At 45.4% G+C, this 58,271-nt stretch overlaps 2 protein-coding genes across 3 annotated transcripts; one reads left to right on the forward strand and one right to left on the reverse strand.

The window, feature by feature from the left end:
- The first annotated feature begins 21,963 nt into the window (after window positions 1-21,963).
- On the forward strand, window positions 21,964-26,592 carry LOC128352280 (drebrin-like). 2 transcript variants are annotated; one of them, XR_008320298.1, is made up of 5 exons: window positions 21,964-22,102; window positions 22,548-22,571; window positions 23,231-23,259; window positions 24,441-25,308; window positions 26,271-26,592. XR_008320298.1 is itself a non-coding variant. In XM_053312725.1 (4 exons), exons 1-4 carry the CDS (start codon window positions 22,071-22,073, stop codon window positions 24,812-24,814), a joined length of 459 nt encoding a protein of 152 aa, XP_053168700.1. In that variant the 5' UTR covers window positions 21,964-22,070; the 3' UTR covers window positions 24,815-25,619. The 2 variants fall into 2 exon arrangements, 1 of the variants encoding a protein (XP_053168700.1); XM_053312725.1 differs by lacking the exon at window positions 26,271-26,592 and having other exon boundaries at window positions 24,441-25,619.
- Window positions 26,593-31,697: 5,105 nt separating this feature from the next.
- On the reverse strand, window positions 31,698-36,469 carry LOC128352279 (uncharacterized). Its single transcript, XM_053312724.1, has 2 exons — window positions 36,448-36,469; window positions 31,698-33,534 (listed from the first exon to the last, which is right to left on the reverse strand). The coding sequence occupies exon 2, from the start codon at window positions 33,351-33,353 to the stop codon at window positions 31,698-31,700; it is 1,656 nt and encodes a 551-aa protein (XP_053168699.1). The 5' UTR covers window positions 33,354-33,534; window positions 36,448-36,469.
- Between the last annotated feature and the right edge of the window lie 21,802 nt (window positions 36,470-58,271).

A 58,271-nucleotide genomic window follows, 5' to 3' on the forward strand; every position in this document is an offset into this window, starting at 1 on the left:
GATGAATGCATGGGACATGAGATTAGAGATATTGAGGTTGTACATGGCCTCCTTTACCGGGGCTGGGGAAGGCCAGGGGAAGGCGGGATGGCTCCTGCAGTCTCCTCCCCACCCCCCACCCGCCATGAGAGTTGCTCCTGCCCCACTCGCTGAGCTGTGCTCCCAGATGTGTGCCCCACTCATGGCACTCTGCTCCCACATGAGCAGTGCTGTGGCAAGAGAGATGCCAGGCAAGGCTGCTTGGCCTCCAGAGAGTCCACAATGCACTGTGCTGCTCGCACAGTGCATTGAAGGAAGGCAGTCTAGAGCAGGGATTCTCAACGTGTGGGTCCCCAGATGTAATTGGACTTCAACTCCCATAATCCCCAACCAAAGTCCACTGGGGCTAGGGATTATGGGAGTTGAAGTCCAATAACATCTGGGGACCCAACGTTGAGAATCTCTGGTCTAGAGGACAGGGAGCTCTTTCCCCCGGCCTTTGTGGTAGGGTCAACGGGTGTCCGTGCACCTCAGGTCACACTCCCTCTGAAAGACAGGGTTCACACTTCTAGTCTCCCATTCATATTCAACCAGGGTGCAGCCAGCTTAGCTAATGGGACATCATGTTTTCTACCAGAAGTCCAACTCTCCTTGCCCCACTTCACACATGCAGTCCTACCTGGGAGGTCTGTGCAAGCTTGGGAAGGTCTGCTTGTCTGAACAGTCTTCTTGTGTCCTTTTCTAACGAGTCGCCCGTTTTAAAATCTCATATTGTGATGCAGTGCCTTCTAAATAGCTGTTAATTGATCTGGAAGAGGTTACGATGTCCAAAAGGAGCAGCTCCTTTTATGTATAATTGTTGGGTATTTTGTAATTTATTAAAATATTCACAGGATATTGTAAAAGTATAAAATTCTGCTCTCCAGACCTTTTTTTATTGCGCAAATTAAAATATAGGAGTGAATTACAACAAAGAACAATGCTTCATTGTATATATGTCAGCTTCAATTTCTGTTTCCCTTTACATAGGGGAAACAGGAAGACAATCTGGTCACCAGACTCAAAGAACACTTAGCAGATTCTAAATACAAGGGGAAAACCTTGGTCGATACATATGAAAAATTAACATACTTGCATAACAATGCCTCTCAAAGTAAGCATTTTAGAATCTGAACATTGAACAATTAAAAGGAGGATAAGAGAAGCATTATATTTGGATAAATTACAATCAGAGATTAACGCCAAAGAAGAAATAAGGAAAATCTTAAAGTATGTAGGCTATTAAAGGGTGCAAATAACAGTTCTGTGTCATACCCTCCCTCTTCCAGGTTTTCCTCTTTCAGTGTCAGCGATAACCAGGTATACTGTAGCTGTGTATCATCAACCTTCTCTTCCTCTCTCCTCCCCCGTTTGTTATGTATTACCCAGGTGTTCAATTAGATTGGGAAAAGTCTTGGATATAACTGTGGATTTTCAATAGTGGGATACAGAACACTGAAGCTGATGTATATATGTCAAAACATCTGCTCTTTGTTGCAATTCCCTCTTTCTGTGTTTTAATTTACACAGTTAAAAAGGTCTGGAGAGAAGTATTGTAGCAGATCCATCATGCATATTATGTCACCATTTCATCAACTAAGTATAAAATGGTTATGAAATTGCAGCGATTCTAATAATTTTATTGGAATAACATAAACCCACTGGTTAAAATTAATTGCAGTTAGACCATTACTTGCAATAAAGCACAAATCAGTGCTTGATGAATACAGATGTGTGGCGTATCATTTTAATGAATAAACAAAGGACATGATTCATCCCCACATGAGACAGACGTACACATGGGAAGGGATCAGCTTACAGCTCAGTGAAAGCTATTCCTTCTCACTCACAATCTGGCCAGCCTTTGGCTGCTTGCACACTGTCATGTTCTGGCTATACAGGAGGTCCATGTAGGTATATAGTCATTATTGCCATTCCCCAAGCTATTTATGCATGAAGCACAAGTATATTCCGGGTTAAAACCCTGGGAAGAAGAGAGTTACATATGCATGTACGAGAAAGATCCATGAGGCTCCCATTGCAAGTAATGACTGGTGCACTGCTAAGGGTCATTTGAGGACAGAACAGAGGTAATTCCATTAAGCCTTCTAATGAGCATATTCTATGCATGCACCTATCAGTGTTTCCTCTAACAGGGATTCCCAGATGGTGTTGACTACAGCTCCCAGAATACCCAGCTGCAATGGCTTTTGCTTGGGGATTATGGGAGTTGTAGTTTACAACATCTGGGAATCCCTGGTAGAAGGAATACTGGCACCTATGCTTGTGGAAATTGATAATGCATATGTTTACACTAATTAAGAGCCACTGATAGTTAAGTTGCCCTATAGTGAGTCAAGCCCTTGTTCCATCTAGCTTAGGAGTGTTGGCACCAACTGGCAATGGCTCTCGAGGGTTTCATCCAGGGATCTGCCTCTAAGCCCTCTCTGGAGATGCCAGGGACTGAACTGGAGGCTTCCTGCAGGCAAATGCTCTACAGTCCCATCTCCTAGCATGACATCACAAATAGTTTCGCATCACAATAAATAAATTTAGAAAGGCAGAAATCACACAGCAGAAGCACCTGCTTCTGAAATGTTTTTAAGCTCTGACTCAGATTCTGTTTTACAAATGAATTCAGATGCTACCAGCACTTATGTCAATGGCCCCAATCCAGCTGTAGCCATTCACTATATGTCCCAAACCACTACTGGCTCAGCTTTTACGAAGTGCTCTGAGGAAAAACTGTAAGAATCTCTTTCTCTTCTGATTTGTTGAAAGCAAGAACTTGTGATGTTCTCTGCTTCAACATTTCACTGCCTCAGCTTCTTGAGCTCCAAACACAGCAATATGGCCTCTAAATGGAATGTGGTCTATGAAGAGAAACATACCCAGGTATGAATGAATAGTGCTTATCTGTAAATTGGCATGAGCAAAAATCCAAGATAAACAACAGTGACTGGAGACAGAATGCACATAAGGAACACTGTTTTCAAAAGTAAATGCTATGGTTACATACCAGAGTTAAGCCGAATTTAAACACTACACTGTATGAGTGTACAGATGTCTGTACATGTGTTTGTGTGAATGACTGCACCTGTGTTCATTTTAAAAGTGAACCTGGATACAGGCCCTTCAATGCATTGTACCATTAGAAAGAGTAGTTCTGTACCTGCATTCAACATAACATGTGAATGACTGTACCTGTGTACAGATCTGGAACAAAGGAACATAGGAAGCTGCCATATACTGAGTCAGACCATTGATCTATCTAGCTTAGTATTGTCTTCACAAACTGGCAGTGGCTTCTCCAAGGTTGCAGGCAAGAATCTTGCTCAGCCCTATCGTGGAGAAGCCAGAGAGGGAACTTGAAACCTTCTGCTCTTCCCAGAGCGGCTCCATCCCCTGAGGGGAATATCGTACAGTGCTAACACTTCTAGTCTCCTATTCATCTGCAACCAGGGTGGACCCTACTTAGCTAAGGGGACAAGTCATGCTTGCTACCACAAGACTAGCTTTCCTCTCCCTATGTACCATCCCATCTGTACCTATGTACACTGTATACTCATTGTATGAGTGTAGAACATAACATGTGAATGGGCTTTTTGTCTTGATCTGAACAGATGTGCACACATATCGTATAGAGACAGGTTTTATTCTAATGTGCAGCTGGACATGTTTTGTTCAGTGGAGAAAATAATTGTGCAGCGGGAACTAGATTTTTGTGCAGTTGTGAATATGGTGGTTTAATAAGAATTAGATGTGGGAAATGAATGAAATAGAAACAATAAAAACTTTCTTTTCGATCTTCATAACTTTTTACTGATAGTATATTATTGGGGGAAACTACTTAAGTAATTAAAAGCATGTACTCACTCATTAAAATCTTAATTTTATAATGCAGGTATATAAGAGTTTTATAATGCAGGTATATAATTTTATAATGCAGGTATATAAGAGTTACATAGCAGAGGTGGGGGGGGGGGGACTCCAGTGCTAGGGCCTTGCACCAGGCCTCCTCTCATATTTTATCAATCACTGTTATGGTATTTTCCCCAATTAGAAAGAGTTTAGGAAGTGCTCAGGGCCTGCACTGCTTATGCAGTTTTGGGGGTGGGAAGCTTAGAACAAACCCTGTATACATAGATGCATACATGCATCCCAAGCCACATATCTTATCCATGGGTGGAGAGGGCATTTTTAATCATAGCCTTCTTTTTAAATGTTGTTTATTTAGCAGCTACATCGGATTTGTAGAAGACCACAGATCAGCATAGATCAGGATGCCAGGAATGTATTAAGAATGGCTTGAATACTAACAGGATGGGGCATTTGGCTACACTGAAGGGATATTTAAAAAGAAAGCAGAGAGAGAGAGAGAGAGAGAGAGAGAGAGAGATCATAACATGGTTTGGGGCGGGGGGGTTAGAGTTCCTTTTTAAAATATTATGGTTGTGCACAGCATTATTATCAGGATTGACCCAGTTCTGGTAATGATCAAATTGTGCATTCTGTCATTGGAGTTTCTGGGTTGCATCAAGCCAATAAAATGGTAGCAGTTCAATGCATTGGTGTGGTGAGAGGGCTTACCTTTCCTGAAGAGCTGGCATTCCCCAAAGAAAGCAGCTGCTGAAAAGGCAGTAACAGCAATTCAAATAGCTGCCTTTCCCTCGATCTTCTGGCCCTAGAATGCACTAGGGCAGAAGCATCCTTTTCCTGGTGCATTACCGGGAAGAAATGGCCACACTCTATGGATGTGGCCATTCTGCCCACCCCCCACCCCACTTCATTGCATCAGGGGAAAAATGCAACATCATGACAATGGTGTAGTGGTTAGAGTGCTGGGCTAGGACCGGGGAGACCCGAGTTCAAATCCCCATTCAGCCATGATACTAGCTGGGTGACTCTGGGCCAGTCACTTCTCTCTCAGCCTAGCCTACTTCACAGGGTTGTTGTGAAAGAGAAACTCAAGTATGTAGTATACCCCTCTGGGCTCCTTGGAGGAAGAGCGGGATATAAATGTAAAAATAACGATTACAATAACAATGCTTCTTGTTCTGGTGCATTTTAGAGAGAAAAGATGGAGGGAAAAGTGGCATTTTTATCACTGCTGCTACAGACTTCTGGGAACCTGCTTTCCTTGGGGAATGCCAGATCTTCAGTATGTTAAAGAGATTTGGAGTGGAAATCATTTATCTATCCCACCCACAGCAGAAATGCACAAGTAAGGATGGCACTGCTAATTAATACTGTCTGGAGACATGGAGTTAAAGCTCTAATAAAGTAGTTTATTTAGGAAATACATCAGAGATATAGGAAAGGCCTACATGCCTAGCTGCTTGCTAAATCAGGAAGGGGAAGGCGGAATAGGAAGTCTATCTCTCAGTCTAACAAAGGGGAAGCAAAGTTGAGAATGCATGGTCAGAGAGGAAATGCCCTTACTGGCTGTCTATTGAGCCCTGGTGGTCAATAGGGCTGGTGATGCTAAGAGTCGATGTCATCAGGTGCTGCATCTCCAACACAGGGAAGGTAGGGCACTCTGATCCTCTGATAGGTTTGATTCAATGCTGATATAATGTGACTTCGCATAGAATTTATTTTCAATATCGAGGACATTTTTCATTGGAATGATTTCTAGTGAAAAATGGCCCAATATGACTTGTATCATATCAAAACCAATTATCAGGCCAATTCAAGGCTCAGCCCTGTCAAATATTTATGTGGATGTGGATGTTCATCTGGTTTTGTTAGTTTCAGAAATGTAAATAAACCATTTGAAAAAAGAATAAATCTCACAATGTTTTGAGATTTATTTATTTTTTAAGTCTGTTTTCTGTACTTCTACTTTTTTGCATTTTGTTCCTGGGGAAATCTAATATGTGCACATGAAAAGTAAATCACACACGATTTAAAATTTATACAAGCAGCAATTGCTTCATATTGAAGTTTATCAATCCAAACAACCAGGACCTCACCTTTTGTATCCATAAATTCAGATTTTTATTACACTTCATTTGGATGTAGACAAAATATATTACAGAGTTATAGGAGCAACACTGTAGTTAAGATGAGTGGTCTTCAGCATTCTGTTAATATAAAGCTTAATAATTTGTCATAAAAACAAGACAATGTGTCCTATCAGTAAGAAATTTGGCAAGGATAATCTATATGGTGAGGGGTATAATCTGACCAAATGTTGTAACAGCCTGATGAATGTGTTTGTTGAACTATTGCCTTCACCCAGGTTGTAACTGTTTTTGTGCCCACCCAAAACACACTGTGAATTATTGCTTTTGGCAGTTTAGATAGAAATTCAAGGATATTGAAAGTATATGCCTTTAGCTAGTTCGGTTAAAATCTGTTATGTATTCATAGTTAAGATTTCAAACAGTCACTTACGTCAGTGTTAAAGCCAGTGGCAGCCAGTGAGGGCAGTGAAGGAGGGCAGCAAGAGATACCTTGAAACGTCTTAATGGGTGAGACCATGCTGACCACTCAAATGGCTGCTGTGCATGCGCAGTGTCCAAGTGAGCGCTGCTGCTCCCCGTGGCATCCAGGTGCCAATAGTATTGCCCTTTAAGACTTTTAAAGGTAGCTCTCACTGCCCTCCCTTCACCACTCTCACCAGCCACCACTGGTTAAAGCTATGAACAAGGGGAGAAAAATGTCCCTGGGCCCCTGAGGGAGGAGAGCCCACCTGCTAGGCAACAGCTTGCTCTTTGTTCTCCCTTTCCACTTCTTCATCTGATTGGCAGTGATGGTAAGAGGACAAAAACCCTATTCAGATTAAAAATAAGGAGGCTGTACTCAGTGGTCAGCATGTACAGCCTCCAAAAATGCATTGGACGTCACGCCTGGTACATCAGTCTCTCACCCACCCCCATTGGGTCAGTCATACTTAGAGCCTTCATCGGAAGTTGTAAAGGCTGTATATGTGATGCTGATCACAGGAGTAAACATCATGACAGTTACAGTCTTCGAAGCTTCAGACTAAGGATGTAAGTGTGACTGAACGGTCGGCATGTGTGTGTGAGAGAGTGATTTTAGTTTTGAAAAGGAAATTAACTGGATTATCCCCCGCTCAGGAGTGGGGGGAATAACTCCAATGTGGTTCTATAAGACCTATTATTCATACTGTACTTCAAAGGCCTGAAAACACTATTCAGCCCTACTCAGATGTTATAACTAAGGAGGCTGTACTCACATACCGTCTCCGAAAATGCACTGCAAGTCCCATCCAGCACATCCAGCACTCCTCAACTGGTCAGTCACACTTAATTTTTGTCTGAAGCAGTGAAAGCTGTAGGGGTGATGGGGGACACTTCCATGATCAGCAGGCTCAGACCAACAGCATTGCAAAGCCACATTGAAGTTACCCCCACCATCACCCAGACTCATTTAACCAGTGAATTTCCTTTTTAAAAAATTAAAAAACCCCAACAAAAATTATTGATAAAAGCCTTCAGTTTAAGCAAAGAGTTAAAACACCTAGAAATTCACTCATACACCAAAAACATCGGCGATGTTGTAACTTAAGGTGCCTGCCTTAATTTCTGTGCCATGTAAACTGTCAATATATTCTGCAGGCTCTTGTTCTTTCAGCAATTTTATTCTTCAGCTGGTTTGAGGAGCACGAAAGCTGGGATCAGTTTTTTAAAATCAAACTTTAATAAGGTACATGCCTTTTAACTGGGATGTGTAGAACCGGTTCAAAACCAGTCCACCCCAAACAAGGCGGGTTCGAGTGGTTTGATCACGAACTGCTTCAAACCTGTTCAAGCTGGTTCAAGGCGGGTTCGAGTGGTTTGATCATGAACTGCTTCAAACCTGTTCAAGCTGGTTCATAGACTCGATCTGACCAGCCAGTGGGTTTGACCGAACTGGTCTGGGGATCTGCAGTTCGGTCCGAATTTAGTTCACATTGGAGATCCAGATCCAGATGGCATCAACTATATGGACCAGTAACCATTACTTCTGCACCAGTAATGACCATAGTAATCCAGTGGTCATTAGTGCTACTGGCGCAAAAAGTCAATGTGGCCAGTAATGGCACTGGTTACCTAGTGATCACTAGTGGCACTCATTAGGCAAAAACCCTAATGACCACTAGTGGCACTGGGAGCAAGATTGACTTGTCCCTTTAGCTAAGTGGGGTCCACCCTGGCTGCATATGAATGGGAAACTAGAAGTGTGAGCTCTGTAAGATATTCCCCTCAGGGGATGGGAAGAGCAGAAGTTTTCAAGTTCCCTCCCTGGCTTCTCCAAGATAGGGCTGAGAGAGATTCCTGCCTGCAGCTTTGGAGAAGCCGCTGCCAGTCTGTGAAGACAATACTGAGCTAGATAGACCAATGGTCTGACTCAGTATATGGCAGCTTCCTATGTTCCTGTGTTCCTATAATCCCCTTCTTTTTCCTGTTTCTCTCTGCCTCAATGACCTAGGTCTTTTCTATCATCATATACTTCTGAATAAAGTAAGATTAATTTAACCGTACATGAATCTCCATGCTTATCATTTGCAGGCTGTTGCCCCTGTGATCCTGTTAATTTCTGCTGTAATGGGAGTGAGTTAGCTCCTGAAATTCTCTGCTATGTAAGTAATTACCCCCCAACACTATTCATGTTGGAGATATTCACCATTTACTGGAAAACAACCTTATATATCCATCAGTCCTTGGCTGGCAATGATAACATCTCCAATATGCTTGTTCTAGACACAAATCATTTTTATGTAAGCAGTAGTTTATTAAATAAGTAACTGACTTTTCTAGGCTATCAATATCCTACTTTCCCTTAAAACTAGCATTTAGATTACAAAGGGGTTTTTTAATATCACAAACATTTGCCTTTCTAGACATTATATTTTATCTTTAAAGAACTGTCATTTCATAATCAGCTCTTATGAGTGCTTTCTTTTACTTGCTGATATTTACTGCTTGGGTTTTTTGTTTGTTTTTTGTTATTCAGTTAAAAATAGAAAGATCCTTTCTCCAGGATTCAAAGGCACTAACCTTTTCTCTTGACTTCCTTTTCATGCCTTTCAGAAAGGCAAGACAAGAGGATGGCACTATAGTCAGCGATGCAGAAATTGCACATTGCCACATGGCTTATTAAGTAACTAACGCTCTATTTTTCATGTCTATACACTGGACAGCTGTTTAAAATAAGTTAATCAGGCATGATGCAAATCTGTACAATGTATACATGTTATGGGTTGTATCCTCCAGACCTGACTCTGAAAGAATGACTGCTTGCTCTGGAGCAAGGAGTCTTCTCTTGGAGCAAGCAGTGTCTCTGCATGAAGGCTCCATCCTTCAGAAGAAGAAGAAGAAGAAGTGTGTGTGTGTGTGTGTGTGTGTGTGTGTGTGTGTGTGTGTGTGTGTAAATTGCTTTGGGAACATTGGTTGAAAAACAGTATATAAATATTTGTCTTATTTCTCTCTCTCTCTCTCTCTCTCTCTGTGCATATTAATTTATTTTTTCATTTATATCCTGCTCTTCCTTCGAGGAGCTCAGAGAGGTGTACATGCTTATTTTTATCCTCACAACAACCCTGTTAGGTAGGTTAGGCTGAGAGATACATGACTGGCCCAGAGTCACCCAGTGAGTTTCATGGGTGAATGGGGATTCGAACTTGTCTTCCTGGTCCTAGTCCAGCACTCTAACCTCTGTGCTAGGCTGGCTCTCTCTCCATATAGTGTGTGTGTGTGTATGTATATAACAAACAAAATTAAAGATTTTGTGGGCCTCTAAGTGTCACTGTAAATTGGTCCCTAATTTTTCTGTTATTAAAAGATAATGAGGCTATTCTCATGATGGGGAAAAACTGGGCTAAAGAAGCCCAGTGGACGAGCCCAGTGGTTCTCTGGTAGCTAGCCTGCCAAAGTAGCCCTCCCCTTAGCCCAAGTTAGCGGCGCTCCGCTAACCCATGTTTTCTCATCGTGTGCCACCATGGCGTGACTCCGCAGCCTCCCGGGTTTGGGGGTCTCTCCAGGATGCCCCGCGCAATTGCGCTGGGTATCCTGGAATTTCCAGGGGCCGTGTGGCCCCCGATCCCCACAGCCCCTGCTGGCTCCCTGATGGAACCAGCAGTTGTGTGGGTGGCCGATCTGGCCACCCAGGGCTGCTGTTTGATCTTCTGCAGGGAGAGCGAGCTAAGCCCACTCTCCCCACAGAACCCCCTCCTTTCTAATCATAGACTAAGAAATCAATAAATAGACTAGCAGAGAGAGGGAGAACCTCTCAGTTTGAACCCAAGGCAACAAGTGAGGAGGAGACAAACATAGTGACTCCACCCACAAGCCAGTACACAGACACATTCAAATATATCCCAGCATGTCTTAGATCAAGAACAGAGACAATGTCTATAGCAAATCCTAACACCTTCAGCAACATCTGCCTCAGTTTATTGAGATTAGCTACTTTTGGAGCAAAATGATCAACTGCTTCTATAACAGGATAGCTAAAGCTGTTGTTCCTATTGCTCCTACCACAAGAGAGCACAGAGCAGTAAGCCTGTAATTCCCTAAGTCTTGTCTGCCCTGATGACTGTTTGAAAGTGGACTGATTGGGTTGAACTCCTCTTTTCCAGGAATTCCAAACAAGCAGAGGAGGCCATCCATTCACGTGGTTTGAAAATGTCTGAACCTACCCTAGAATGTATCAAGCCAAAATCTAAAAATGAATTAAGTGCTTTAAGAATCCTAGATTTATCCTGCATCTTTTAATGCAGAAAAGACAAAATAATAATTTAAAGAAGCACTCCACCCCCTTCAAGTGTCAAGCACAGATCTGCTTTGACCTTTTGACACATTCGTTATACAATTAACACGCTCAGTTCTTTTTTTCTTTTTTCTTTTTGGTCAGGGGCTGCAAATGAGGTTTAAAAGCCTGCTTGAAAATAATTAAGCGTATCTGATGGTATTTTCGTGCCAGAGGACCCTGCCATGTGCAACACAAATTGACGGCAGGAGTGGATGCCAATGTGTTATGTCTTTGACAATGGCTTTTTAAAATTTAATACTTGATTTTGTGCCTGGAAGTTCCATGAGTAGAGACTCTGTCATCCTTAGCCTCACCTAACCTACATTCCTCACAACTCCCGACTTTATCACTTCTTATTGATGGTGACAAGGTTTATGGAAAGCCAAATCCTCCCAACCTGGTTAAATCAGAATTCTGGAATATAAGGTGATTTCACTGCACTGAATCTCTTTTCATCCAAACAGCCCATTCTAGTTGGGCTGGGCTGCACCTGGATTATCCATACTATTCTTTATTCCTTAATTTTGATTTCCTCTCCTCTATTGATCCTTTCTCTCCCTACTGCTTCCAGTTCTATTTCTGAAGCACAGCAGCATCCTTCAACATGCAAGCTCTTTCTTTATGGCGCTCAGGCATATGCTGAGAAACTTTGTTAATAGCCACCGAAGGAATGTTTACAAAGCAATGGCTCATCTTTTTGCGGGACTCATGCCAAAGTGTGGATTCTCTATGAATAAAACATGACAGCTTCAGTACTAGAGATCATCTACTACTGAATATGTTCAGATTTCACAGGTAACAAGTATGCTGCTGCACGGGGGTGTGGGGAGCATTGCTGTAAGTTGCAGCAGGTTGATTTGTACAGCAGCTATCTACATCTCCTCCCCCACCCAAAAGCTTTACTATAATGTGGAGAAAACCCCATAGACTGTACAGAAATGTTGCACTGAGATAGTAACAAAAAGAAATAACTTAAACAGTATATGTGTGGCAGTTGTATTGTGTATACCCAGCCTCAGTCAATCCCCGCTGTATATGTGTTAGGCCTTTGATTACGGCCTAAAGATTATTATACACAGAGCAGCTCCAGATTTCACAGGCCATTGTCCAACTAAAATTCATGAGCCCATTCCTATCTGGATAGGCTCCCCCTAAGGCTCATTGTGGCAGATGGGATGGGAGAAAGGTGGCAATAATGAATAGAGTCATTGAACAACAATGTGCAAAGGCTATGGGCATAAGACAGAGATTGGCACTGGGAACTTTTGAGGGCCCGGGTCTCCCAACAGCTGCCCAATGAAGCTGACCCTTTATGCCAACCCTGATTGTACTCATGGCACTACTGATTCAGGTGTAGTTGCCTGTTGCTTGTTCTTGGCCTCAAATCCCAGTTTGAGTGATCAGTATATGAATAGTGAATAGGAAATGAAGCACATGAGCCCTGATTCAGCTGCAGTTGTCAGCAAGTAGTCTCACATAACAACTGGTGTCCCCAGATGTGTATGTATGTTGCAACAAAAGATGCATCCAGCCAATCCAACGGAGCTTGGATTAATGATGCTGATGGGCAGGTGTATGCAGATGTTCTTATACATTCTCAATGGGAATTTGTGCCCAAGGCTGTTTGCATACACGCCACTCTATGGACCGGGTATCACGATCCGTGAGACCTGGTTTCTTGCAGTGAGTGGGAAGAGAGTGCGCAGGGCATACTGGGGAGACCCCCGGAGCCGGGAGGTGGTTTTTCACCTCCCGCTCGGGGGTCTACTCGCGAGTAGCCGTGCCACAGAGCCGCATTGCGGCTACTCCCAAGCAGATAGCCCGGGTTTGTGGAGCGCTCGCTCCGCAAACCTGGGCTAAGGGGTGGGCTACTTGAGCGGGTTAGCTGCTCAAGAACCACCAGGCTTGCTTGCGAGCCTGGTGGTTCTTACGATTAACAAAAATCGGGCTAGGCTCTCCTAGCCCGATTTTTGTTAATCGTGAGAATAGCCCCTATGTGTAATCCAGGGAAATTGAATAAATAGAGACACTCAGTAGTTAATGAAATGCACATTGAACTCATATGAATAGTGCAACATAGGAGGTGACTCACAGAAGAATTTCTAGTTAGGGAGCATCCCCTATATGCACGAACAGTTAAATACATGTATTACAACTTTGGTAGCTGTGTGATAGAGTTTCTAGCCATGTGCTGTTTGATACTTTGGAAATTTTAAGCTATGGATTTTTAAAGAGAATACCTGCAAATAACTGTTGATCTTGGTGTATGGGTACAAAAACTGAAAGATATAACAAAAAGAAATAGATCATTTACAGCTGCTTTTACACAATGTAATTTTTGTTATATGTTCTTTCAGTTTTGTGAACAACACTAGTAGTTTTAGAGAGATACCTGCTGTCAAAAACGATGTGCATTTATTTACAATCAAAGCCATGTGTATTTTGGAGTGAGGTCACAAGAAGCATGTGTTCGGTGACATCCCTGGGAGCTGTCAGAGGAGGGCCTTACATCACCGGAAATGGTTTGAGGGCCTATGTCACCAGAAATGGTCAGAACCATGGCTATGCTCTCACCCCAGTTGTTCTCCCCCCCACTAACCCTCACCTCCACCAAAGCAATGCTATGGTTGTGAGTTTGAGTCTTACCTGGAGCACTAGTTTTAAAGTATCCAGACTTACAACAATCTAATGAGGTGGGCTGATTTATAGTTTCCTAACTCCATTATGTCCTTATTTTTAGAACTCGCTCCTGAGGAGCCAGTCAATGCTGACGCATCACCAAATCTGATGGGGTCACTGACAAAAGACCATAGTGAATAGCTGAGGGTGATGGCTAGTTGTCTTGTTGTCCTTAAAAATGCTGGTGTGCAGATTTTTGAACAAGCTTTGAGAATTGCTGAATACCAGAAGACTGTCCTGAAACTCTGAAATGATGGGGATTTGTCTGAGGCCCTTGAGTTTCAGAAATTAATTAAAGATGAGTTCATGTCTTCCTGTACTACCACACAGTGGGGAGGGGATATGAACACATGTAGGGGCCAAAAGCCACCCTCTGGTGCTAATTCTTTAGAAACCCATCCCATAGCATCTGATGGTGATCCTACAGAGCTGTCTGAACCAAACCCATCTGCAGAAGTGGAAACTACTGCAGATCTGTGGGTTGCTGCTGAGGAGATGGAGCCAAAGGCAGGTCCATCTACAGAAGCAGCATCCAACATCAGTCCTACTGTGGGGACCCAGCCAGACGTCTCTGCAAAACTGCATGCTGATGGCTTCATGTGTACACCTAGAACCCCATAGTCACTGTCAAAATGTACTTTTAACCTTTGTTGTATTTACAAATCTGTTGCATGTCCACTAAATCTGCCTGCCATTTTGCATCCACCCCTGAAACAACAGTCTTGTTTCTTTTAAAATGAATCCTTGCAAGCATGTGCAGAGTGTAAGTGTCCTGCTCTGAAAGGCAGGCCTCAACTTCCTTTTTACTCAGTGCTTTACTGTGCTGCTTGGCCTCTTGAAAAAGTGGGTATACACCCACAAAACACCCCACTCTCCCAGGGCTGTAATATATTTTCATTATGATTTCCTCATGCTCTGCCATGGTGCTGCTTGAAACAGATATGAATGTATGTATTAAACAAATTAAAACACATCAGGCTTACCAGCTTGTTGGGCTCCTCAGTTGGGGTTTGTTCTTCACTTTTTGTAAGTACACCACCATTCATGGCTTCCTCCTCCCCCCCACTTTCAGATGAAGAAGTAAAGCATACAGTCCTGCAGTAAGAGGATCTTGGGCTGCTGAAACTGGCATCAGGAAATCACATGATGTCTGGAAATTGGCATCAGGCAATCACACAAGTCTGAATTGCGGCAACAGCCGTCATCACACCAATAATGAGAAAGCCTCTTCTTCACCAATTTTTCTTACACAGCTTTCATTTCACAGGAGCTTCCATTTCAGAATCTGATGAACTCACGCTTCTGTTTTCTGGGGCAGTAGCTGGAGGCTTCTGGCTTCCATTTCTATAGCAGAAGCAGGGTCGGTATTACAGCGCCCACAGTCACATTCTAGTTCAGTGGTTGCCAACCTGGGATCTTCCAGATGTTGCTGAACTACTACTCCCAGCATCCCCAGCCACCAGAAACTGTAGCTGGGGATGCTGGGAGTTGTGATTCAGCAACAACTGGAGGAACCCAGGTTGGGAACCACTGCTAGTTCATCATACTGGTTTGCTGGGATGGTTGCTTTTGAATCCAGAACCTGGCCCACAGTTAAATAAAACCAAAACCCACATCTGCTGAGTCTGCAGGCTTGTTGGAGGGTAGGAGAGGCTCTTTGGTGTCATATACATGGCTCTGGCTTTCCCAGGCTTAATGTTCAGGGGTGCCTGTTGCAAAGATGGGTCCACAGGCCACAGTGGAGTCCTAGCATCTTCCACGGTCTCTGCAGATTTGTAAAACAGTCTCCTTTAAGCACCATGCTACAGGGCCTGTACTTAGAGGGGTCACTTGACCCCATTTTGGCCAATAAAGTTACACAAAATGGCCAGCACTCCATTATCATGTCTGCGCTGCCAGGCCTTTCTGGGCTCTGAAACTTGTTCCTATTGGTCCAGGGTGGCAGGGAGTGTTTGTAGAGGGGGTCATATGCCCACCTTCAGGGATGCTTGGGCATATTCAGAGGTAGGGGTGAAAGTATGGGGAACAGAGCTTCCGGGGTGGGGACATAGCCCTGGTTCTAAGCATTTCTGGTGATATAGGCCCTCCTCTGACCATTTCCAGTGACATACGACCCTCCTCTGACAGCTCCCAGTAACAAACACCAAGCATATGTTTCCAGTGATGTCACTCCAAAAGCCACTTGGTTTTGTTTGTGAATAAAAACACATAGTTTTTGACAGCAGGTATGTCTCTAAAACTACTAGTCTTGTTCACAAGCATAATCTATGCAAAAGAAACTGTAAATGAGCTACTCCTTTTTGTTATATCTTATTTCAGTTTTTGTAACCATACACATAGATATAACCAACAGTTATTTGCAGGTGTTCCCTTTAAATGGTTTAAAATTTCCAGAGTATCAAACCGCATATGGCTAGAAATGCCATCACACAGTTACCAGAACTGTAATATATGTTTTTAACTGCTCATGCATATAGGGGATGCACCCAAACTAGAAATTCTTCTTCTGTGAGTCCCCTCCTCCTATATAGCACTGGTCATGTAAGCAGTTCAATGTGCATTTCCTCAGGCTGAGATAATTTTTGAATTGGCTCAGAGTAAAGACTGAAAACCTTCCACATATTTTTAAAGTGTCTTTTCAAGATATACACCAATATACACACTCATGTAAAATGTAGTCACCAAGTAATTATGTAATGAATGAGGGTATTCTCATGAGCAGCCTAACCCAGACTAGGGCGGCTCAGCCTGGGTTAGGTTGCTTATGTGGAGTGCCGGGATTGAGACCGATGCGGGTGTTGCTGCCCCACCCAAGCTGACTTTTTAAACTGGCCTTTAGCCAGGGTTAAGTGCACAAGCACAGCATTAACCCTGGCTTCGGGGTCATGTGTATGCTCAGGCTGCAGTTGATCCTTTTCAGTGTGCTGTTGTATTGCAAGTGGTCCCTAATACAGCTGATCCATAGACTGGAAAAAATGTGGGGTATTTTCATCAGTTTCATGTGGGGTATCACTTTTTTATTATTTGGGCGGGGTTGCAGGGGCAGTTTACCAATATAAGTGGTGGTGGTGGTAACAATGCAGGGTATTCTTTCCCACCCAAGAAAATGCTGTGCCTCTGTGAGTATCATGATGTAACATTATTCTTCAGTGTATTCTGGAAGAAAATATAGTGTCTGGCACAAGCTAGCTGCCAGGAAAAGCAGCACTGCTTGAGGCAGTGCTTTTGCCACCACAACCCACAGAGGCATGACATTTTCTGGAAAAGAACCACCAAGGAATCACCACTAGTCATACTGGAAGGCACGCCCCCACCACATTTATAGATGTATCTCTGTACAAAATTTGCCAAAGTTCATCCCACCCACCCTGCAGCAAAATTTTGTACTAGTCACCATTGTTTGCATGTATGAATCACATCCAGGGGTGTATCTAGGGTGGGGCAGGCAGGGCACATGCCCCGGTCACCACTTGAAGGGGGCGCCATTTTTTAAAATTTAAAAAAAATGGCCACCAAAAACAAAATGGCCACTGTGCATGCTCAAATGGCCTCTGTGAGTCCCTAGGCCATGCCAGGCCTCGCATAGGCCATTTGAGCAAGTGTGGAGGCCATTTTGTTTTCAGCCATTTTTTAAAAAAAATATTTTTAAAAATGGCCACTGCACATGCTCAAATGGTCCCTGAGAGGCCCTAGAGGCCAGAGGGGGAGGGGGAACCTTTGCAGACCCCCTAATGGCCTTTAGGAAGCCCCTCAAAGGGGCTACAGGTGAATTGTTTTTTTAAAAAAATAATATAATATGTCACTGTACACATATTCAGATTGGCACTATGTACAGAGAATCAGGGCTTGTGAATACTGAGCTGAAGCTTATGAGCTAGGATTGTATTCATTTGCTCTTACTTTGCTTCTTGTGATGAGTGAGTTAAGTATGATGTCTTAATAATATGGCTATTGATGGTGAGTTTGTCTTTGAATCAGTGTGAAATCCTTAGTTTTAAGGCCCACTGGGAGTTTCTTGCTCCCTTTCTCGCATTTTAACTGTCTTTCTGAAATACTAGAATATATTCCAAGCAGTGACACAGTTTACTCTGCATATCCTTTAATTATTTTCAGAGTATCTGGGAAAAGTCAAATTCTCCATTTATTTTTAAAACTTATGTAATAGTGATGCTACAGTGCATAGTAGAGAATTAGATAGGCACTTCTGTTTAGTTTTCCAAGTATACCTCCACATAGTATTTGGGTATTTCATGAGCCCCAGCATACTGAAATTTGTAGTTTTCCAGCATTTTTTGTTCTGGCTATGTCCACTGCCATATAGTTTTTGAAATATTAAAAGATTAACAAGCTTGACTTGTATTTTTCAGCTGATATAATGGTAAAGTTTTCTGAAAGATGGGTGTCAGATGTTTGGACAGGGGGCCCTTGTGCATCAGAAAAATATGTTCCAAAGGGCTGTGAAACCCTCAGGGACATCTTTTTGGGACACACAGTGGGCTTCAGAGGGAAGGGGAAGTCAAAATGTTCATTTTGACTGTCATTGGACAGTCTCCCACGAGTGCAATGGAGCAGCAGCAGTCTGGATGCTGACATGGATTCACATGTGCCTTGCCAGCATTGGTATCAACCAGTGTTTTTAATTTTAAAAAATGGCGCCCCCTTCAAGTGGTGACCGGGGCACGTGCCCTGCCTGCCCCACCCTAGATACACCCCTGGATGTGATTCATACATGCAAACAATGGTGACTAGTACAAAATTATGCCACCTTTATGCATTATATATTTTGTAAACATTCCTATGGCAAAATACATGCGTTGCTACATTGTATTCATGACAGAATCATGCCGTCTTCTCCATAACTGGCCATTGATAGCCCCTGATATAGTTTGATTGATTGGTCGGTCAATAAAAGATATTACAAAATCAGCATAAAATGCTAGTGCTGTTTCCTTTTAAGGAAATTGAAGTGTGCTCCTTGGACTGCAATGTAAGCATACTTGGAATCAGTGTCCTTGAAAGCATATTATGTGTACAAATAAGCCCTATTCACAAGTTACGTTCAATGCACAAACAATGGTACACTTCATATCTGTACTAGTATTTTTAAGCCCGTTATAATAATGGGCGCTAGCTATTTTTCCCCCCTTTAAGTGTTCTTTCATTTCTATTTTCTATCCCTTCTCTTTTGGTTCCCTCCCCTTCTTTATTTCTTATCTTTTATCTGTTGTTCTGTCTTTCTCCCTCATTCCTTGTTTTCTCTTTTGCTGGCTGGCTGTCACCTCACCTGAGTGATCACTTCACCTGAGCAGACTGTACATATCCAAGAGGTTGTTTTGAATGGGGGTCCCAGTGACAGCCCACCTGGAAGTAGCTCTCAGTTTACAGGTAGCTATTGAGGCCTGAACTTTGGGGGTTTTGATGTTGTGGGCCTCATCCCGGCCATTTTGGCTTCCAAAAGGTGCACAAATGCAAAGAAGGGGTCACAAAACTCTATATGTACTTCTTGAACCACATGTGCTGATGTTTTAAAATCCACATCCATAAGTAGCTTCCTCTGTCTCAAAAAGGTGATAAAACCAGCTCCACATTCTACAATGCATGTGTAAGCACTCCTTTCTGTACTGAGCTGAAAATGCCATCAGATAAATTCTGATTTTCTTTATATCTATAGCCGTATTCAGATGTTAGATTATGTTCATATGTTAGATTATGTTCATATGTTACCTTTTTGAGACAGAGGAAGCTACTTATGGATGTGGATTTTAAAACATCAGCACATGTGGTACAAGAAGTCCATATAGAGTTTTGTGACCCCTTCTTTGCATTTGTGCACCTTTTGGAAGTTTGGAACTCATGAAGCTATAAAACGAAGGGATTATTGAAAGAATAGTTGGGTGCTTTTAGATTTTATGTATTAGCCCATATGAAATATTAACATAATGGGTATTATTGGTTATTTTAATGTGTATGTATATGTGAATTTTGATAATTTTAAGGATTTATGTATTGATTTGAGTATATATGTGGGTAATTCTAAAACAGTATATATTAAATATCCAGCAACTTTCATCCTTTGGTATGTTTTGAGAAAAATCCTTACAATATTAGGTTGCAGTTGAGTGTGTCCTCTTAATGTCTTTTTACAGATTTATTTAATTTTGCATACAGCAAAGGTTTTGTGTGGGTGGGTTCTTGTGGTGCAATATAGAGTTTCTATTGGACTCACCCAGGTCCTTCTTCTTTTTGTTGCCATTCTTTCACCTGAAACATGTCCTTTATTTGGGGGGGGGGACTCTTTAAAAAGTTGAAAAACTTCTGTGGAGAGGGGTGGGAAAGTTGGCCTCATGACTGTAAACCATGAGAGCAGGTCCGCCCTTCCCTGTGCCAGGGATGCACCTAGGCAATTGGGGTGCCTCCAGCAGCCACCCTGCGCCCGCCACGCCATGCCTCTGTTTTTTGTTTTTGCATAATTCAAGCCACCATGGCATGTGTGTGGCTGAGGGGTGGGCCAGGGGGTGAGCTGAGCAGGACTTGCCTTCCACCCCCCGGTGGTGGTGACCGGACTGACCACTCGGCCTGTCCATTCAGCCCAGAGGCTCTTGTTTACTGCGAGGTGCTACAGCGCACTGGTGCAGTTAAAATAGATTACCACAAGCCCATGATGCCACGCGCTGGAGCGCCTCACAGTTATCAAGAGCCACTGGACTGAATAGACAAGCCCAGCGGTCACTTCGGACAACACCGGGGGAGCAGGCACGCAAGTCTTGCTAAGCTCACTTCCCAGCTGCCACTCCTCGCTTAAATTATACAAAACAAAAGCACCGGACGTACGGTGTGGCGAGGTGGGCACAGGTGGTTGCAGGAGGGCCCCCCCCTGACCATTTGGAGTCTGCCCCTGGAGGCCATGAACCAGGGCCCCAACGTCCGGGGGTAAGAGCGCCTCTGCCCCCCCCACCAACCAGTCAATCCTCAAGGAAAAACATTCTGAGCAAAAAACAGTCTGAGCAAAGTGACTTTCAACAGCAACTGAGTGCTTCCGTATTTCTATGTGACACGTTTTTGCTTCCTGATAAAATAATATACTGGAGAGTAATTGCAGTGCTGTTGGTGGTGGCAGCAGCCAGAGGGGCAGGAAGTGAGGGATACATACCAGCTGACAGAATGTCAACAATACATTAAGCAAAAGCACTTCCAACAACAACATATGGTTTAACTATAGTGGCAGAAATAATAGCTGTAAGGAGGCAATCACTAGAATGCCTAAAAATGTAAGAGTAGCATCTTTAGCGGAATTCATCCATCCCCTGTGGGGCCATGAGCTACCATGGTGGGTCTTTTGAGAGGACAGAGAGGAGGTCCCTTTGTCCAATGTTTATTTTAATGTGCAGTACATCAAACTATATGCAGCAGAAACTAAGATTTTGTACAGTTGGGCCTATTGAGTTTAATAAGGATGTGGGTTGTTTCCTAAGAAGAAACAGAGGGGGCGGGGATAATTGTTTGCTTTCCATTGTCATAACCTTATACTAAAAGTACATTACAGCCTTCTGTTGCGCCCTCTCATTCTTTGTGGGCCATCTTCATTTTTTGTGCTTCCCCTCTTTCTTTGTCCTTCTTATTTCCCCTCCCTCCCTCTCGGTCACTTTCGATTCATTCACCTTTTTCCTTCTGTAAGCAAATTCTGAAGGAAGGGGATGCTTGTGGGTAGGGGTGGGCTGCAGCTGCTGCTTGTGCAGTTGGACACAAAGTTTATAATAAACCTGCATGCTTCCTCTGTAACGTAAGAATGCAAAGGCAACAGCCGCACCCACTGCATGTCCCCAGCATCTGGGATTCTGCCTGTGCACCTGGAGGTTCTCTATAGCCATCATGACTAATAGCCACAGAGGGATCTCTCCTCCTACGTGAATGTTTCTAACCCCCTTTCAAGCCCATCTAAGCCAGTGGTCATCACTGCATCTAGAGGTGGTGAGTTCCACAAGTTAATTGGCTTTCTTTTTGTGTATTCTGAACAGAGATGGGCCTCAGTGCTGAATGTGATTTAGAGGAATTTACTAGCTAAAGGACTTCAGCAAGTGATTAGGTGGAAATCTAATCTAAGGGATTAGGTGGGAAATTAGCTGGGGACATGCAATGGATGTGGCTGTTGCCTTTGCCCTCTTACATGTTACAGAGGACTCATGCAAGGCTTATTATAAACTTTGTGTCCAACTGTACAAGCAGCAGCTGCAGCCCACCCCTATCCACAAGCATCCCCTTCCTTCAGAATTTGTTAACAGTCAAAATGAATAGAAAAAAGTCAAATGAATAGAAAGTGACATGTGGGGAGCAGAGAGGGCAGGACTGGGATGACTCGCTCCTGGTGCTCTGACACTTTGAGCTGCACCCCCAAGACAGTGTTTGGATTCAAACCAGAGCCAGCATGACCAGTAACAGTAACTTGTGACTTCACAGTCAGCCACAGAATTCTGCCATCATGGTTCCCCCTGGAAACCTGCGAAGATTCTGCAGCAGGCTCACTTGGCAGCGTTTTAGATTAGCTGAAGCATCTTCGATAAATTGGCTGTCTTCGGCTGTCAGTTTATTAGCAGCTTATCAGCTTAGTTGTCAAGATGGGTGGCTGTTGGTCATGTGTGGCCTGCAGGTAAGTCTCTGGCATGGTGGGTGAAGCCAAATCTAATGGCAGTGTGGACTTGGTTTTTAAAGATGCCCTTCCGTTGTTTTAGCTTGTCTGGGCAGAGAACTGAAGCCCAGCCTGCTGTGTTCACACGTGTTTGTGCTCCCTGTGGGAACTTCAGTGGTCACAAGTTCACCACCACTATTCACACCACATAGCTTCTCCCTGAAATGCAGGCAGCCCTTGAAGGTCACCTGCTTGGCTGATTTCCACTGTGTTTCTTAAGCTTGGAGGTCCTAGACTGGTGAAGCTGTATCACTCAGGAGCTACTGGCTGGCTCCTGTGGACCAACTTGGGGGGTTGTGGGGAAATCCTGCCCACCAGGTGAAGCTGACTTCAAAAGTTGCCCCCCAGCACCCCCATGTTATTTCCAAGAACATGCCTAACCTTTTCTTCTTTCACGTTCCCATAGGTCTCACCCAGAAGCAGAACCAAAGTGAGTTGCTCTCTTCTCTACCCTTGACTCCTCTTAATGCTTTTGGCTCTGGTGTGGCCAGCTGAAGGGATGGGGGGGGGGAGTGATGAGGGGGAGGTGTTCAGACATAGCCCAAACCCAGGTGTGGCATATATTGCCTCATCAAGGTGAGCCCATCTCCTTTCCATGTTCAGAATGCCAGTAATTGGCTGCTGAATCAAATGCCAATTTCATCAACTGTCCCCTTGATACCTTTGGCAGGCTGCCTCCCTCCTATTTAAAACACAAAACAGCATGTATGTGTCCCTTTGCGGGGGGGGCTTTTTAAAAAGTGGGGAAACTACACTGGAGAGGGGTGGGAAAGCTGGCCTCATGACTGTGAACTACGAGAGCAGGCCCACCCCCCTCCCGCCACAACCAGTCAATCCTCAATGAAAAATACTCTGAGCAAAATGCAGTGAGTGACATTCAACGGCAATTACATTCACTGCTCCCAACTATGGAATCATCCAAAATTAGCAGGGTGAGCTAGAAGGATTAGGGGAGAGGACATACTTGGCTGCATGTGAATTAAAATTAGAGGGAGGGCACATACTAGTAATACCCCTAGTATTACTGGGGGAGGAGACCCTCTCTTTCCTGTGATTTGCTACTAAGAATATTTCTCCTTATCTCTGCAGGGATGAAGATGAAGAGGGGGCACTGACAGGTAAGTGGATGATGAGAGTGCCTGCTTCTCCTCAGGGCTCCCCAGCCCCCCAGGGAAAGCCGCCTTGGAGAACTGTTTCTCTTAGACAATGGAGAGAGATGGGCAGACATCCATCCGATGGATGGCTAGCAGGAGGGCAGGTTCAGCCACCTCTATCCTTTGCTGTTGATGCAGCCGAAAGTATTAGAGGAGACTTGGGGGCGGGGGCTCTGTGAGTAACATCTGATATCCTCCATTCAAAGAGGAGATGGGGAAAGGGCTGTGGCAGCAGGCAGGTAGGTTTGGTCATTCTCCTTTAGAGGTTGTGCACTTTTGAAAAAGTCCTGCAAGAACCCTTTGCCCACAACCAGCCCCAAGACATCCTCTAAGTCTGTTTCTCCCTGCCTTCAAGAAGAGGAAGCTAATTGTTTCCAAAGTATCTCATTTTTTGACAATTACATGGGTCAAGATGGAATTGGAGGATCACCTGAAAACAAGGGCAACATTTCCTGGCCAATGTGCTCTGAGCTCGGACCAAAGAGACTCTTTTTTTCTCCAACCACAGTTTTCTACCTCTAGGAGCCAGGCCTGCATTCCTGAGATCACAGCTATGCTTCCTGCTTATGGCATCCAGGCAGATTTTTAAAAAAAACCCCACCCCACTAGGCCAAGAGGTTGTAACTGGGGGTTGGTTCGTGAACCAGAGATAGTCCATGTCAACCATCAGCTCCCATTCTGCTCAAAGGAGAAGTTTCTTTCCTCACACAGAAGGGAGAGCCCATAGCCCAGTAGTGGAACAATTGCTTTGCATGCACAAGGTCTCCTGTTGAGACTTCATCATCTTCTGTTAAAGGATCTTAGCTAGCTAGGAAAAGGCCTCTGCCCAAGAGTGGCTGCCAGCCAGAGTAGGGCAAAGACAGCCAAGAGCATGACTTGGTAGAAGGCAGATGCACTTGTATGTACAGCAGGCAGAGCCTGGCCATTGCACTCCCTTCTGAAGTGTACTTGGTGAGGGCTGTCTTGCCAGTCAGTGTTATGCAATGTACTGCTCTTCATTCCTTGCTTGTTTCCTTGGGTGGCCCACCTCACCACAATCCTAGGCTACTTCCCAGCTGGCTAACCTAGGCAGAAAAGGGAGGCCATTTCTATCAGGCCTACAAGCCATGATCATTTCCTGATTCCTGCTTTATTTCCTCTTTCAGGTCATCCCAGAAACCCAACCCATGTTGTACCATTTTCTGGGGGACTCCCCAATGTTTTGGAGGACACTCTGGGGAAAGAGCTCACTGAGGAACCCTCCGTGCCAGAACCTCTTCCAGCACCTTGTATCACCAACAACATCCTGGTGGAAGAGCTCACTGAGGAACCCTCCGTGCCAGAACCTCTTCCAGCACCTCACATGACCAAAGACATCCTGGAGGAAGAGCTCACTGAGGAACCCTCCGAGCCAGAACCTCTTCTAGCACCTCACATGACCAAAGACATCCTGGAGGAAGAGCTCACTGAGGAACCCTCCGTGCCAGAAGTTCGGCTGCAGCGGTGGGAAAGGGAAGGTATGTTCACAGCATGCCCCTGAAATTGCTGCTGGGCTAAGAACAGCTCTTTTGCTCTGTTTATTTCATGTTGAAATGCTTGATTTGAGTCTGCATCTAAGATTTCAGAGGGGAGGCCTGTGAGTGGCTTGTCAGTGCTTGCTGAAGTGTTCCTTCGTTTTCTGTCTTTCATGTGTCCAAGCTCCTGTGCCTGTAATCCAAGCAGCTTCTCAGAGTGAGCAGTGAGGGCAAGTGATGGTGGGTGTGGTAGGATGTCAGCCTTTGCAGCTGACCTCCTGCTTCTTCTTCTCTCTTGCAGATGTTCCTGCAGACCCTGCTGCACTTCTCCAGCCCTCTGGGTCTGAGTCATCATTGTCCTCTGCCTCCCATGAGGTTGCCTCCATCCCACCCTCTACCTCCACCTCTTCCCTCCTCCTGCATCCCTCTCCACCTCCTCCTTCTTCTCCACCTCTTCTGGAGCCGGACCTCAGCAATGTAAAAGAAACTCTGCAGAGTTTGGTAGAGATCCAGGTCCTCTGTAAGTCTCACAAAGGCAGCACTCCATAACCTCTACCTTTTCCATCCTCATTGTGATTTTACAATCTAAAAAACTTATAGTCTAAAAACAGAGGCAGGGATACAATAGAGGAAGGAGAGGGAAGCTGAGGTGGGGGCAAGTGGGGGAAAGATGTGTATGTATTTCAGCCGCAGCTCCTTAGGACCAGGGAGACCCAGGTTTGAATTCTCATCCAGTCATGAAACTCTCTGGGTGACTTTGGGCCAGTCACTTGTCCCACAGCCTAACTTACCTCTTAGGGTTATTGTGAGGAAAAAATAACCATGCATAAACCTCCCTGAGCTGTTTGAGGAAGAGCAGAATATGAATGCTAAAAGGAAAACAAATATCAGCCCTTTTGAGTTTAAGCTGAGATGAAACAGGGAACCAAGGAGGATGATATACAATTGTGCATATTACAAATCCTCCTTATAGTGTCATCAATGTACATGGGCAAAAGTTCCCTGCCACCAGGAGCATACAGTCTAAAGTTTGGCTTTGGAGAGAGAAGTGAGGAAGAGGAGGAATGGGAGAGGAAAGCATAAAGGGCATTCAATTCAAGCTGATGGAGCTGCCTCTACTGAGGCATTAAGCCAAAGGCTGCGCAGTGGAGGTGGGTTTTCAGGTACCATTGGAAGGATAGGAGAGAGATGAAGGGCCACATCTGAGTGGCTGTTCCAGACCCAAGGGTCAGCGAGAGAGAAGAGAAAGAGTTGTTTTAGAGAGCAGGAGACCTTCAGGTGGCTCCTGAAGACAGAGAAGCTGGAAGAGCAAAAAATCAACCTGACGGGGTGCAAGTTCACCGGGGGGTACATAGCCATGGAGGATTTTCAAGACAGAGAGGAGGAGTCTGTGCTGGGCGTGAAAGAGGACTAGAAGTCCGTGCAGGGACTGACATGGTGGAGGACAGGCCCCTTCACCCTGTTTGTTTTCTCTCCTTCAAGGCCAAAGAGACCTCCGTAGCTGCCAGGAATGTGTACAAAGCTTCAAGGCACTGAGGGGACAACTGAGGTGGCTAAGGAGCAGACTGGCCAGGGTGGAAGCCACTATGGGGATCGTGGTTCCTCCAAGGGAGCTGTACATTGCTGAGGAAGAAGGGGAAGGCAAATTAAAAGAGACAACTGTGCTACTATTTACATAAGTAGCAATAAAATGCTATGTATATATTTTTAAAATATTAAATATTTGTTTTAATAGGATGTAGAGATAGAACAGCAATAAAACTAGCATATTTATTGTTTAAAAAAATAAAATGTTTTATTTTAAAGAAAATACATTTGTCTTGCTTTGAATATTCTTTGGGTAGAGTTCAGTAAAAAGGTCTTTGGGTCAAACTCAGCTACAGAAAATATTCTCTTGGCCAGTCCACTCAGGGCCAAGAGATGTTTGAGAGGTTCAAGATGTAGCTCAAGATAGACAGTTCCTTGCCAGGAGGCTCATACAGAGCTTGTCTGCCCCAACATGTATGGCTAGGAGGTTGGATTTTGGCCCTGAAGAGAGATCTGCCCCGTGTGGAAGAGGATGGAATGGTGATGCGGAAGAGGAAGCTTGATTTAGGGCAGGGCTGCACAACTCCAGCCCTCCAGCTGCTGTTTGGCTACACTTCCCATCAACCCTGACTATTGGCTACTGCGACTACTGGGGACTATGGAAGCTGTAATCAAACAACAGCTGGAAGGCCCAAGTTCGAGGCCAAATGTTATTCTCCAGCCCTCTTATTTTCCACCAAGAGCCACAGCAGCAGCTGGAGGCTTAGATCCAGGCGGAGTCAAACTGAGTGACTGATTTGGCCCTGGGGGAACAGCTAGGAGGTGGCACCTCCATTTCCTTTGCGGGAAGAAAAGCCGTGGGGGTGGCTCTCTGTAGAGCATGACAGGAAAGAACCAAAAAAGGCAGCCTCCATATCAGGCCACCTCCCAGGACCTTCCAGCCTTGCTCGTACTCAAAGAGACCACCTTTATATCATGAGAGCTCTGTATCAGACCTCCACCCAGGGCAATCCATCCCTGCTGATACTTCAGGGAAAGAGAATGAAGAGGCCCCCTACATAGCAGGCCTCCTCCCAAATGCAGGATCAGCAATGAGATTAGACCTTTAGCCTCCAGGCTGTTTTTCTGCCGGAGAAGAGAGAAGAAGGAAAGCCTGAAAGAGAGCACTTGTCACTGCAGATGTTAGATCTGATATGACAATGAAATAAGACAACAATGCAGGGACCACTGCATTAGCTACACAACTCAGTGGTCGAATGCCTGTCCTTGACCATCTCTAAGAGCCCTTAAAGATGGCCAAGTGTAAGGACAAGAATATGTTTGCTCTTGAGGCTCATTGTGCATGCACTGAGAAGAATCATTAGAATCAACAGAAGATGCCTTCTTAATGGGATACATTGGGCTGAGTGTTTGCACCTAGAACAACACATCACCATGGGAGTGCTGTGCCCATGAATGCATTAATGCAAAGAGGTGATGTTTCAGACAAATGGTGAGCCTGATTCAGACAGCTCTAGGCAACAAGCTTGATACTCTGACAATGATTCAGGAATATCATCCAATCTTCAAGGTCAGTTTCCTTTTAAAAGTGAAGAGAGAGTTTCTGTAATCCTGACACCATTATTACATTTTATTAACATTATGCTAACTGGATGGTCATACATTGATTTTCTTAAAAGGATTCAATTTCCTGGCCAGAGTGACCAACATTTAGTCTACTAATTGTTTTAACTTAAGAGAAATAAACAGCTCCAGGAAATATGACTGTTTTGGATGCCCCTTAATAAAAATGGAACTACTTTTATAGAATTTCCTTATTTTGCCAAGACCAGATGGCTGAATTTTGAAAGCACATTTAGCAAATAGTTTCTCTCTCTCTCTTTTCTTCTGATAGAGAATAGTTCATATCTGTATCAATATATGCCAGCCCAGGACCAACTCCAAAAGTAAATGGGATATTTGGCCCAGGGGTCGGGGAGCCAACAAATCAGCAGCTGAAAGTCTCTTGCTGTTGCCTAGCAACTAGTACACACCCCTTTGCCTTGGCTCAGCAAAATTGCCAAATCAGATCTCAACATGGATATCACAAGCCACTGCACACCTAACCATGACAGTGCCTGCAACGAGGCAAGAAAGGATGCATCTTGTCAAGAGAAAGAAACATTGGTAGACTTACCATGAATGGTTCTTTTTCAGGTATGGGGAGGACATCCTTCACCAATGGGTTTGTCAGGCTCCGCATGCTCCGAGACAGGGCCAATCAGAAACAAGCACGTCCTCTACCCACTCAGCGCCTCCCTTCGTTCCCCAGTTCTGGTCATGCAGTGAGAGAAAGCTGAGGAAAAACACAACACTTGCCCCGGTTAAGGAAACAAGGGCAGAAAGGGACTAGCAACCAGGTAGAGAAGGATATGAAAACAGAAACGAAAAAGTGAATAGAAAACTATGAACCCTAGGAGTTGCCCCGCCACCCAGAGGTCCCTCTTCACATCCGCGGGAGAGCCGGATGCCCTCCCCATACCTGAAAAAGAACCATTCACGGTAAGTCTACCAATGTTTCTTTTTCCAGGTTATGGGGAGGGTATCCTTCACCAATGGGACATACCCAAGCCAGAAAAAACGGGAGGGCAGCGGATGTTTAAACCACCTTTTGAAGAACCGTGCGACCAACAGCCGCCTGGGCTTCGTAAAAAGATGGAATTTTGTAATGCTTAATAAAAGATGAGATAGAAGACCAGGTTGCCGCCTTGCATATCTCTTCAATAGGAACCCTAGCTGAGAAAGCGGCAGAAGTGGAGGCACTCCTTGTGGAGTGGGCCGTGATGCCTGGTGGTACTGGGAGGTTCAGAGAGTCATAGGCCAAGGAGATGGTGGCCTTAATCCACCTGGCCAGTGTGTCTTTAGATACTTTAAGGCCTAAACTTGCTGGCTGAAAGGAAACGAACAGGGAGCTGGACCTACGCCACCTCTTAGAGTGCTTAATGTAAATGCGAAGAGCCCTACGAACATCCAAGATATGCCAAATCTTCTCCTTGGGGTGCTGAGGATTCGGACAAAATGAAGGGAGTACCACAGCTTGAGACCTGTGGAACACAGAATTAACTTTAGGAATGAAGGTAGGGTCCAATTTCATCACCACAGAATCTTCTTGAAAAACACAAAGCTCATCTCTAACAGATAGAGCCGCCAATTCTGACACTCTCCTTGCTGAGGTAATAGCCACCAGAAAAAGAACTTTAAAAGACAACAATCTTAGAGGAACCAGACGAAGGGGCTCAAACGGAGCCCTTGTTAGAGCATTTAACACCCTATTCAAATCCCAAGAGGGAAAACGCTGTATTGGAGGAGGACCCAAATTCTTAGTGCCCCGAGAAACCTTTGGATGTCTGGGTGAAGACCTCGAGACCCCAGAACTGAAACATTTAAAACCGAGGACAAGGCCGACATTTGACGACGTAGCATGTTACATCGCAGACCCTTATCAATACCACGCTGAAGAAACTCTAAAACATCTGGAACGCCCGCATTTAAGGGAGGTATATTGCAGGATCTAGCCCAGGAAGAGAAGGAAGACCATGTAATTTTGTATATACGTGTAGTGGAGTCACGCCTGGAGGCCAAGATAGTGTCCTGAACTTTCTTAGAGTACCCTTTCCTGTCTAAATACTGCCGCTCAGCCTCCAAGCGTGTAAGTGTAACCACTGAATGGGGAAGAGGAACCAGAATGGGGAGAGGAGGGAATGCATACAATCGGCCCCGAGGCCAGCTGGTCACGAGGGCATCTGTTTGTTCCGCCTGCTGACACTGGTGTCTCGAGAAAAATCTGGGAACTTTGTGATTGAGAGGGGAAGCAAACAGATCCACTAACGGAAGACCCCACTCTCCTACTATCATTTGGAAGACCTCCACATGAAGAGACCATTCTGCTTGGTCCAGAGACTGTCGGCTGAGCCAGTCCGCCTGCAAATTGGCTATCCCGGAGAGATGTTCCACAGAGATGGACTGCAGATTCTGTTCCGCCCACTGAAAGCACAAGTCTGTTTCCTTCATCAGAGATCTGGAGCGCATACCCCCTTGGTGGTTTATATGCGCCTTGGCCGTGATGTTGTCCGTGCGCACAAGCACATGTTGATTCTGCAGAAGGTCCCGGAAGCTTTCCAGGGCTAAACGGATAGCCTTCAATTCCAGCCAATTGATGTTGTGCCTTAGGTCGCTCTGCTCCCACCTGCCTTGGGCATGGCGGTTTGCACAGTGAGCTCCCCAGCCAAAGAGACTGGCATCCGTGGTGACAATCACCTTCTCTGGAATTTGAAGGGACACTCCCCGACATGTGGCTTTTGACAACCACCATAGAAAGGATCTTCTTACAGGTAAGGGAACCTTGACCCATAAGGGACGTTTCTCCATGATGAATTCCTGATAAGGGAGTAACAGCCACTGCAGTGGTCTGGAATGCCACCTGGCCCAAGGAACACAGTCCAGACAGGAGATCATAAGACCCAGAATGTGTGCCAGGTGAGCGAGAGAGGCCTTCTTCTTGTGAAGGTAGGGAGACATGGAGCAGTGCAGCTTCTCCAGATGGTCCTTTGGCAGGCTGACTGTGGCTGAAATTGTGTCGAAAAGTACCCCCAGATGGACCAGTTGTTGGGTCGGGGATAGATGACTCTTGGCCTTGTTTATGATAAAGCCATGTTGTTCCATGAGGTGAACCAAGCGGGCCACGTCCTTCATCGCCTGTTGGCGAGATGCAGATCGAATCATCACGTCGTCGAGGTACGGGTAGGAATGAATACCTTCCTGCCAGATCCGTGCGATGACTGCCACCATCAGCTTTGTGAAGACCCGGGGGGCCGAAGACAGGCCGAACGGAAGAGCTCTGTATTGGAAAAACTTGTGGTTGTAGGCAAATCTGAGATATTGACGGGAATGAACATGAATAGGGACATGCAAGTAAGCCTCTGACAAGTCAAGCGATGCCAGCCAGTCCCCCGGGAGGACAGAGGCCTTGATGGACCGGAAGGACTCCATACGGAAAGTCCGTTTCCGGACAAAGCGATTCAACCGCTTCAAGTCCAGAATAGCACGCCATGAGTTGTCTTTTTTGGGAACCAGAAACAAGCGTGAAAACACCCCTCCTGGATTTGTTGAGATCGGAATTGGTTCTATGGCCTGGATCTATACAATAGGTGTTGAATGGCAACCTCCATCAATTTTTTCTTCGTTGAGCAATTTGACAGAGGAGTCTCGAAGAAAAAATTGGGGGGTGTTGTCCAAAAATCTATGTGGTATCCCTGAGAGATGGATTGTCTTACCCAAAGATCTGTAGTTGACTCGAACCAGGTCTGAGCAAAAAGCCGTAGCCTTATACCTACTGGTGGCGAGTCATTGTTTGCGGTTCTGTTTTGGCTGATTAGCAGGGAAACCTCCCGCTCTGCCCCTCCCAGTACCTCTGTTTCTGAAGGTCCAGGACTGACGCCAGTTAGATCTGTCCTGTCCTCCTCGGAACTCACGGTCTCTGAATCCGTCTCGGAAACCTGAGGAGTTAAATCGAGTAAAGGGCCGGTATGAACGAAAGGAATTCTGGAAGCCATTTCCACCCCCCCGAAAGAAACGCCTGTTGTCTGTGCGACCACCAGGCATAGCCTTCTTCTTGTCTTGAGTCTCAACCAATACTGGTTCTAGAGATTCCCTGAAAAGTTTGCTGCCCTTAAATGGAGTAGCCCCTAAGGAGGCTTTAGATTTGGCATCCACTCTCCAGTGTTTTAACCAAAGGCCTCTCCGAATGGCTACATTAGCAGCCATAGATCTAGAGGCATGTTGAAGGCAGTCTAGGCTAGAGTCAGCCATAAGGGCAGAAGCCTGGGCAATCTTATTCAACCCTTGTCGGAGCTTAAGATTTTCAGGGGGTACCAGCTTAGCTAATTCTTTAGTCCACAAAATCGTTGCCCTGGCAAATATGGAGTTTGTAGCTGCAGCTCTGATGACCGTCGCAGAACCATTGTGGATCTTGCGGAGCAGATGATCGGTTTTCTTGTCCTCTGGCAATTTAAGGAATTCCTCTCCTTCCCTGTTGACCAAGGATCCGGACACCAATTGCGCCACAGGAGCATCTACAACTGGAAAAGCTAACAAGTCCATTACATCAGAGGGCAGAGTATATAATTTCTTAGGGATTTGAAACACAGGCTTAGAAGACACAGGAGTGGCCCATTCCGCAAGCATAACCTCCCTGAACAAGGAGGGGAAAGGCACTTTGGCCGGGGTAGAAGATGTAGATGGGAACACCTCCTGATCCAAGCCCTGGACAGCCTGTGTACCATCTTCCTTGGAAACATCCTTAATAGCTCTCTTAACCTTAGCAAGCAAAATTTCAAACTCCGCTATGGAAAACAGTCTAGCAGTAGTAGGCTTATCAGAAGGTGTTTGCTCGTCAGAGAGCTCTCTTTCCTCCCTTTCTGACTCTGAGGAAGAGCCATCCAGTCTCACCGTGGTAGGAACTGAGGGAAGCGTACTAGAAGGCTCCAGGTTAGGCCTAGCCTCCAGAGTACCACGGCCAACAGGCCCCATGGAGGCGGCATTACTAGGGGGCAGCCCAAGACTGGAATTAACATCAGGTGCCCCAGCTTCCGACACCCCGCCAGCACATTGTTTCTTTGCTCTAGGGAACCCCTCACCTGAGGATGAAGAAGCATCATGGTTCCTCCTAAGGCGTTTTTGGCTATAGCGTCTCGCAAACCACACTCGCTCCCCAACAGGAATATGGTGTCTGGCCGGACTGGAGTCCGGGGAGGATGAAAATGAGGGACGCTGGGGTCTGTGGCTAGAACGCACCTTGTGCACAGATGCTGAGATAGCAGAGTTGGAAGGTTGCAAAGGAGCCCTGGATGATTCCTGAGGAGGCCCTTGGTTAAGCAGGGGGGAAACCACAGCCATGCATTGGGTTCTAATAAAATTCCCCAACCATTGCAATTCTTTAAGGGACAGTTGTTCCCCATTAGGGCCCACAATACCTGCCGCTGGATCTGCCCCTCCAGCCATGGCGACGTGCCCCGAGTCTGGGAGCCCCACGGGGCTGGCACTAGTAGCGCCTGAGGCGACCAAACGCCCTCCAACCGAGGAGTCCACCGGCGGAACATGTGCAGCGAGAGTAGAGAGTGGTGCCACAGGTTCGCGGGGCCTCGCCGCTTCCAAAATGGCCGACGCACTATTGGCGGGAAGGCTGCAAGGCGGTTAGAATAAGAAGTAAAGAATTATCAGATAAGATCTCACGAAATACGGCCGTTCTCGGAGCTAGACAGGACCAGAACTGGGGAACGAAGGGAGGCGCTGAGTGGGTAGAGGACGTGCTTGTTTCTGATTGGCCCTGTCTCGGAGCATGCGGAGCCTGACAAACCCATTGGTGAAGGATGCCCTCCCCATAACCTGGAAAAAGGCACACCACCTGCATTCAAGGGTGGAACTTGGGGGGGCAGCCAGGGCACGTGCCCTAGGCGCCACTGAGGAGGGGGTGCCACACCAGTTCCTGCCACCCCCACCCCATTGCCCACCGGCCCTGCCCCAGGGCCCCTCAGCCACTTGCCATCCTGCTTGCCTTGCCCTCCGGCTCTGGCCTAGGATCCGAGCGGCCTGCAAACTGCAGAGAGCTCTTCTTCGCTCCCCGCCTCTCAGCTGATTGGCAGGTGGGCAGGGCTTCCAGAGAGGCCTCCTCCCTGAAGCCTGAACTTGGCATTCCCCAGCAAGCCAGGAAGGAGGCAGGAAGAGTTCTCTGCAGCAGACTCTCTGCCCAGACCATCCAACACAGCTTTTGCAAGGTAGACTGTGAATTCCTTTTTGTGGTTACCCCCCACCCCACCCCAGGTATATAGGGATCTGCTTGCCATAGGGGGGGGAGAGAGAGAATGAGAAGTCTCTGAATATTTAATTTAAAACAGATAGAAAAATTTCTGGCTTTAAATTTCTGGCTTTTTACTATCTAAAAAGGCCTGTTGCTTGTTTCATGGCAGAAAATTACAAAAACTTCTGGAACAAACAATATTATATTCACTCATTCATGTATAAATGCACTTATGTTCAAGTTGTTTTGCAACCCAGAAGGTCTGAGTGAGAACTGTGAAGCATGTGTTGTGCTTTTATTTTATTTTATTTTATTTTTCTTGTGTGTGAACTGCTCTCCAATAACTCACAGGACTTCAGGGTACATCTGGCCAACATCTGAATGCAGAACCTCCATTCCAGAGGAGATGTGTGTTAAAGGGCTTTAAAAGCCTCATGTGAAAAACCTCCTGGAATCAAACTTTACTGAATTTGTTCAAGAATTCTGAGAAAACAAACATAGGCTCACCCTGCATGGTTGAAAGTCTCCTTTGCTAATCTGCAGCGAGGAGGCCATTTTAATAATTAGTGTTTCTGGTGTGTTCTAGGCATTAAAAGTAGCACAAATATATAGTACTCAATGTATATCACTATATATTGTGAAGTGTCCGTGTGTGTATTCAGTGAAATGTATTTCCAGGCAGCATACTTATTTTGAAATATCAGACTTAAATCCTTGGGGGCCTGGGGTGCGTGGAGGCCCTGGACATTGAGGGGCTGGTGGCCCATTTTAAAATCTCATCTTGGCCCATTCCAACCTTGCTATGTCCCTGGCAGTCACTACACATGGGTTTCTGCACAACACCTGCACAGAAGAAACTTCCATGTAGAAAATGTGTCTCTTGTAAACTGACCTTGAATTTTCCATCCATGACTGGGATATCTGAGATTTAGAATCAATAATAAAAGAACAGCACACTGCTTGTGATGGGAAGGGGCAAATTACAACGATTTCTTAGTCTGGCAGGGGCTGGTTTTGGCCCTGGCAGAACTTGGCTGTCTGCTCCTGTTGCAAATGCCTCTGTCTAGTATGGCAAACTAATGTATCCTCCTCCCTCTTGGTGTCAAAGTAAGCACTAGTGTGGTGAATGCACATATACCCCATCATGAGCCAACAGTCTTCACAAGACAAAGGCTGGCAGGAATCATTCACTGGTTTATAGACACACACACCCCCACCACCTTCTTCTTCCCCTATTTTGCTAGTGGCTATTTGGGCAGGTGAAAAAAGCATGAGATGAGACAGAGAAAATGACACTTGGAATCCTCACATAACTCCTGACTGTTGTTCTAAGTCTTTTACAGAGATGGCTCCTGTTTTCAGGTTTTGATCAACCATGTCTAGATGGTACAGTGTTCCTTTTAACAGGGATTTCCATATATTGTTGACTACAAGTCCCATCATTCCTGTCTGGACAAGGGCGCAATTTCAGTGCTTGCCCTAGGCGCTATTTTCCCTAGATACGCCTCTGATCACATCTTTGTCTTTAGTTTCAGCATCCAAGTAGTTAGTCACGACTAAGAATCACTGAAATAAATGAGACAAGTTTGTCATGACTGACTTGATTCCCATTAATCTCAACGGGACTCAGTCCTGAATAATTTAGTCTGGATGCTGCCCACTCATTCTAGTTCTGTAAGCCAAATGTCAAAGAAATGGGTTCCCTATTGAAATCTGTCTTGTAATTAAATGTATTTGTAATTTTTTTATTTATAACATGTCAAACACTGTTATATTAAATGTTCACAAAAGCAATATAATAAGGAGAATTAAATACTGGGAAGCATAAAAATGAATAATAACAAACCAATCAGATTCTACATTAGAGATTCACTGAAAAAGCCTGATGAATCTAAACATCCATAAACAAATGCTGAAGCTAAAGAGAGTTGTCACCAGTTGGGCCTCCCTTGGAAGTGTTGGAGAAATCTCCAGGAGTTCGTTTTAATGAGCAGAGGCCACACCATCCATCAGGTTCAAGGTTTATTATCACAACCTGCTGGGTTCCTGCACACTCAATAGACTTGGCAAGAGTGCTTTATACAGTTACAGATCTTAAAGCAAACATAGGCCCACCAATTAGGCCTTTCTGCACACTGTCTGAACCAATCATAATAGAACAAAGTTTCAGCATTATGCAAAGTAAGGATTGTAAAGTTTTCCCAAATGGGAGCATATACCATAACCAGTTACCCAATTACAGCAAAGGTCAAACATCAGCCTATATAGCTAGTCATATTGAGAGTATGCACCAATCACCATTTGCCAGCAGTTCTTAACACTCCAGTCTACATGTTGTCCCAATTCCTTCAATTCCCTCCAAATAGCATATTTATACATTATGTTACCATAGCAACCCTTGCAGCCCTACTGAAGTTCATAACTCACAGGCCTAGCCTGACTAGGCCTGAACCAGATCCAAATAAAGTTTTTCTTCACCAGAGGTGTATTCCATAATTGTACAGCCATAAGAAAAAAAAGTTTGTTCCATTCTCCCAGAGGCTGAGCCTGAGGTGGGCACAAAACTCTCAACAGGTGTTTCCTAAGGTAACCTGGGCACAAGCCTCAGAAGGCTTCAAAAGTCTGTAGTCAATATCTGAAACTCAACATATAAGAACATAACCAATACCTCAGAGCACATTCAAACATTTATTTTTATTTATTGATTTAAGGTATTTATACTCCGCCCCTCCACTACACTACGGCTCGGGGCACCTCACAACATAATAAAAACAATGTAAAATAAGACTAATACAGTTAACCAAATTTAAGTTAAACAAGTTAAAATACGAAGTTAAAACCACATTTAAAATTATGATTTTTTAAAAAAGGTTTCAGATTAAAAGTTGCTTTGAAAGTTAAAAACTGAGAACTATAAAAACTAAAGAACCTACCAGATGTAAACAGAGATGAAACATTTAAAAAGCCTCTTTAAAAAGATGTGTTTTCAATGGTGTTTTTAAAAAAAAAAAACTGAAGGAGGGAGCATGGCGAAGCTCTTCAGGGAAGGCGTTCCAAAGCCAAGGGGCCACAACTGAAAAGGCCCTGTCTCTAATCCCCGCCAACTGGATCTCTGTTAGTGACGGAGCCATGAGCAGGGCCTGAGATGCTGAGCAGAGAGCCCTGGCAGGTTCACATGAGCAAATGCAGTCCGACAGGTATCCCGGCCCCAAGCTGTGTAGAGCTTTAAAGATCAAGACCAGCATCTTGAATCTAGCCTGGAAGTGGACTGGTACGGCTGGTTAAAACTCCTGCCTGAAGCCCTGTAGAAGCCCCTGCTGTGGTGTAGACAGTATTGAGCTAGATGGTAGCTTGATGGTATTGAGCTCAAGCAGTACAGCCAGTGTAGACAATACTGAGCTGGGTGGTCTGACTCAGTATAACGTGGTTTCCTATGTTGCTGTGTTTCCTTTCCTCCTGTTATTTCTACCAGGTTTTGGTGATAACTTTCTTTGTTAAATCTTGGGGAATATCACGGATGGCATCTTACACATGGATGTATTTTTATTCCAAATTAGCACATATTAGTATAACCTTCAAGTGAAACAGGCACCCTGCTTTGCCATAAGTCTGAAAGAACCTGAGTTATCTTAATGTTTCTGGGACATTTGAAACAGTATTACTGTCAATCCAGTTTTGAAAGATGTTTTCTATTTATACCTCAGACCTCAAGAATGACTAAGTTCACATGAAACATACAATAAGCTCTAGGCGGAGTCTTATTTTCGTTTGCAAATAGTACCATACTCTGCCCTAAAACTGACAGTGTCAGCTCCTACAAAAAAGAATGCATCCAGTCTCTCCTTCCTGATGACAATATTGCTCTGCAATGATTTTGTTTGCAGTCCAAAAGAATTACATTTTCATTGTCCCTCATTGCTAGTTACAAGTGCAATAAAATTATCCTGCTCTTTAAAAAGCACTTTGAGTGGAAGAGACAAGCTTTTCCAGCAGAATGGAAATGCAAATATTGCTCTTGAAAGCAGCAAATAGGAACTCTGAGGGAGGAGGTTAGTCTTAGCTGCTCTCTCTCTCTCTCTCTCTCTCATTTCAAATATAGATTTGTGACATTACAAATTACAGTGTTAATACAGTACAAAAGGGACAATCCGAAGCCCATTTAGGTTAGCATAATCCCATTGGCTTCAGTGTGACCACGGCAGCTTAAATTAGTCTTCTGAGTTTTACACCTAAGGGATCTCTCATGCAAAGAAGATATTTCTAATTCTCTCCATCTAAAATAAACTCATGGGAGTGCAAACACACACACACACCCCCTGCCAAAAAACTATGCTTATGTTTATTGCTGCTGAGGTACTCCGCAAAACAAAGATATGAATACGATGGATATTTATATACTGCTTTTCTACAAAAGTTTTTAAAGTGGTTTAGATAGATAGATAGATAGATAGATAGATAGATAGATAGATAGATAGATAGATAATAAATAAATAAAATGGCTCTCTGTCCCCAAAGGGCTCACCATCTTAAAAAGAAACATAAGAGAATCGCTACTTTAAAAAGGTGCCTTTTTGCTCAGCAGGGGACTGAACTTACCATTTTGAGGACAGATGATAAGAAATGGGACAATACTCTATAAAGTACAGCAGTGAGCTGAGTGCAGGCAGTAACACTAGAAATTAAATGGAAAGCCTATGAAGCTGGTGTGATTAAGGGGAACTGAAATTGAGGTTGGAAACAAATTTTTGCACTAAGTGAAATTTGAAGCAAGTTCTAGGGCAAAACATCTGAAAATTTTCAAGGGAAGCCAAACAAGTTTCTATAAGGTAACTCAAATTTCTTAAGAGGTTTCTGCATCGTCCCTGCAACAGCAATCCTGTGTAATCTTCACTCAGTTATGAACACGTAGGCCATCCCCAGGCCCCAATTGTACAATGGGGATATTAATGTTGGCCTGCCTTTCAGGGTCATTTTATTATTGTGATAATGAGAAGTGCTTTTAAAACTTAGGAAAAGTGTGGTTGCTACTGCTGCTGCTACCACCAAATGATTAAAAAGAGCCAAAACAAATATTTATATAATCAGAAAAGTATATGATTAAATTTCAAGTAGATCCAACAGACTGGTTTGCTAGGGGAGCATCCTGTTTTTGATGCAATGGGGATGCTTGGTTGAATTTGAGAATCCCTGCTGTGCTTTTCCGTCCTCTGCATGCACCTCTCTATCTCTAGTTCACCCGAGGTTCAGATTGGCAAAACAAACCAAGCTTTGAAGCCAAGGTTTGTAGTAGGCTTGGTTTTTTTTAAGTGTGGCTGAATTTGCCATCACAATGAGACTGAACCAACCCCCAGACTTTTTCCCCCGGTGGTAGGAGATCCTCAGACAGGGTTATGAAGTGCACATGCCCAAGACAGAACTGGATCATGTGACTCTCTTTGTAGGTGTAGCAGCCTCCAGTTCCAGTTCTGTCTCGCTCGGGACTAGACGGATCTTGAGAGAGCTGTTAGGCATTTGAAACCTTTTCTTCCATTCTCAGCCTGGTTCTTTATCAGCTTTGTTTGTGCCTTATTTCTGACTCTTTGTCAGGTCATTTCTCACTGACTCTTTGTCAGATTGTTTGTTCACGCCTGTTCTTTCCTTCCCTTCCCTTCTTTAATTTGTGCGAAGGGGGGAAGATAGTCCGCTCTGTATTCGACTGCAAACTAAAACTCTGCTAAAATAGCCTTTTTACTTTCGATTTGTTATCGATTTGGCTCAAAATTTTTAAACGTTTACATTATTTTCTTCCTTTTCTGTCGTCCTCATGGACATCGCTCATGCTGAGGAACTCCTACAGGGGTCCTTATCAGAGGCTTCTATGTTGCAGCAGGGCCTGGGCAAAGAGCGGGGAAACCGCTCTGCCACAGATCTTCCCTCTGAAATGGCGGTTGATTGCCTGGCTGATTGTTCTGCTCCCGTTTTTGCTGCATCGGTGGTGCTGGCTGGGGAGTCTTCGATGGCAGGGCAGGCTCCGGCAAAAGCCCTGAGGAAATCAAAGCATGTGTGAGAGCAAGGGCTTAAAAAGAAAAAGAAGCGCAAAGAGTCCCTCGTGAAGGCGGAGGGACACAAGCGCCTTAGTGAACGGCTTCTAATCCAAGCCGTTTGCCGCCGTTCCAAAACTAAAGTGGCGGGAAATGGCGCCAGAGTGAAAGTTCCCGTAAAAAGCATGCAAAATCTGACAAAAATGGTCGGTGCCCGGTGGGCAATATACTGGCAGACTCTGGAAAACAGACAGTAATTCAACCTGGCGAAACCTCAGCGCAGCCTGGTTCTCCTATTGCTGCGGTTTCTACTCACAGCCGCGTTCCTTCTCCGACTGAAGGCTTAACTGTAAGTAAGGACCCATTTTCCCCTGCAGCCACGCAGTGGCTTAAGGATTTCTTTATGAGGGAATTGGTGTCTATGCAGCCTAGGGCGCAGCTACCCAATGAAATTGTGGGGCTACCAGAACACCTGCCGTTACCAGAAACTGTCCCTACCCTTCCTGCACCTAAGTTAGGTCGCAGGCGGCAGCCCAACAGGTGTTGTTCAGAGAGGCTGTCCTCTTCACCAGACTCAATCCCTAGGCGTAGGGCCATTCCCCCTTCAGAAATTGGCTCCTTCCTTCCCAGGTTTTTACCACAAAAACCTAGAAGAAGGCGTAGGCACTCTCCTTCGTCTTCTTCGGTCTCAAGTGGGACAAAGAGGTCCAAAAGACATAGACAACCTGTTACGGTGATACCTACCTTGCCAACCCTGGTACAACCTACATTGAGACCGCCTCTACCTCCCACTGCACACCCCATAATAACTGCTAATCCCAGTCTGAACTCCCTTCCCAGGCAACCTGCTTCTCAATTAGGGTCACGTTCGTCATCAGAGGAACGTTCACCACAGATGCTCAGAGACCCTGAATCTGATAAGGAAGAAGGGGAGTTGTCAGAAGAGGAGGTGGTTCCCTCCATTCCTAACACTGCTAGATTGTTTTCTTCAGCAGATTTTGAAATTCTCCTGGCCAAGGCGAAACGTGTCATTAATGATGTTTCCCCTCCAGAGCAGGAGGGCACTGAACCCACGCTGGACCAGCAGGTTTTTCCTGCATCGGAGACGGTGAGTCCTGTGGTTCCCTTTCCACCATTGTTTAAAAGAGTGCTATGTGCTGAATGGCAACGGCCTACAGCGGCCAAGCCAATAGGTAATATACCAAAAAAGTACTACTCGCTCCCTACTGATATCACCAAGCTCCTTGCCACGCCTAAGGTCGACCCTCCAGTGGCGCAGTTGGTGTCTGGGGCAATTGTGCAAGCGGAGGGCCAGGAACAGCTGAAGACACAGGAGGATAGGCGCTCAGAATCCCTCCTTAAGAAGGTTCATGACGCCACCGCCTCTTCTATCAGAATTTCCACTACAAACTCTATCTTTGCCAGAGCATCTCTACTCTGGGCTAAGGAACTTGTCAAGATGGTACCTGAAGATCTTCCCAAACTTCGGCAGGGCATCAATAAGATGGCCAAGGCGGCGGCCGTAATGGCCGACTCGAGCCTAGATAGTATTCAACAATCATCTAGAGCTATGGTGGCAGGGGTGGTGCTCCGCAGGTCCTTATGGCTTAAATCCTGGAATGTAGACTATAAGTCTAAAGTAGCTTTAACTTCGGCGCCTTTCACAGGTGAGAGTCTTTTTGGACCAGCCCTGGAGCCAGTGCTGGTTGATTCCTGGGATAAGAAAAAAGTGCTGCCTACTTCTCGCAGGTATCCCAGAGGGGGTTTTTGTGGTCCCTCACATTCCTTTCGACCCTATAGACAGCAGTACAATCAGCAATTTTCTCCCTACAGCCAGACCTATTCCTCCAGACAATCTCGATTCAATTCATTCAGAGGTGCAAACCGATCTCAATGGAGACAGCGTTCCAGAGGCAACTCCAGAGCCTTCGCCCACAAGACCTTTACCGCAAACACCAATTACAAGAAGCAATGATGCCACTCCCATTGGTGGAAGACTGTCGGACTTCTGTACCACCTGGATGTCCACGGCTTCCGATGCTTGGGTGCTCGATGTGGTAACCAACGGATACAACATCGAACTACTCGAACAGCCCCATCAAAGGTTCATTCCCACACCAAAGTCGGCCGACCCAATCAAACATCTGAGGATGCTGCAGGCAGTGCAACACCTTTTACAGATGAGGGCAATAGAACCGGTCCCACCTTCTCAATTTTTTCAAGGCACTTACTCCATTCTTTTTCTTGTGCCGAAAAAAGACAGTTCCTGGTGAGCCGTTTTGGATTTAAAAGTGTTCAACCATTATGTTCAAAAAAGAAAATTTCGCATGGAATCGTTGAACACCATAAAGGAAGCTGTACAACCAGGGGACTTCTTAGCGGCGATAGATTTATCGGAGGCATACCTCCACATCCCCATCAGGGAGGAGTCACGCACGTACCTCCGGTTTGCCTACGACGGAAGCCACTTCCAATATCAAGCCCTACCCTTCGGCCTATCATCCGCGCCAAGGGTCTTCTCCAAGGTGATGGTGTCCCTAATTTCCCACCTCCGTCTTCAGGGCGTACACATACATCCGTACTTAGACGACTTGCTCGTGAGAGCGAGGACAGAAGTTCGGGCCACTCAAGATGTACACATGGCCTTGAGGGCACTCGTGGACCACGGGTTTGTGGTCAATCTCCAGAAAAGCCACCTCAAACCGTCACAGCAACTAATCCACCTGGGGGCGTTATTCGATACGGCACGAGGGACAATTTCCCTGCCCCAAGAACAAAGAGAGCGGATCGAGCAACAGCTATACCCTCCTCTTCGCAGGAGGTCAGCGGACGTGATGACGCTTTCCCAGGCATTGGGGTCGATGATAGCCTGCCTGAGCTGCACCCCGTGGGCCGGATGGCATGTGTGTCCTCTTCAGTGGTTGCTTCTTCCATGGCAGGATCACATCATGGTGGGCTACAAGACGTGCATTACGGTCCCACAAACGGTCAGAGACTCTCTCCTGTGGTGGCTATCGCCAGCCATCACTCGAGGCCATCCACTGGAGGAACCTCCACGCATAGTACTGACCACAGACGCCAGTCTCTCCAGCTGAGGAGCTCATTGCCGAAACCAAGTCATTCAGGGTTCATGGTCACAGTCAGAAGCTCTGCAACCCATCAATTGGCTGGAACTGAGGGCTGCGCGGCTAGCCCTCCTCAGCTTTCAGAGCCTTCTATTCTGCCAACATGTATTACTCAGGACGGACAACGTGACGGTGAAGGCCCATGTCAATTGACAAGGGCGCACCAGGTCCCAGATTCTGATGGAGGAATCGAATCTATTATTCCACTGGGTGGAAACCAACCTCCTGTCCATCTCAGCGGAGCATCTGAAAGGGGAGGAGAATTGTCTGGCAGACTGGTTGAGTCGCAGTTCCTTGGACCCCGGGGAGTGGTCCATTCACCCCGAAGTGTTTACCCAGCTGATCTCTCAGTTTGGACGTCCGCTTGTAGACCTGTTCGCCTCGGACAAGAACCACCAAGTGCATCGTTACTTCACCAGGTATCATTCGAACCTAGCAGAGGCCACGTACTCTCTTCATTCTCCCTGGCCGAAGGGTCTGATGTATGCCTTCCCTCCCACACCCATCATCATGAAGGTAGTACGAAAAGCGATCCAGGAGTCAGCAGATACCATCCTCGTAGTACCTTATTGGCCTCGCAGGCCGTGGTTCTCCACGATAGTCGAACTGGCCGTCGACGACCCTTGGTTCCTACCTCTACGTCATGACCTTCTGACCCAGGGGCCCCTATTACACCCGGACCCCCAATGGCTAAAACTATCCGCCTGGAGGTTGAGCACTTGAAGTTAGAGGCCATAGGTTACTTGGGGGCCGTTCAGGATATGATTTTGGCATCCTGTCGGGCGTCCACGCACCGTATTTACCAGACTACGTGGACAGCTTTCATTAAATGGGCCCGACGACACAAGGTGGAGCCTGTTACAGCAGGGGTGTCCGAGGTTTTGGGTTTCCTTCAGGAGGGCCTGAGTCTACATCTTTGACCGTCCACCTTGCGTCGACAAGTATCGGCTTTGGCCTTGGTGCTGGACCTATCTTCTGATGTCCATCATCCTATCCATCCACACATTGCCAGATTTTTGCAAGGAGCCACTAATCTCACTCCTCCTCCTGTCAAACATTTTCCCTCCTGGAACCTTAATAATGTCCTAAATGCTCTTACCAAATCACCCTTTGAGCCTATTTCCAAGATTCCTTTAAAAATCTTGTCCTATAAAGTACTATTTTTGGTGGCGGTAACCTCCGCCCGACGGGTCTCCGAACTCGGGGCCTTGTCTTCCAAGAAGGAAGTCTGCACGTTTCAGGAGGACGCAGTTATTTTACGATTGGATGAGACCTTTTTACCAAAGGTTAATTCACTCTTCCACAGATCTCAAGTGGTAGTATTACCTTCTTTCTGTCCTTCGCCCACGCATGCCAGGGAGAAATTATGGCACAAGTTAGACGTGCGTAGGGCGGTGCGTACCTACCTGAAAAGAACTAAGGACATCAGGAAGTCCGACGCGCTGTTCATTTCCTTCTATCCTCGAACTTTGGGGAATAAGGTGTCAGGGAGCACATTGGCGGGCTGGATCCGGGCCTGTATATTACTGGCGTACTCGTCTTTGCACCTACCTCCCCCAGGAGGAGTCACTGCCCATTCAACTAGAAGTGCCGCCACGTCTGCAGCCTTTGCAGCACATATTCTGCTGACTGAGATTTGTAAAGCGGCTACGTGGTCGTCTGTCTCGCCCTTTATTAGGCATTACAAGATTTCCGGTTTTAATGAGGGTTAAGCGGTCTTTGGACGTACGGTCCTCCAACAAGTACTATGATTCCATCCTGCCCGACCCAGGGACTGTTGTCTATAGCTTGGGCACGTCCCTGTCTGAGGATCTCCTACCACCGGGGAAAAAGGAACATTGGTCTTACCGTGAAGGGTTCTTTTTCCTGGTGGTAGGAGATCCTCAGCCCCACCCGGATGGGTGCTATTATCTGTAGGGGTCTACTTGTTGGGGGGGGGCAGACTTAGAGGGGTTAACAGATGACTCTCAGGGTTCACGTTTGAGTTCTACCTGTTTTTCCTTAATACTGTTGTGTTTGTTCTTTCTCCTGTTAGCCTTGCTTCAACTATGTTCTGGTTTAGCATTCTCCGGAACTCTCTGTCTCAACTGTGTCCTCTGTACTAGTTAGGACGTGTAAATCTTTGCCTGTGTAGGGCTTTCTCTCTCTGTATGTGTCTCTCTCTAAGACTCTTAGGTTCCTCGCTCAACAATCCTGGAACTGGAGGCTGCTATGCCGACAAAGAGAGTCACATGATCCAGTTCTGTCTCGGGCATGTGCACTTCATAACCCTGTCTGAGGATCTCCTACCACCAGGAAAAAGAACCCTTCACGGTAAGACCAATGTTCCTTTTTCTTGGCATGTTGTGAGAGGTTAGGCACAGAGCAGCTGAGAAACAGCTGTGGATTGGGTGGATGGCAGAGGGAGGGGCCAAATAAACCAGCGACAGTCAAACAAACCATGCTGCTGTCAGGTTGTCTGTGAAGAGAATTCTCTGCTTGTTTGGCGAAGCTTGGTTAGAAGCATTTCATCTGACAGGGCAAAAAACATCTACTACCTGATCAGCAACATACACTGTAACATAATTGTAACTACTTTACTTATAGATGTTCCTCAGCATTGTTTACTAGCTGAATAACCTAAGTGATTGTTCAGAACACAAAAAGCACCTCCAAGGTTGCTTTTATTCAGGTATTATTTGGCTGATATTGTTGAAGTAGGACTCATTGGTGTATGTATTACTTCTAGGGATGTGCGAGCAGGTTCGACATCAAACATGTTCGATGTCGAACTGGTTCAGTTCGACTGTTCAGGGTCAAACCGAAACATCCCCTGTTCGGTCCGAGCCCCACCTCCTGGGGGGTTGCAATATTTTTCATTTTTTTAAAATTACACTTAACTCCTCCGGGGGAGTTGTTCAAGGTGGTGGTAGTGGGGTCTGTGGAGGTTCCCCCTCCTTTGGCTGCTTGGTAGCCTTTCCCCCTTGGTGCTGCGGCCACTTTGGAGGTTGCCACACCTGTGCAATGGGCCTCTGCGTGGCCTGGGTCATCCCAGGGGTAAGTGTAATTTAAAAATCACACACACACCCCGACTGAACCGGGGGTGGGTGGGTTTCAAGGGAGTGCTGGACCAAACTGGCCCCGTCTGGTTCAGGTCCATTTCGGACTCAAACCGAACCAGACCACCTGGTTCCGTGCACACCACTAATCACTTCAATACCTTGCTGTCTAAAACTGCACACATGCAAGAAAAAGAAGTGGGCATGCAATGACTGTGCCCCTGCTTCTGGTGCATAGGACTTGTACACAGGGAGTGAATTCTGCCAATTCCTCTTCCCTCAGAAGTGCTCTCTGCAATTGGCAATTCTATACCTCAGGACCGTGTGGCTCCTGCACATTTGTAGCAGCAGCACAAGCACTTTCTGTGTGCCTCTTTTGCTTGTATGTGTTCAGGTTAGTTGGGCTACCAGCTAATACTTATGATATAGTTCTAGCTTCCCTTGTAACCCCTATGGATGTTGTGTCATGGCAGTTTATCCATATCCAGGCTCCAGTTTAGCTTTGGGCAAAATTGGGTAGTAACTCTACATAAAATCAATTACAAGCAAAGTTAAGGGAGAAGGCTGGTGCTGAGCTACATACATCCTGTGGGGTGTTTTTTTTATGATTAGCTAACATTACAGGCCCTATACTCTTTCATGTGATAGCCTGTAGCTACAACCTAGCTGCTTAACAAGAAGTACACCTGCTTCCACCTTCTAGTGATTTGTCCGATGAGCATAAAGGCACTGGGATGACTGACAAGCATTTGGGTACTGATTTAACAGAAGCTGCTAGAGGACTTGTATTTATGTCTCTGATGTTTTGCCTCGATTTATTGTGTCTCCTTGCCAACCCCTCACCCACCATGTTTCTGCCTATGAGCCTGTGTCCAATGATAAACTGCTGTGATAAGAGAATTATCTCTGAAACCTGATCTATGATAACAGCTCTATAAATAATTACACAGTAAGTACAGATTATCAGGCAGAAATCAGAAAGCTCCATCACATTATGCCAGTGTGAACTGGATCTGATTCTGCAGATGTAAGAGTGCAGTGTTATGTATTGGGTGCACTTGCAAAGGAGCAAAAATATTCTGAAATTCAGGTCTGGTTTAAGCTTGTGATATTCCACTTTCCAGATAGATCATGTATTCTTACCAATTTACCATTCACCTCTCAATACCATAGGTGAAAGGTAAGTGCTACAGGAAGAATTTTCATTTGCAAAATGATACTTTCTAGTTTGCCTAAACAAGTAAAAATTGATGGGAAGAGACAAAAGTTGTGCAAATCAATCGGGGGGGGGGGGGTGGGGGGTGGGGGAGGGATTGACTCTTTAATCCCCGGTTTGTTGTTATCACTTTGAGTGTGAAAATGTTCAAAACACTGCATGCACCATATTTCACGTTGCTAGACATGCAAGAGGAAAAAATACATAGTGCTGCAAGAGAGAGTCTCTAGGACCTTGGATGTCAGTTATAGAAGAGAGATTGTTCTGCCTATAAATTCATCTTTCCTAATGCTGACATCCAAGGTCCCCAAGCCTTTTTCCATATCACTAAAGATTTCTTATGCAATTCCAGCGACCGAGGATATTCCAACCTTTACAGGGAATGCTCAGCCATTCATATTTCAGACAGCCAGACAACTTGCTGAGAGTTTGAAAATACTGCAGAGCAGTTAGGGCTAAACTTTCAAGAAGACTCCCTCATCTAAGATCTAATGAACATTCCTTTATGAGGCATTCATTTCTGGAATGTTGTTTTGACGTCTATAAGAAAAGAAAGTTAAGTGGTAGACAAATCTGTCTTTCTATGACTTGCATTCATATTGTGGGGTGGGAAGCAGAACAAGTTTAGATATTACTATTGGCCAGCACAGTCTATAATGCACAAAGCAAAAAGCAAAAAGTTGAATCAGGGACTCAATAAAACTTTCACTTTTGTTTCTTCTCTCCTGAGCCTTCAGAAACAGAACAAGCAACTTGTCGAGCAAGTGACTGGCCACCAAGGCTGGCCTTCTAATTAGAAATTAGCAGAAGCAGGCCAGGAACAGGGAAGAAGCCTGAGTGGTGGCAGTGGTTACTGTCACCATGATTAGGTAAGGAGAGAAGGAGAGAGGAGGAGAATGGAAAAGTGGAGGGAGGAAAGTGCATTTCATTCACCAGGGAGCAGAGGAATATCTGGGCTTGGTGGAAAGAGAAAAGGAATGGGGCTTGGACTGGGATGGGAAGAACATTTGCTCTCGAGTGTGCTCCACATTCCCAGAAGAAGAGGTCTGCTTTGGCAGAAAAGGCTTGGGTGAAAATAGGAAAGAAAAGGAACATCTTGGGTTGGGAAGGAGGAACATTTATCCCCAGAACACACCCCAGGAGCAGGAAGAGGAAAGATTTTTGGGGTTGGAAGTGTTGGGATTTTGCCATAGACACCGTCTCTGTTGTGGTCCAGGGCATGTTTGTCTGTGTGTATGAGTCTGTGTTCTGGAGTCTAATTTTCTGTTAGCCTTCTTACTTGATGTCTTGTATTCAAACTGGGAAGTTCTCTCTCCCTCTCTGCACAAGAGACGATTATACTGTTTATTGTTTTCTTAGCCTGTGAGGCTATTCCCATGATCACTGGAAAGCAGGCCAAGGGAGCTTAGCCTGCTTTCCATGGATTGTGGGAACCACTAAGTTTGCTGGCAAGCCTGGTGCTCCCAATGCGGCAAGCAAGCAAGCTCTCGGCCTCAGGGGTCTCTCCAGGATGCCCCGCGCACTCATGCAGGACAACCTGAAGCTTCCAGGGGCCACGCAGCCCCCAATCCCTGCAGCTGCTGCCAGCTTCGTGATGGAGCCACCAGACGTGTGGTCGGACAATCCGGCCGCCCAGCTACAAGCGGCAGCTTGTCTGCGGGGATAGTGAGCTAAGCCCGGTCTCCCTGCATACCCGGAAGAAGCTTTTCTCACCGACCATGAGAAGAGCTTCTGTGTTTTGGTTAGTAATGTATCAAACTCTTGTTTCTCTGTTAAAGTTGCTTCCTGTACCATTACTTATAGAGGAGAAGTAATTTCTCTGCAACAAGAGGGAGGGGTGGAAAGCAGAGGAAAATTGGGGCTGTTAGATATTCCCCACAGGGGATGGAGCCGCTCTGGGATGAGCAGAAGGTTTCAAGTTCCCTCCCTGGCTTCTCCAAGATAGGGCTGAGAGAGACTCCTGCCTGCAACCTTGGAGAAGCCGCTGCCAGTCTGTGAAGACAATACTGAGATAGATAGACCAATGGTCTGACTCAGTATATGGCAGCTTCCTATGTTCCTGTGAGGTAAATCTGGTCTTGGACGGGGTCACACTCCCTCTGAAAGACAGGGTCCACAGCTTGGGGGTGCTTCTGGACCCGAGGTTGTCCTTCCTTGGTGGCGGCGGTTGGCCGAAGCACCTTTCACCAACTACGGCCGCTACGCCAGCTGCGACTCTACTTGGAGAAGTGGGACCTGACCTCAGTCACTCCTGCGTTGGTAACACCCAGATTGGACTGCTGCAATGCCCTAGAGGTGGGGCTGCCCCCGAAGACCTTGCTCAGGGGTGTGAGTGGTTCCATCAGTCTCACACCCATCCTGCGGCAGCTTCATTAGTTACCGGTCTGCTTCTGGGCTAGATTCAGGCTGCTGGTCTGCACCTTTAAAGCTCTACATGGCTTGGGGTCAGGGTAGCTGGTGGACTGCATTTGCCCATATTAACGTGCCAGGGACATGCTTTCATCGTCTCAGGTCCTAGTCGCTCATGGCCCCGCCACTAACAAAGATCCTGTTTGCGGGGACTAGGGACAGGTCCTTTTCGGTTGTGGCCCCTGAGCTTCGGAACGCCCTCCTTGAAGAGCTTTGCCATGCTCCCTCCCTCAGTGTTTTTAAAAAACTGCACCACTATTTATTTATTTATTTATCATATTTTTACACTGCCCAAAACTTGCATCTTGTGGCGATTTACAACAAGATTAAAAGTAAAACATTAATTAAAAACAAAACCAAAAAATTTAAAAGGAAGAAATTTAAAACACAATTTAAAATTTTAAAACAATATTCTAAAAACAACATTAAAACTATCAAAACAACATCAGTTAAAAGTCTGGGTGAAGAAATGTGTCTTTAGACAAGCTTTTTAAGGAGGCTTTTTAATGCCCCCTCTTTGGTTCTATCTGGTAAGTCCCCCCCCCCCGCTAATCTCCCCTTTTTAGCTTTTAAAATAACGTTGAGGTTGAATTTCATAGTGATTGTGGTTTGAAAGCTGACTTTTAACTTGCTTCCTGAATGTGGTGAATGTTCTTGTGTTTTCTTGTCAATGGTATCTCTTTGATTGCTGTGAGCTGCCCCGAACAGCAGTGTAGTGGAGGGGTGGGGTCTCAATGTTTTAAATGAAGAAGAATAAAGAAAAGGTTGAATGGAGACTCGAACTCGGACACTGCCGGTTTCAGTCCTCACCACTCTAACCACTGTGCCATTACGTCGCTCCAGCTTCCAAGGATCAGATTGGTCTTAAGAACCTCAGAACAGGCCTGCTGGCTCAGGCCCAAGCTCCATCTAGTCCAGCACCTTCTTTCACACAGGGGCCCACCAGATGCCACTGGAAGCCCACAAGCAGCAGTTGAGGGCATGGCCTCACTTCCCTGCAACTGGCACCCACACGCCTGCGGCTTTTCAGGCTGGAGGCGGCCTATAGCCCTCTCACTAGTAGCCCTTGAGAGACTTCTCCTCCATCAAGTCATCCAAAACCCTCTTGAAGAGATGCTTCTAGAGTAGGGGCAAGGGGCATTGTGGGGCCCTCCTTGTGCCTCCCCAATCTGCTGCCTTATGCTAACACCTCATCTGGCTTCATGTCAAGGGCTCTTCCAAGCCTCTTCTCCTCACAGAACCCCTCCAGAGCTACCTCAGAAGGCCAACTGCCAAAAACCAAACCATTCTCTCCCCTCCCCTCCTCAAGGTTCTCTTTGTATCAGGGACCCTTCTTCCTACTCAAAGTGATTCAAGACACTCCAGCACGAGCTGGGTCTTGTGGTAGCAAGCATGACTTGTCCCCTTAGCTAAACAGGGTCCACCCTGGTTGCATATGAATGGGAGACTTGATGTGTCAGCATTGTCAGGTTGGGTTTGGGGAACAAGAGGTTGCTGAATGCCCGCCCCCCCCCATCACTGGAGAAAGGACAAACATTGGGCTTGGTTGGATGAGATGATTTCTGCTGATGTCTCTTGTAGGGATGCAGGAGGTGGCTTGGGCTGCTGCCTCAGGCACCAGTTGGGCTTGGGCCAGGTCTCATTGACTGCATTCAGCTTGTTGAAGGAAGGCAGCTGGTGAAAAGTGGCTGGTAACAACTGTCATGATAGGATGATTCACTGGCTGATTCTCTGTGGTTGCTCTCCATATCACTCTAGTATGAATGCAGAAACTACGTGGTGAAAAGCAAGACTGGTGACATCTTCCCAGTTCTGATACTACTATGGTTCTGCTCTGGATTTTCATACTAACATGCCCCTGTGAGCTAGCCCATCCCAGAGTGCAGCAGCTCCATTGATAAATATGTACATGACCTGAGCAGCTAATACAGTGGAAAGGGAGCTTTCCTATTTGTCTCCCAACATGAATGCAGATATAATTATTTCCCCACTTCATAAGAGCAGCATGCAATATCTTGTTGGATGATGAAAGCCTCTCTGGTCTGGGACATTTGTATTAACAGAACTTTTAAAATTCATCTCAGCAACTGCTGGTTTAGATTTTGAAATCTTCTAACCATCAAAGGTGCTATATTCTGAAGCATCCCATTGGCCGCATAAAATGGGTAGATGCCCTTTGATTCTCACCCTCAACTAATTTGAACTTCACGCTTTGGGCTAGCTCACACATACTTGTTCACAGGTCACTGATTGCAGCATCAAGTGTTGATTTCCATGTGAGTGAGTCATCACAGCCTAATCATTAAAGATCACAGCTTAATCAGAAAAGATCACAGCTTAATCACTAAAGACAAAATTCACCCAATGCCAACTAAACACAATTACCACTGAACAAAGTTTACATTAGAGTTTCCACCAAATTTCACCCATAGCAAAATTTCCAGCCAAATCTAATGGTTTTCACTGAGGCAAAACATCTGAGGAATGTTGAAGGAAGCAAAAAGAATCTGACTAAAGCTATTTCTCAGAGGTTTGCATATCTCTAATGTCACAGAGAATTAGGGGCACAACATGGTAAGTTATAAGAGTTATATATAGCCCTCTGCAAATCTGTGTCTGAATGTATCTACCTGTCTTTGTTTCTAAGGGACACAGTTGTATATAGCTATTGTCTGTTGGCCTTTGTTTCACCCTAGACACTGAATGTGCATTAGCTAGAACAAGCTCAGTCTTCTCTTGTCATATGTTCAATACCATGGGACCATTTTTAAACTGGGCATGTGCTCATGAGCAAGGTGGTTGAGTGGGTAGTGGTCTCTCAGCTCCAGTCAGATTGGAGAAGACAAATTATCTAGATCCATTCAAACAACAACAAATATTTATATACTGCTTTTCAACAAAAGGTTCCAAAGGGGTTTACAGAGAGAGAGAGAGAGAGAGAGAGAGAGAGAGAGAGAGAGAGAGAGAGAGAGAAGTGGCTCCCTGTCCCCAAAGGGCTCTGAGTTACAATCTAAAAAGAAACATGATAGACACCAGCAAGAGTCACTGGAAGTACTGTGCTGGGAGTGGATAGGGCCAGTCACTCTCCCCCTGCTAAATAAAATCACCACATTAAAAAGGTGCCTCTTTGCCCAGTTAGCAGGGGTTAGAAACTATCTTTTGAGTAGGCTATGGAATTGAGACTGGCTTGATTGGCCTAATGGGTGATCTCCAATTAAGTGTTGACAGAGGAGTGTGACTCTGCTGATCCTTTTGCATCTTTCAGTGGATTTTGATACCATCAAAGATGCTACCCTTCTGGGACAACTGAGAATGTTGAGATTGGGTGGCAAACTGGTTCTGTTCCTACCTCTCAGTTATATTCCAGATGCTGTCACTTAGAGACAGTTGCTGTTCAAAGTGAGAGTTATTGAGGCTGTTCTCATGACCAGCCTAACCCAGCCTGGGGCATTGCATTGTGGAATGCCCGGAGGCTGGAACAACATGTTCGGGCCCTGGATTCCTTTCCCATGCTCCATGCTTCACGGAGCTGCACAGAGAAGGGCTGCCCATGTGAGAGCATGGAGCATGCTCCCACCACCTTTGCTGTCATCATCTGTGGGGAAGGTTCCCCACTCCCGCCCACCTGTGCACAATGGTGATTGTGAGAATCACATCATTGTATGGAGTTCCACAAGGTTCCATATTATTTCCAGTGCTTTTAAACACCTACATGAAACCACTGAGAGAGAACATTAGATTTAGTGCTGGGCATTATCAATATGTCAGTGATATCCAAATCTATTTCTCCATATCAGCCTCATCAGGAAATGGCATAACTTCCCTAAAAACTTTCCTGGATGGAAATGGGCTCGACAAGAGATAACAAATTAAACTTGAATGGAAGTCCCAACTGCCCACAATCAATACCTCTTTCTTGACTTGAGAGATGGTTTAGATCTGCCTGTTTTGGATGTGATTGCACTTCCCCAGAAAGAAAAGGTACATAGCTTGGGGGTAGTCCTGGATCCAAAACTCTCCCTGTTTTCTCAGGCTGAGACAGTGATCAGGAGTGCCCTTTTACCAGCTTTGGCCAATATGTCAGCTATGCCCATTTCTGGAGGTAAATGAACTTAAAGCAGAGTAACCAGCATATATAAAGCAGTTACATATGCTGGTAAATGCCAGACTACATACTCCAGACCTCCAGACTACATGACTATTATAAATTGCCCTATGTGGGGCTGCTTTGGTATATCTTCTGGAAACTACAATTGGTGCAGAACCTGGCAGTCAGACTGGTCTCTAGGACAACCTGATGAGACCATATAACACTGATTTGAAAGAACTGCACTGGCTACTGTCATGTTTCCAAGCAAAATACAAAGGGCTGGTATAAACCTATAAAGTCCTTAATGACTTGTGAACAGGTAGTGCCTTCCCTGTCATGAACCCTACCAACATCTAGGATGTCCAGTTACAGTTGCCACTGGCTCAGTTAGTGGCGACTTAAGTATGGCTTCCCCAGGGTTTTGGAACACACTCCCTGTCAAAATAAGAACTTCTCCATCTCTGGCTGCCTTTACAAAGACCCTTAAGATTTACCTGTTTTCTTAGAGATTTAGTTTAAAACATTGTTATAATTATTGTTTTTACTCTGGATTTAGTAGAATACAGGAGTGGTTTACCATTGCCTCCTCCTACGCAGTATGAGATGATGCCTTTCAGCATCTTCCTATATCACTGCTGCCCAATATAGGTACCAGCGGGGACTGGAACCGGCAACTGCTGGTTAGTGAAGCATTTCCCCACTGAGTCATTAGATAGATAGATAGATAGATAGATAGATAGATAGATAGATAGATAGATAGATAGAGTTCCACAATCAATTTTCTTATACTGTAAATATGCAGCCATGTCTTTTGTGAAGGGTCTTCAATCTGGAGCAGAAGAACCTATTCTTAATGGATCCCATACTGCACCTTCTATCAGGGGGTCAGAGCAGAACGTTTTCTGACTCAGAACTACGGTTGCCACATGTCCAGGATTAGTCTGCACTGTCCAGAAATTGGATGTCCTGTCCTGGATACATTATGTTCATAGATTAGAATGGAAAGATTGCTTTAATTAAGTTTACCATTTTTTTCTGATGCCTCTTTCCAGGCATTGTAGCTACCATATCCCCCCAATTCTATGCTTTCTCTGGCTCCAGTGCTGCCAGCTGACTAGATTGGATCTATATATATGGCTCAGTAAACCCCTTTCCCTCCTTTCTAGATGATCACTAAAGTTAGTAAGGGTGGTAGTGAATTCTGGGTCTAGCAATGGGCAGAGTCTTGTGAGGGCTCCTTTGTCAAGCACTCTTTCCAATCCAGGTAAAAAAATAATAGAGTTTTTAAATCCCATCCCCACACCCACTTATTGTGTCCAATAATTCTTTCTGATAAATGTGGAAACCCTTTTCAAAACTACTGCCTTTCAGTAAGGATTGTCTGTAGTCATCTAAAGCTTGTCTGCCTAATATATCAGTGTGAGCAAGAATATGAAGCTAAAATCATTTTGCTTTTTAAAAATAGCACTTCTAATTTTTTTTTTAATGTTGATAAATATAGGGCTGGTTTGGATGATACTCTGCCAGGCATTCTCAGTCACATGGAGGAGGAATGTGAACATGCACATCTCCCACCATTTGATACCCTGCCCCACCATCACCTAATGGTGCACGTGGAGAGGCGGTTCATTTGTCATGTCCACAAGATCAGCATCTCCTCAATCTGAAAACAACATGAACAACTCTGTGGAGGAGACGTATTGGGGAGCTCCCTTGGCACAGACCCCAGGTTCAGGTATTCATTTCACTGGAAACCCTGCAAGATAGAGCTCCAGGATCCAGATTAAGCATCCCCTCTATGGCCAGAGGAGATTGCTCTGCCCCTTTCCGTTGACTCAGGAGATTCCCTGGAGGACCCTACAATTGAGCAAAAGGTTTCCCCAGTGCTATTCAATCCAATGCTTGCAAAATTGTACAAAGATTCTTTAAGGGTACAGCCAATCAGCCTTAGTTGCCTATTTCTAAGAACTCTTGGTAAGCTCCAGATCTTTGCTGAGGCAACATCTGAGGTTGCTTTGATGCTAATATCCAGTCAGATTCCTTTTGCCTTCCATCAGTTTATCCCCAAATTTCTGACTGCCTGTCTCTCAGACACATTTTTAGACACATTTTTTAAATTTGAGATGCAAACTACTGGTATTTTACATTACGGTACCATTAAACTATTATATACAAAGAAGAGATATATACATTACATCTGCTGAAGGGATCATGATAAAAATTCAACACCAATAATAGGATGTACATTCGCTGTACATATAATATATGTACAATAATAGGATGTACAGCAATAATACATTACATCCGCTGAAGGGACGCCGAAGGGATCATGACATAAATTCAACACCAATAATAGAATTACAGACTCAAAGAAAAACAAAGTTATACAAAGAAAGTAACCAATCACATGATTGGAGGGGGGCATCTATCATCCATTTCCAGCATTTATCCCATTGTGACTTTGATAAAACATTTTTTTCCTTCTGAACAAACCCAAACAAACCTCTCCAGACAAATTGCACTCTTCTATCAAAAGGAATCTCGTGGTCCCTCCTCACTTCCCTATTCCGGTGCAGGAACATGGCATGAATTATATACAGGTTAACCAACCAGAAAACATAAATCGGTACTGCCCATTTAATTGTGACAGCGTTACCCACCCCGTCCCGTTTCCTTACAGATTGTTTGCAAGGACCCAGTGGGGGAGGGTCCCCAATCATACCCGAGGTCAGAGCCTCCCAATTTTGAACACCCAGGTCAGGCTAGTTGAGTAATGTACCCATCTTACGTCACACCTCCTTCGCCACTACACATTCCTTCAGGAAATGCGAATGGGTTTCTAAAAACTGTGTGTCCAACATACAAGCCTCCTGCTGACAAATGATCCTGGGACACAATTGCTGATCAGGTGGAAGCCACGATCTCTTTGCATTTAGAGGCAATACCTGGTGGTACACTCTCCACCTGGTTTCCCATAGATGGAACGGGATCCTCTTTTCTTTAAACAATGCTACAGGCTTATCTGTCTGGTTTAAATACTGAGAACGCTTGTCTTTCGGCATTCTTGCGTCGCTGGGCTTGTCTGTAGGGTCCTTCCATCAGAGCATTGGCATATACTACCTTGCTTAATTGTCTGACGGAATGAGAGGTTCTCAGGACTGAGGGAGCAATTTTCCATTTCTTTAATTGAAAAGGGAGATCTCCAAGATAATCCGGAAGCGCATCTTTAATCTTTCCAGTGACATTCCTGGTGTAGAGACCTTTCTCCCACCATTCTTCCCCCCATACTGATTTCTGCCAGTCAGTGGCAAACAAAGACGGCCAAAGTCTCTGTAACAGATTGCTCCTATTGTAAACAGTGAAAAAATCCAGGTTCCAAAATTATATGAGATTAATTTTGCTAGAAAAAATTGTTGCAAGGCCAGCAAAGCTAGGCCTCCCTTCTCCACTTCCCTATAGGCCACCGCCCTGGGCAACGGAAAGCACTTCATCCGCCACACCAATACAAAGACCTGACCATCTACCCTCCTTAGAAAATCTGCTGGAGGGGGGTAGACGGTCGCTAGATTATGAGCCATAGGCACCAAGTACGTTCTGATATAGACCGCACGTTGATACATGGAGAGATTCCAATTCTTCCATCTTAGCACTGACTTTGTTTTCCCAGGCGATCCAATTTTGTGTCCAGATTCATTTCTTGACACCAAAACCGATACCTAAGATGTTAATGGTATCTTCCCAATCCTGTGGGGTTCTCGTTTCTTCCAAGCAGTCTTTCTCACAATCTGACACTGTTAGGCGAAGCAGTCGCTGTCGCTCGTGGTCCACCCTGATGAAAACGCTCTTGTCAACATTTAACCCGGAGCCAGAGATGTCCCTGTACTCGGTGAAGAGCTCCAGCACGACCTGGACTTCACTCTCATCTGTCAACAAGAGCGTGACATCATCAGCGTGGGCCATGAACTTCACCCTGAATTCAGTTGGCATCTCTAATTCAAATTCAGATGGTACCTCTGGGTCAATCGTGATGTCACTTAACTCCTCCCCTGCAATCTCTCCAGGGAAAATCTCTTCCGGTGTGGACAGGGGGACCACGAAGCCTGACAGATGGGGCTCCCGCTGGATCCTCACCAGTATCGGGTCTAAGCCAAAGACATACAGCAAAGGGCTTAAAGGACAGCCTTGACGGACTCCAGAAAGCAAATCGGGTTTCCCCTCCAGCCG

This window comes from Hemicordylus capensis, chromosome 3 (genome assembly GCF_027244095.1).
Source record: "Hemicordylus capensis ecotype Gifberg chromosome 3, rHemCap1.1.pri, whole genome shotgun sequence".
NCBI lineage: Eukaryota > Metazoa > Chordata > Lepidosauria > Squamata > Cordylidae > Hemicordylus > Hemicordylus capensis.

What these genes read in the sequence shown, in the direction of transcription:
- LOC128352279 (XM_053312724.1), bottom strand. Translation starts at nt 33,353, where the DNA reads ATGGCTGGAGGGGCAGATCCAGCGGCAGGTATTGTGGGCCCTAATGGG.
- LOC128352280 (XM_053312725.1), top strand. Translation starts at nt 22,071, where the DNA reads ATGGGTGGCTGTTGGTCATGTGTGGCCTGCAG. An exon ending in CACCCAGAAGCAGAACCAAA is followed by an intron (nt 22,572 to 23,230) that starts GTGAGTTGCTCT and finishes TTATCTCTGCAG; the next exon opens with GGATGAAGATGAAGAGGGGG. An exon ending in TGAAGAGGGGGCACTGACAG is followed by an intron (nt 23,260 to 24,440) that starts GTAAGTGGATGA and finishes TTCCTCTTTCAG; the next exon opens with GTCATCCCAGAAACCCAACC.